Genomic DNA, 71,910 nt, shown 5'->3' with positions numbered 1-71,910 from the left:
CTTGCACTCTCATTGAGGTGGAGTACTGGAGTTGAAGCTAGAGCGATCGGTGGTCGATTTATCGTGTCTATACTAGACATGATAAATCGACCCCTGCTGGATCGATCACTTCCCGTCGACAAGTAGTGTAGTGTAGTGTAGACAAGCCCTGACATAAACCTTCCTTACACCTCTGGTGGAGGTGGAGTTATTATGCCGGTGTAGTAGGGCGCTTACATCAGTAGCATCAGGACTGTAGTGTAGTCACTGGCATAATTAACTTGACCTAACTATATAGTATCAGAGGGGTAGCTGTGTTAGTCTGGATCTGTAAAAAGCAACAAAGAGTCCCATGGCACCTTATAGACTAACAGATGTATTGGAGCATAAGCTTTCGTGGGTGAATACCCACTTTGTCAGACGCATGTAACTGTATAGTGTAGACCAGTCCTGTGTGTCTCACTTCCTTGAAACTCCCAGGCAGGTGGTGTGTGGTGTGAGCACAGGAAAGGACGAAGGGAAGTCCATTGTAACATTTCTCTCAAGGACATTTAGAGAGCAAACTATCTCCATTACTTTATATTTGCAAATAATTTGACCCCAGATTCTTGTGAAGTTTAACAGCGTGTCAGAGACATGCAGAGCATTCTCCAGTGTACGTTCCTAACGTGGGGTTCAGCCACAGAGTTCCCCACAGTTACCTGGCAGAGGAAGCTGGGCTGGGCCACAGAAGCAGTGGGCTTATTATGCTTCATCCCCGATAAGTACGGAGCCGTGTTCTGTTAGGAGTGTGAGCTAAGGAGAGCAGGGCTGGTGCCAGGATATTGTGCACACTAGGTGAAACTTCCACCTTGCACACCCCCCCGCACATTGGTTAATTGAGAGACAAATCCCAACGAGCCTTTATAGACCCCAGGGGCCAGCCTGCCCAGGGGCGAGACATGCCCAGGGGCTGCTACCCAGACCAGGTTCCCCCCTCCCTGCCCCCTGAACTTCCCTGAAGGGTGCACAGCCCCCCCTGCAAGCCCTCACCACCCCACCCCGGCGGCCCCCGCCCTGAGTCCTCACTGGCTATGCCTGGCTTGGGCCACAGCAGCAGCTCGGCAGGCAGTATCGGCCTTCCGGAGGCAATGGAGAGCCAGAGTGTCCCGCTTGTGGAGGCGGCGAGCCCCAGCCATGGAGGTGGCGGTGCGGCGCAGGGGGGCAGCAGCCCTGCTAAGGCAGTGGTGCCGCTAGTGGGGAGCAGCCGCGCCCCCCGCCCCTCCTGCCCAGGCTGTGGCCCAGCACCTGCCCCGGGGCTCCTGCAGCCTGCAGCGGATGCATGTGGGCATTGGCCCCAATGCGCCCCCCAGCACTGCCACCTTTGCAGGGCTGCTGCCCACCCTGTGCTGCACCAGCTCCTCCATGGCTGGGGCTCGCTGCCCCTGCAAGCCGATGCTCTGGCTCTCCGGTGCCTCCGGAAGGCAGCTCCTCCCTGCTGAGCCAGGGCACTGCTTTTTAGTGCCCCCAACCACTTGGCACCCTAGGCAACTGGTTAGTTCACCTAGTGGTTGCACCGTCCCTGAAGGAGAGGATGGGTGAATGAGTCTCAAATGATTTCCTGGGGAATCAAGAAAAATGGGAGGTCAGTGATCACGGCATTGCCAACTCTTGCAATTCCATTATGAGATTCACTAAATTTTATGTTGAATTTATATTCCCAGCTCCTGCAGGCAGGAGATCAGAGAAAAATCTCAGCTTTTTTTTTTTTTTTTTTGCTTTTGCTTTTCTTTTTTTGCTTTTGCTTTTTTTTTAAAAAAAAGTAAATGTCTTGCTGTTGTGTTTATGAAGAACAGCTTGAGATCATAACACAATCTGTTCATCAATTGTACCAGGAAATGTGCAAACTAAAGCACATATGGGGCATAAATATATAAATGATAAAGTAAAGTAACCACATAACAATGTTTAGCCCACTGGGTCATCTTCAGTCCATGCATTATGTTTTTCCGGAGCGATGGGAAAACATCCTCCCCATAAAAAGCCAAAAAGTTGGGGAATGTAATAGGATGAGAGCTTGAAATATAAGCCCTTATATCAAAGGGCTGGTATGAGGCCTGAGCTAAAGTAGGGGGCAAGCTTTGCTGATATAAAGCAAATAGGGTTGCCAACCCTCCCAGTTTGGCCAGGAGTCTGCTGGAATCAGGCTCGTTCTCCCAGAGGCTACTAAAGTCAATCCAGGATATTTTAGGCGGATAAAAGTCCAGCGGTGCAGCAGGGATAAGGCAGGCTCCCTACGTGCCCTGGCTCTGTGCCACTTCCGGAAGCAGTCGGCATGTCTGGCTTTGGGCTCCTAGGCAGAGGTGTGGCCAGAGGGTCTCCGTGCGCTGCCCCCACCCTGAGCGCCGAGTCCACAGCTCCCGTGGTCCAGGAATGGGGAACCATAGCCAATGAGAGCTGCGGGGGTGGAGCCTGCAGGCAGGAGCAGTGCACAAAGCCTCCTCACTGCCCCTCAACCTAGGAGTCACTGTCGGACCAGGGGCATACCCGCTTACCATCCAGACCCACCCAAATCACACCCGGACCCCACTCGCTGGTGGGCGAGCAGAGCAGGGCAAGCCCCCATGCCCAGATTCTACTCCCTGGTGGGTGGGTAGATCGGGGCAAGCCCCCACTCCCAGACTCTGCTCTCTAGCGAGCGGGCAGAGTGGGGCAAGCCCCCATGCCCAGACTCTACTCCCTGGCAGTTGGGGAGACCAGGGCAAGCCCCTTTGCCCCGACCCCATTTCCCTGGCAGAAGCACATGAGGACTGCAGGTGGAAGGGGTGGGGAGGTACCCCCACTTGTCCTGGCCCAGGCCCCACAAAACCATAATCCCTGTAGGGGAAGGTGGCCTCCCCATCATTGACTGCCCACCTGAAAGCCGGGCCCACCCAATTTTCATATCCTATCTATGCCACTGTGTTGGCCATGCTGCTGCTTTTGGGAGCTACCCAAGGTAAGTGCCGTCTGGCTGGAGCCTGCACCCCGAACCCACTTCCACACCCCAACACCCTGCCCTAGCCCCTTCCAGCACCTAAACTCCCTTCCAGAGACTGAACCCTGCACCCTATCCTGCACCCCAATCCCCTGCCACAGCCCTGAGCCCTAGGGTTGCCAGGCATCTAGTTTTCAACCAGAACACCTGGTCAAAAAGGGACTCCAGTCAGCACTGCTGCCCAGGCTGTTAAAAGTCCTGCCCTGGTTCCATGCAGCTCCTGGAAGTGGCCACCAGGTCCCTGAGGCCCTTAGGTGCACGGGCGGCCAGGGAGGCTCCACACTCTGCCCATGCCCAAGTGCTGGCTCCGCAGCTCCCATTGGCTGAGAACCACAACCAATGGAAGTTGCAGGGGCAGAGCCTGCAGGTGAGAGGGCAGTGCGTGGAGCCTCACTGGCCGTCCATGGGCCTAAGGGCCACAGGGACCTGTCAGCCGCTTCTTGGGAGCCGTGGTAAGTGTCTCCAGGACCCCACACCCCAAATCCTCTGCCGCACTCCAATCCCCTGCCCCAGCCTGGAATCCCCTTCAGCATCCAAACTCCTTCCTGGATCCTGCAAACCCCTCATCGATGGCCCCACCCCAGAGCCTGCACCCCCAGCCGGAGCCCTCACCCCCCCCGTGATGGGTTGGATCACAGAAACTCCCTCAAGACTGTCACTACATGTGATGGGATACAACTGAGAACAAACCACGCTGCTAGAAAAGGCTTCCCTCCACTCCCATCTTGCTGAGCTAGATGCACCAGTCTGCTCCAGCACAGACCAAGAGGCTGGGCACGCACCCTTCAGTTCACAGAAATTAAGATTCACTTAGCCTAGTGGTTTCTCAGTTAACAGGGACTTTCCCAGGACCCAATATTCAGTCTTTCTGGGAACCTAAACCCCAAATACATCCGTTTTACTCTGTATAAAGCTTATACAGGGTAAACTCATAAATTGTCTGTCCTCTATAACACTGATAGAGAGATATGCACAGCTGTTTGCTCCCCCAGGTATTAATTACTTACTCTGGGTTAATTAATAAGCAAAAGTGATTTTATTAAATATAAAAAGTAGGATTTAAGTGGTTCCAAGTAATAACAGACAGAACAAAGTAAGTTAACAAGATAAATAAAACAAAACACGCAAGTCTAAGCCTAATACATTAAGAAACTGATTACAGATGAAATCTCATCCCCAGAGATGTTCCAATAAGTTTCTTTCGCAGACTGGACTCCTTCCTAGTCTGGGTCCAGCGATCACTCACACCCCCATAGTTACTGTCCTTTGTTCCAGTTTCTTTCAGGCATCTCTTGGGGGTGGAGAGGACATCTCTTGAGCCAGCTGAAGGCAAAAAGGAGAGGCTTCCAGAGCCTTTTATATTCTCACACTTGTGGGTGGAAACCCCTTTGTTCTTTTGTGCAAAGTCACAACAACAAGATGGAGTTCATCCACATCCCTAAACTGGAGCCCGCACCCCCAGCTGAAGCCCTCACCGCCTGCACCCCAACCCGCTGCCCCAGTGCAGAGCCCACTCCTGCACCCCAAACCCCTCATCCTGGACCCACCCCAGAGCCCGCACCCCCAGACGGAGCCCTCACCTACCACAACTTCAGATGGAGCCCTCACTTCCCTGCACCCAAACTCCCTCCCGGAGCCTGCATCATGCACCCCCCCACACACCCCAACCCCTGCCCCAGCCCATTGCCACCTCCTGTACCCCAAACCCCTCATCCCTGGCCCCACCCCAGAGCCCGCACCCCCCATCCAGAGCCCTCACTCCTCTCCCACATGCCAAATCCCTGTCCCAGCCCAGTGAAAGTGAGTGAGGTTGGTTGATAGCGAGTGACAGAGGGAGGTGGGATGGAATGATCAGGGGCGGGGCCTTAGAGAAAGGGTGGTGACTTGGGAAAGGGAAAACGCAGGGGGTGGGGCAGGGTTGTTCAGTTTTGTGTGATTAGAAAGTTGGCAACGCTGCTGAGCCCCCTCCCACACCCAAATTCCCTCCCAGAGTCTGCATCCCTCACCTCCTCCCACACCCCAACCCCCTGCGCCAGGCTCAGCCTGGAACACCCTCCTGCACCCAAACTGCCTCCTGGAGCCTGCAACCCCTCCCACACCCCCTCCTGCACCCAAAACCCCTGCCCCAGGCTCAGCCTGGAGCCACCTCCCACAGTCCAAAACCCCTTGGCCCCGCACCCCAGCCCAGAGCCCACACACCAACCCCCACCCCAGCCCAGTGAAAGTGAGTGAGGGACAGGTGTGGGAGAGCAAGTAATGGAGGGAGGGGTGCTGGAGTGAGTGGGGGCGGGGCCTCAGAGAAGGGGCGGGGAAAGGGGCAGGGCAAGGGTGTTTGGGTTTGTGCGATTAGGCAGTTAGCAAGCCTAAAAGCAAAGTTAGTAAAAGTCAGGCTGTGAGCAAATGTCAGGCTCTGCCTGCTTGCAAGTTCACAGAATCTGGCAAGAATAAGGCTAATATTGCAGAAACACACATTCCTAAGGTGTCAAGTATCAGAGGGGTAGCCGTGTTAGTCTGGATCTGTAAAAAGCAACAGATAGTCCTGTGGCACCTTTAAGAATAACAGTCTTAAAGGTGCCACAGGACTCTCTGTTGCTTTTTACACATTCCTAAGAAGTTCTACGTACAGAGTACTCACACAAACACATTCCAAAAGAGCGGTACCACAACATCCCGATATCAAGATAACAGGAACACATTGACCCCTCCTAAAAGATAAAGTCAGGATGACAGTGTGATGAATACAGATGTTTTGATCGAACCAACATATACAAGGAGATGGGTGATAACTAGCCATGTCAGGGAGCAATAACTATGTCAGGGGGGCATTATGTAACTTTTTTGTATCAGGGTATAAAGAGGTATCTCTGAGAGTGTGTGTATTGGTCCAGCTGAGGGAGGAATGGAACATCCCACCATTCACTGAGCTGCATCAGTTGTCATGGGCATACATGTCTTAGCATGCTCGTAGAGTCTGCCAGGTGCTATTACTGTGCTTCGTCAACAATAAACCTGGCCTGGTACTTTTGTACCTTAACCGATCTTGTAGTCATTGGGTGATTCGCAAAGGTCTTCTGTGCCAGCTGTCTACGCAGAGCTGGGGCAGCACATAGGGAGAATACACACATGCAGCCAAACATCTAACCAAACAGCCTTAAAGACTCAAAAGCCAGAAGGAAATCAAATCAACCCAAAATGAATTTAAAACAATCTCATTATTTCTGAGCTAATCTCATGTTTTTCATAATCAGTGAAATCAGTGAATTTTTAGCTGCTGAAGGACTTTTTAAAACCCCACTAGGTGCCTGAATAGATGCTTCCCTGACAGGGTTGTGAGTCACCTCGCTATCACCTGCCCTCAGAATCAGCATGTGTGTTCCTGCTGGGAGTCAGCTCCCTGACTCCACCAGCCTCAGCAATGCAAGTACTCCCCTGTAGGCCTCTGCAGGCCCCACTTTCTCTGTACAGGATAACAGTAGGCACATGCCAACCCCTGTGCCCTCTGAGCGTCCTTCTGGAGTGCCCAGCCCCTGTTCCACTGGCCACTCACAGAACACTCAGATTCGCTGCTCCCAAAAGAATGGTACCCGGAAGCCTGCAAAATTCAACTCAGGATACCCATTCTACTTAATACGCAACACTTAGATACATGTCTAGCGAAAACAAGAATAAGTTTATTATCAAAGAACAGAGGTTCAAAAGTCAGAATAGTGGAAACAAATGGTTACATATAAAATAAAATAACATATTTCCTAGTGACTAAACTTAACTCATAAGGCATTTCCCAGATTCCTATGGGATAGCTTACACCAAGTCCTTTTTCCAGCATTTTCAACCAGGGTGGCTGAGATCCCCCTTTCATAAGATCAAAGCCAACTCACAGCTTGTCTTCACAGATTGAAGGATGCCAGAGCATCTCTCTGAGTCCCCGGATACAGCAGACCAGATATTTAATCTTCATCTGAAAACAGGGTGTCCCCCCAACCTGTTTACCACTTCCTGTTAATTTCCTGTGGAAGTCTCATAGATTTTCAAACATTCCAAGGCCAGAAGGAGCCATTCTGATCATCTAGTCTTCTCTGCTGAATAACACAGGCCATAGAACTTCTCCAAAGTAATTGCTAGAACAGACTTCAAAAAAAAAATCCAATCTTGATTTAAAAATTGTCAGTGATGGAGAATCCACCATGGTCCTTGGTAAATTGTTCCAATGGTCAATTATTTTCACTGTCAAAAATGTATGCCTTATTTCAAGTCTGAATTTGTCTTGCTTCAACTTCCAGCCATTGGACTGTGCTAGAATTTCTCTTCTATATTGAAGAGCACATTATTAAATATTTGTTCCCCATGTAAATATTAGACTGTATGGTCAAGTCACCCCTTAACCTTTCTTAACTAAATAGATTGAGCTCTTTCAGTCTACTACTATAAGGCAGGTTTTCTAATCCTTTAATCATTCTCACCAATCTTCTCTGAACTCTCTCCAATGTATCATCCTTCTGGAATCACAGACACCAGAACTGAATACCGAATTCCAGCAGTTCTAAATACAGAGGTAAATTAACCTATCTACTCCTACTGAAGATTCCCCTGTTCATGCAACCTAGATGGAGCTAGGTTAAGGTGGGTGCATAACTGGTGGAAAACCATTCCCAGACGGTAGTTATCAGTGGTTCACAGTCAAGTTGGAAGGGAATATCAAGTGGGGTCCCACAGGTTCTGGGTCAAGTTCTGTTCAATATCTTCATCAATGATTTAGATAATGGCATAGAGAGTACACTTATAAAGTTTGCAGTTGATACCAAGTTGGGAGGGGTTGCAAGTACTTTGGAGGACAGGATTAAAATTCAAACTGATCTTGTCAAACTGGAGAAATGGTCTGACATAAATAGGATGTAATTCAATAAGTACAAATGCAAAGTACTCCACTTAGGAAGGAACAATCAGTTGCACACATACAAAATGGGAAATGACTGCCTAGGAATGAGTACTGCGGAAAGGAATTGGGGTCATAGTGGATTACCACCTAAATATGAGCGAACAGTTTAACACTGTTGCAAAAATACCCAAAACAAACAAACATCATTCTGGGATGTATTAGCAAGAATGTTGTGAGCAAGACACAAGAAGTAATTCTTCTGTTCTACTCCTTGCTGATAAGGCCTCAACTAGAGTATTATGTCCAGTTCTGGGCGACACATTTCAGGAAAGATGTAGACAAATTGGAAAAGGTTCAGAGAAGCGCAACAAAAATGATTAAAGATATAGAAAACATGACCGATGAGGGAAGATTGAAAAAATTGTATTTGTTTAGTCTGGAGAAGAGGAGACCGAGGGGGACATGATAACAGTTTTCAAGTACATAGAAGGGAGGAGAGAGAAAAATTGTTCTCATTAACCTATGAGGGTAGGACAAGAAGCAATGGGCTTAAATTGCAGTGAGGGAGGTTTAGGTTGGCCTTTAGGAAAACATTCCTGTCAGGATAGTTAAACACTGGAATAATTGCCTAGGGAGGTTGTGGAATCTCCATCTGTGGAGATTTTTAAGAGCAGGTTAGACAAACACCTGTCAGGGATGGTTCAAATAATACTTACCTCTGCTCTGAGTGCAGGGGACAGGACTAGATGACCTCCTGAGGTCCCTTTCAGTCCTAGGATTCTATGATACTGTGCATCCAAGAATCACATTAGTCTTCTTCAGAGTCATTGCTTCACAGGATAGAGACCCCTACCCCCATCCTGTAAGTATGGCCTACATTCTTCGTTCCTAGACATATGTGTTTACATTTAGATATATTAAAATGCATATTGTTTGCATGTGCCAAGTTTAACCCAGTGACCCAGTTCGCTCTGAATCTGTCCTCTTTATTATTTACCATGCCTCCAATTCTTGAGTTATCTGCAAACTTTATCAGTCTCTGCAAGCTCTTCATTAGCATTTGACTCAGGATGCTAATCATAGAATCATAGAAGATTAGGGTTGGAAGAGACCTCAGGAGGTCATTTAGTTCAACCCCCTGCTCAAAGCAGGACCAATCCCCAACTAAAACATCCCAGCCAGGGCTTTGTGAAGCCGGGCCTTAAAAACCTCTAAGGATGGAGATTCCACCACCTTCCTAGGTAATCCATTCCAGTGTTTCACCACCCTCCTAGTGAAATACACCCTCTTCCAACCCTAATCTTCTATGATTCTATGACTTACGCTCCTTTGTGCCTATGTCACTTATGAAAAAGAGTTTAGGCTTCTAAGTCACTTTTGAAATACCCCTCCCACAGTCTTTTAGAGTCACTAGGAAAACAATAGAAGATAAAAATATGAGAAAAGGGGCAGCCAGCTATACTGTATAATGGGGCAGCAGAGGGTGAGGGATGGGAAGGGGCAGCTACTTAGGTGCTGGAACTAGGGGTGCTGGGGGAGCTGATGTGCCCCCTGGCTTGGAGAGGTTTCCATTATATACAGTGTTTACAGTTTCAATGGCTCTCAGCACCCTCACTATAAAAATTGTTCCAGTAACCCTGGGCACCTATACTGTCGAATGGGCATTAGGGAGCACAGAGGGTGAAGGGTGGGAAAGGGGTGATTATACTGTATGTAAGCAGAGTCGGGATGAGCTCTACCCTGATATCTGGTGTTGAATTATGGCGAGTGTGGAAAATAACTTCAGGGGCTGATCTTGTTTGCATAGGTACACCCATCCCACCTAGAATGAGCCCACAGCAGCCCAAAATGGGCACTTTGGCAGCTGTGGGATCCCCAGTTTCTCTGTTATTGGGGCAGGAGGAATAACGTGTTTTTACCCTGATTAATTGAATCAAGGAAAATGAAACTGTTTTATGACAGAGGGTCCCACCATCACCTAAGTAGCACTCGCTAGACAAGAGACATGGGTTCCAAAACCCCGTGAATTGAGAGAGGTTGGGGATAGGTATGTGTATCTGGTGGTATGGGCCATTTTTGAGGGCCTGGAACACCAATTGCACTGCCTCCTCTCTCCACTGTTGAAAAGCAGAGCTAATTTTGATTCCATTAGAAGTCTAGCTAGAGGCTGCTGAGCTGAATTCACTTTGGGCCAATGGTGCACCAGCACTGGGGCTCCCCTACTACAAGCTGAAATTGCTAAGAGCTGAAATCACTAAAAGAGCTAAAATTACTGAGCTGAGATCACTGAGTGCTGTGTTAAGTAGTGGGGGAGCCTGAAGATATATTGTTAAGTGGCTGGCAGAGCAGCGCAGTTTGTGGGATGGTTGGAGCAGCCCACAAAACAGGGAGTGGAGCAGAAGGGAGCTGAGCGGTTTGCTGGGACAGCTGGAGTGGTTCATGCGACGGTTGGTGGAGTAGAGCGGCTGGCAGAGCGGAGCAATTTGTGGGACGGTTGGAGCGGCTCACGTTACAGCAAGCAGAGGAGAGCAGAGCAGTTTGCGTGGACAGCTGCAGCGGCTCATGGGATGGCTGGAGGAGTGGAGCAGCTGGTAGAGTGAAGCCGTTCGTGATGAAGGCTGCAGCAGAACTCCACGGAAAGGCGGGGCAGTCAGCCTTGGACCACGTAAGGTGCCTCTTAACACCCCATGTGCCCCCCCCCATTTCCACCCAGGCTGGGGGGCTAAAACTCTGCAGATAAATTTTTGAACTCTGGGTGGCACTGACCAGGGACAGAGACTTTTGGGTGGTTGGACTTTGGGGTGATTGGACTTAAGACCTGAGGGGAAAAGGACACTGCCAAACTTACTTGGAGGTGGGTCTTTTGCTCATGGTTTGTGTTATGAAACCTGTTTGTGGTGTTTCCCCAACATAATGCTGCATTGTTTCCCTCCTTTATTAAAAGACTTTTGCTATACTCAGACTCCATTCCTGCGAGAGGGGAAGTATTGCCTCCTAGAGGTGCCCAGAGGGTGGTATGCAATTGTCCCAGGTCACTGGGTGGGGGCTCGAGCCGGTTGTGCATTGTGTTATGGAAACGGAACCCCTAGACACTGAACCCTTCTAGTTTGTTTTGCATTCAGAAATAAATGGATAGTTTTATTCTTTCGTAAAGGCTGGAACAAACATTTCCTTCAGGTGAAGAAGAGGCGGAATATTAAAAAAAACTTCATGCTGAAAAAGCACAGTTTTTGGAATCAAGTTGCAGAATATATAATACTGGAAGTTGGCATCCTTTCGTCTGCTAGAGATGATGGGAATTGAAGCCTATGATGTTGATGGCTTGCAATGTCTCATGACTAAATAGGCCTGTCATAACTATAAAGGGAAGGGTAACAGCTGTCCTGTGTACAGTACTATAAAATCCTTCCTGGCCAGAGACTCCAAAATCCTTTTCCCTGTAAAGGGTTAAGAATCTCAGGTAACCTGGCTGGCATCTGACCTAAAGGACCAATAAGGGGACAAGATACTTTCAAATCTTGGAGGGGGGAGGCTTTTGTTTGTGTTCTTTGTTTGGGAGTGTGTTCGTTCTCGGGACTGAGAGGGACCAGACATCAATCCATGTTCTCCACATCTTTCTAAACAAGTCTCTCCTATTTCAAACTTATAAGTAAATAGCCAGGCAAGGCGTGTTAGTTTTCCTTTGTTTTCTCAACTTGTAAATGTACCTTTTACTTGAGTGTTTATCTTTGTTTGCTGTACTTTGAACCTAAGACTAGAGGGGAGTCCTCTGAGCTCTTTAAGTTTGATTACCCTGTAAGGTTAATTTCCATACTGATTTTACAGAGATGATTTTTACTTTTGTCTTTAATTAAAAGCCTTCTTTTTAAGTACCTGATTGATTTTTCCTTGTTTTAAGATCCAAGGGGTTTGGATCTTGATTCACAAGGAGTTGGTGGGAGGAAGGAGGTGGGATGGTTAATTTCTCCTTGTTTTAGATCCCAGGGGTTTGGATCTGTATTCACCAGGGAATTGGTGAAGGTTTTTCAAGGCTTCCCAGGAAGGGAATCCATTGAAATGATGGCAGCGGAACCAGAGCTAAGCTGGTAGTTAAGCTTAGAAGTTTTCATGCAGGCCCCTACATTTGTACCCTAAAGTTCAAAGTGGGGATACAGCCTTGACAAGGCCAATCCGATATTTGCATGATCTTTGGCAGTTATTGCAAATGTATGTATCTTGGTTGGGAGCTGCTTGCTTCCTACGGGCTCTTTTCTCCTCAAGCTGTAGGAGCCAGCTCCTGTCATGGACTTTGAGACACAAATGAAAAGATTATATTGACAGTACCCAAGTGTGAAAATGAACTGGCTAGCATGAATGTATAACACTGTCCTCTGTAGAATAGAATCAATACTGTCCTATTGGCTATCATACACTCCGGTAGACCAATAAGGGGCATGTAGTTCTGGTACAAGATTATCTCACTTGTATAATTTCTGTGGCACTGAAGATCCATGTGAGCCTGAAACTTTTTAGGAATTTGGGAAGAAACCACTTGCACTTTTATAATCTCAGGTCTCTGGCCTCAACTCTTGATTGCTCTGGGCTTTTCCAAGAAGCCTACAGGAATTAGGTGCCAAATTCTCACAGCAATTTAGTGGGAGTTGGGTGCTTATTGTGTGCATTATACCCCTTTAAAATCCCTGCCTAAATATGTAAAGCATCTTGTTGCACCTGCATTTTGGCTGAGCAACAACCTGCATTTGCTTTTTTCAGAAATGACTGACCAAGAGGCCTTCAGCTAAGGCAGGGGTGGGCAAACTATGGCCTGTCGGGGCTTTGGATCCAGTCCGCGGGATTGCCCCCATGGCATAGCAGGGATAAGGCAGGCTCCCTGGCCTGGCCCTGCGCCGCTCCCGGAAGTGGCTGGCACCACGTCCCTGTGGCCCCTGGGAGAAGGGGGGGGCAGAGGGCTCCGCACACTGCCCTTGCCTGCAGGCACTGCTCCCTGCAGCTCCCATTGGCAGGGAAAGGGGAACCGCGGCCAATGGGAGCTTTGGGGTGGTATCCACAGGCGAGGGCAGCATGTAGAGCCCTCTGCCCCCCCAGGGGCTGCAGGGACGTGGTGCCGGCCGCTTCCGGGAGCGGTGCAGAGCCAGGGCAGGCAGGGAGCTGGCCTTAGACCTGCTGCGCACCGCTGCCACCCCGGAGCTGCTCAAGGTAAGCGACGCCAGGCCGGAGCCCACACCCCGCACCCCTCCCGCATGCCACACCCCCTTCTGCACCCCAACCCCCTGCCCTGAGCCCCCTTCTGCACCCCAGCCCCCTGCCCTGAGCCCCAACCCCCTGCCCTGAGCCCCCTGCTGCACCCTGTACCCCTCCTGCACCCCAACCCTCTGCCCGGAGCCCCCAACCCCTTGCCCTGAGCCCCTTTCTGCATACCACACCCCCTCCCATGCCCCACACTCCCTCCCGCATGCCAACCCCCTCCCCCAGCCCTACATTCATGCAATTTCCCCACCCAGATGTAGCTCTTGGGCCAAAAAGTTTGCCCACCCCTGAGCTAAGAGTAACATTTTCAAAAGCACTTAAGTGAATTTCAAAAGTGACTTAGGAGCATAGGTCCCACTGACATTCTGTGGGATTCAGGCTGCTAAGCCATAGGAACTAAGACACTTCTGAAAAAAATGGATTTAGGCTTCTAAATCACTTAGACATGTTTTAAATATTACTTAAACTGATTATCTAATGTTATTGGATGGGGACTAGATACATATGTGGTTCCTATTGAAGGCATCAGGAGATTTGGTTGGAGAAAAATATAGCATCAACTAACTCTGCTGAGATTTTCAAAGATGCCTAAGTGAATTGGATGGGAACTCTGTGTTTAAAACACTTAGGCAGTCCTGACAATCTCAGCCATAAACTTTATCTCTAGCATTAGTGAGTTATATCTTCACTGTTAACATGGCATTCACCCAACAAACAGAGAGATCTGTTTCAGGATTAGAAGGTTCTTCCCTTTCCAGGACTTTCCCTTTGAGATTAGATGTTTGACTTTACTAACATTATCTAAAAATAAACCAAATATTAACTTTTCCATGCCTCTTCATTCCCCTCAGCATACATGCCAGGGAGATTGTGCCTTCCCACAGAAAATACATTCTGCCCAAGAAGTGCTGTAGTTCCCTCTTGTGCCCACCAGAGGCGGCCGCTGTGGCACTAGAACAGCTGGCTGACCAGCTGTAACAGCTAGCAGCCAGCTGCATTCCTTACAGAAGCCTGCAGGTGGAACCAGGTTAAGGCACAATGGAGTACAAGGGGGCTGCTGAGCGGGTCACAGACTGGTGTTCAGAAGGGCTAGTGTGGGGGACAGACTGGGGCATGGGCGCAGGAGCTAGTGGGGTGACAGCATTGAGCTAGGGGCTGAATGGGAGGGAGGGCTGTAAGCCACATGGGTGCAGGTGGTAGGAGGCTCTGGGCCACATGGGTACAATGGCAGATGTGCCTGACTGAAAGGGAGAGGCTTGGGTCTACCAAGGCCTGCATGGGAGAGGCTCCCCAACTCTCTAAGGATCCCCCCAAAAAGAAACTGTTCCATACTTCTCCCACACACACACATCAACCCTCCAGATTCACTCCCAGACTCCTTCCCGCTCCCTCAGCTCCTCCATTACCGCTAACTACCACAAGCCTTTGCATTGCTTCTGAGGGGTGCGGGATATAGGTTTCTATAGTTTAAATGAATTACTCAGAGTTCTGTACTAAAATGCCTAATAAGGACTCTATTTGTCAAAAAAATATTCCTGATTTTTTTTTTTGTCTGTATTGTTACAGACATACTTGCTGACAGGTATGTTGAAATAAATCACCAAAATAATTGAAACTGGTGTGTTTATGTTGTGTTATTTTGACAATTAAAATATGCAGAATTTTGCAGATTTTTAAAATATTGTGTGCAGAATTTTTATTTTTTTGGTGTGAATCTCCCAGGAATAAAACCTCTGGCAGGTGCTCCACTTACACAGACATCCACAGGCAGGGACATACCCAACTGAGTTATATGAATGTTTCTCCCAGCACACTCATGAACTAACAATACAGAGGCTCCAGCCAGTTCCCTCCAGCTCTCCAGCCTTGCACCCCTGGACTAGTTGGGGTTGGTCCTGCGTTGAGCAGGGGGTTGGACTAGATGACATCCTGAGGTCTCTTCCAACCCTAATCTTCTATGATTCTATACCATCTTGTCCTGGTCAGAAGCCTGACCAGTGTAAGTTTATTACCCAGTCCATCCCTTCCTCAGTGTGGAGAGGACATGAACCAACCATGTAAACTGAGCTGAGATTTCCCAAGCACTTCAAGCAAAATACACTGTTTTAAGAAAAGTATAAAACAGATTCATTAGCTACAGAAAGATAGGTTTTAAGTTATTATAAGTGGTAGGCATAAAAGATAAAAGTAAGTTACCAAAGAAAATAAAAGATAAACATACAATCTAAATCTTAAACCTTATTACACTAGGCAGTATTTACATCAGCAATTTTCTCCTCCACTGGATGTTACAGTTCTTAATACACAGGCTTTCCCTTAATCCTGGACCAGTCTCCTCAGATGACCTTTGTCTTCTTGGCATTCCAGTTGCTTCCAGCATAGGTGGGGGATGAGAAAGGCAAAAGTATGTTGCCACAGTCTCCTATTTTATATCCTTAGGCCATGTGCCTAGAAGACACTTACCCAGACATGGTGGGCTTTGCTGAGTCACTAGGCTGGGCAATTCCCCTGGTGTGGTCTTGTGCAACTGAGAGTATGTCTACACTGGCAGAGTTACTTTGTCGGCAGTTACATCACCGCTCAAAGAGCACTGACGGGAAACAGGTGTTGTGTGTTCACACTGTCAGCTGCCTGCTCAATAGCGTGTTCACACTAGTGGCGCTTGCATCAGTATTCAGAGTGGTGCACTCTGGGCAGCTATCCCACAGAGCATCTCTTCCTTTTCTGCCGCTAAGAGTTGTGGGAAGGCGGAGGGGGTCGCAGGGCATCCTGGGTCCTGTCCCAATGCCACATGATGCAGTGCTTTGCATCACAGCAATCCCTGTGCTTCTGTCTGCACTAGGCACCATATTTCAACGGTTCATGCAGTGCATACTTTACCTCTTCAGTCTGCAGGAATGGATCCCACACTGTTGACCAATATGTTGCTTACTCTCACTAACATGCCATGAGTGGCAATGGAGTTATTCCTTAAACTACAAAGGCAAGAGGAGTGTGACATTGATCTCACCACACATATTAGCTATGATCACAGTGGAATGCTGCTTTTGGGCTTGGGAAACACGCACTTAGTGGTGGGATCACATCGTCATGCGCATCTGGGATGACAAGCAGTTACTGCAGAACTTTCTGATTAGGAAAGCCACATTCATGGTACTGTGTGATGAGCTCACCCCAGCCCTGCGGCTCAAGGACACAAGAATGAGAGCTGCCCTGCCATTGGAGAAGTGCATGGTGATTGCACTGTGGAAGCTGGCTACTCCAGACTGCTACCGATCTGTTGCTAACCAGTTCGGAGTGGCAAAGTCGACTGTTGGACAGAAGTGTGCAGGGCCATTACTTGCATCCTGCTGTGAAAGACCATGACTCTGGGCAACGAGCATGATGTTGTGGATGGCTTTGCACAAATGGGCTTACCTAACTGTGGAGGGGTGACAGATGGCACACATATTCCAATTCTGGCACCAGACCTCCTAGCCACCTAGTACATTAAACGGAAAGGGTATTTCTATATGGTTCTCCAGGTGCTTGTGGATCACCATGGGCGTTCCATGGCCATTAATGCAGGCTGGTCCAAAAAGGTGCATGATGCATGCATCTTTCGGAACACTGGACTGTTCAGGAAGCTGCAAGCAGGGACTTGCTTCCCAAACCAGAAGATCACCATAGGGGAAGTCGAAATGCCCATTGTGATGTCATGGCTTATGAAGGTGTCATAAACAGATAGTTAAGGGGTAATGCCTCTTTTACCTGTAAAGGGTTAAGAAGTTCACCTAGCCTAGCTGACACCTGACCAGAGGCACCAATGGGAGGACAAGATGGTTCAAAGGGAAGGAGGGAAGTTCCCTTTGTCTGGTTGAGTTTCACTTTTGACTGGAGTGGGAAAGCTCCAGAATTCAGCCCGTTATTAAGTAGTGAGTATTAGTGGAAGAAATAAATAGGTTTATGTTTATTTCTTTGTAACCTGTCTTGTGCAATTAGAGGAATAATCAAATTGGGTATTTGGGTATTTTTGACTAAGTTTTTGCCCAGGGGAACATCCTCTGTGTTTGGAATCTGTTGTCTGTGAGAATAGCTGGTATGCTAATCTCTCCCAGAGGGTTTTCTTTTCTTTTCTTTTCTTTTCTTTTCTTTTCTTTTCTTTTCTTTTCTTTTCTTTTCTTTTCTTTAATTAAAAGCCTTTTTCTTAATACCTGATTGATTTTTCCTTGTTTTTTTAGATCCAAGGAGGTTGGATCTGGATCCACCAGCAGTTGGTGGGAGGAAGGAAGGGGGATGGTTAATTTCTCCTTGTTTTAAGATCCAAGGGGTTTTGGATCAGTGTTCACTAGGGAATTAGTGAAGAGTCTCTCAAGGCTACCCAGGGAAGGGAATTAGTGCTTGGGAGTGGTGGCAGCCAGACCAGATCTAAGCTGTTAATTCAGCTTAGAGCTTCTCATGCAGGTCCCCCACATCTGTACCCTAAAGTTCAGAGTGGGGAAGGAACCTTGACAGAAGGCATACACGGGGAACCATGACAGCAGCAAGGAGCAGTTCAACAACAGGATGAGCAAGTGCAGTATGACTGTTGAGTGTGCTTCTGGCCCTTTAAAGTCCTGCTGGCGCTGCCTATACAGGAGGCTGGACCTGGCTGATGACAATATTCCTATGCTTATAGCTGCGTGCTCTACTCTCCATAATATTTGTGAAAGGGAGGTTGAAAGCTTCACTAAGGGCTGGACTGCTGAGTCTCAGGACCTGGAGGCTGAATTTGAACATCCAGAGACCAGGGCTTTTAGAGGGGTACAGTGCGGGGCTATAAAGATCAGGGATGCATTGAGACAGCAATTTGTTGCTATGCTCAGGAATGCAGTACTTGTAATGCTAGGAGGTGATTGTGATTGGTGTAGACGATGCACTGTGAAGGTTTAAGAAAATTGCCTGTTGCTTTGCAGGGCTATATTTGATTTCAATTAATGGAATAAAGATTGCTCTCAAACTAAAACCATTTTTTTAAATTTAAAAACAACAAGAGAAGAAGAGAGACAAAGGGTATGTCTATACTTACTTCCTGGTCCGGATGTAAGTGATCAATCTTCTGCGATCGATCCTGGAAGTGCTTGCCATCGATGCCGGTACTCCAGCTCAGCGAGAGGAGTATGTGGCATCGACATGGGAGCCTGCCTGCTGCGTCTGGACCCACGGTAAGTTCGGACTAAGGTACTTCCAATTCAGCTACATTATTAACGTAGCTGAATTTGCGTACCTTAGTCCGAAGTTGGGAGTTAGTGTGGACCAGGCCAAACAAAAAAACCACATCAGCATTATGGGGGATGTGGGAAGGGAGGGTCCCTGGAGGAGGTGGGGTCCCATGAAGGATACAGATTGGTGTATGTTCAGGTATCATATGCAACCTTGTCCTTTGGAGTATAGTGCAGCGGGTACTGTACTTCAGCAGGGCTAAAGTGTAGAGGAATGGGTGTTGAATGCAGTGGGTACTGGGAGTCCGCAGGGCTGGACTGTGATGGGGCAGGAGTGGAATGCAGCGGGTACGGACTGGAGCCAGGAGGTTAATAAGTGTGTGTTGGCAATGTCTGGGGGGCTCATTATCTCAGTGAACATGTCCTCCCACGTTCTCTTTCTCCTCCTTCTAATCACTGAAAGTCTGCTTTCAGGTGTTGATGACATGCCGAAGGACACATTTCCAGCTGTCAGGGGAAAAAAAACAAAGGAATCTGGGAGAATAATATGAGGGGGAAAGGAGTCCAGGAGAGCTGGCTGCATTTTAAAAAATCCTTATTGAGGTTGCAGGGAAAAAAAACTTCCTGATGTGTAGAAAGAACAGTAAATATGGCAGGCGACCAGCTTGGCTTAACAGTGAAATCCTTGCTGATCTTAAGCACAAAAAAGAAGCTTACAAGAAGTGGAAGATTGGACAAATGACCAGGGAGGAGTATAAAATATTGCTCAGGCATGCAGGAGTGAAATCAGGAAGGCCAAATCACACTTGGAGTTGCAGTTAGCAAGAGATGTTAAGAGTAACAAGAAGGGTTTCTTCAGGTATGTTAGCAACAAGAAGAAAGTCAAGGAAAGTGTGGACCCCTTACTGAATGAGGGAGGCAACCTAGTGACAGAGGATGTGAAAAAAGCTAATATACTCAATGATTTTTTTGCCTCTGTCTTCACGCACAAGGTCAGCTCCCAGACTGCTTCACTGGGCAGCATAGTATGGGGAGAAGGTGACCAGCCCTCTGTGGAGAAAGAAGTGGTTTGGGACTATTTAGAAAAACTGGACGAGGATAGGTCCATGGGGCTGGATGCGCTGCATCTGAGGGTGCTAAAGGAGTTGGCGGATGTGATTGCAGATCCATTGGCCATTATCTTTGAAAACTCATGGCGATTGGGGGAGGTCCGGGATGACTGTAAAAAGGCTAATGTAGTGCCCATCTTTAAAAAAGGGAAGAAGGAGGATCCGGGGAATTACAGGCCAGTCAGCCTCACCTCAGTCCCTGAAAAAATCATGGATCAGGTCCTCAAGGAATTAATTATGAAACACTTAGAGGAGAGGAAAGTGATCAGGAACAGTCAGCATGGATTCACCAAGGGCAAGTCATGCCTGACTAACATAATTGCCTTCTATGAGGAGATAACTGGGTCTGTGGATGCAGTGGATGTGTTATTCCTTGACTTTAGCAAAGTTTGTAATACAGTCTCCCACAGTATTCTTGCCAGCAAGTTAAAGAAGTATGGGCTGGATGAATGGACTATAAGGTGGATAGAAAGCTGGCTAGATCGTCGGGCTCAACGGGTAGTGATCAATGGCTCCATGTCTAGTTAGCAGCTGGTTTCAAGCGGAGTGCTCCAAGGGTTCGTCCTAGGGCCAGTTTTGCTCAATAACTTCATTCATGATCTGGAGGATGGTGTGGACTGCACTCTCAGCAAGTTTGCAGATGACACTAAACTTGGAGGAGTGGTAGATACGCTGGAGGGTAGAGATAGGATACAGAGGGACCTAGACAAATTAGAGGATTGGGTCAAAAGAAACCTGATGAGGTTCAACGAGGACAAGTGCAGAGTCCTGCACTGAGGACGGAAAAATCCCATTCACTGTTACAGACTAGGGACCGAATGGCTAGGAATCAGTTCTGTAGAAAAGGACCTAGGGGTTACAGTGGACGAGAAGCTGTATATGAGTCCACAGTGTGCCCTTGTTGCCAAAAAGGCTAACAACATTTTGGGCTCTATAAGTAGGGGCATTGCCAGCAGATCGAGGGACGTGATCATTCCCCTCTTTTCGACATTGGTGAGGACTCATCTGGAGTACTGTGTCCAGTTTTGGGCCCCACACTACAAGAAGGATGTGGAAAAATTGGAAAGAGTCCAGCGGAGGGGAACAAAAATGATTAGGGGCTGGAGCACATGACTTATGAGGAGAGGCTGCAGGAAATGGGATTGTTTAGACTGCAGAAGAGAAGAATGAGGGGGGATTTGATAGATGCTTTCAGCTGCCTGAAAGGGGGTTTCAAAGAGGATGGATCTAGACTGTTCTCAGTGGTAGCAGATGGCAGAACAAGGAGTAATGGTCTCCAGTTGTAGTGAGGGAGGTTTAGGTTGGATATTAGGAAAAAAAACTTTTTCACTAGGAGGGTGATGAAGCACTGGAATGGGTTACCTAGGGAGGTGGTGGAATCTTCTTCCTTAGAGGTTTTTAAGGTCAGGCTTGACAAAGCCCTGGCTGGGATAATTTTGTTGGGAATTGGTCCTGCTTCTAGCAGAGGGTTGGACTAGATGACCTCCTGAGGTCCCTTCCAACCCTGATATTCTATGATTCTATAATTCATTGTAAATGAATAAAATGTTTCCATAGCAAGGGCTTTTTCCTTAAAAAAAAAAAAAAAAAAAAAACTTTATTACACTAGGTGCAAACCATAACATAATCAGAATCTGTGACCTTTCACTGTGCTGTTTTGCTGCTCCAGCCATGGTGAGTATGCCCCCAGGGTCATGGGTAACCACACTTTTAATACTGAGCTATCCCTCAGTTTATGGCAGGCTCATGTCTGGAGCATAGGTAGTTAGTCAAACAATGGCCCTTCCCCATAGCACCACGGGAAGCTGTTTACAAACAGGGCGGTGTGTGTGTTGGGGGGGACTTTTTAACTCCCAAATTGCGGAATCTCTCATGTGGGGCCCCAGTCTACGCCGAACACAGTAGAGACACATTAGCAGCCGTGTGGTTTGGCGCTCCGGAATGTGTGTGTGTGTGGTAGAGCTACATGTCCTTTTTTTCCATGTAAGAGCACCTTTAATGAGAACTTCCCCCGTTTCCCCTAGGTGACCCTATGTTATATCAGTCTCCTGATGGTAACAGAGGTGGAAAGGAAGGAAATACTGCAAGCATCTGGGTATAGACCCAGTCCTTATGCTGCTATGCTGTGTACCGCAATGATGCCACCAGAATTAAATCAGGAGTTGTGTGGGAAAGTGTCCTACCATGGTGGAAAAAATAAGAATTTCCTGCCCAGAAACCTTCGGCAATGCATTGTAGAGTACCTCCATGAAAGTTTCCTAGAGATATCCATGGAGGATTCCCGGGCTATCCCAGTCCACGTAAACAGTCTTTTTCTAGGGCTACCCTGTGCATAGCCTCTTGTAAGCAGAGAACCACAACACCTCACTTTTTCTTCACAGTAAACATGCAATACCACCAAATGTGTGTGCCTGGTAAAGTTTAACTGTAATTTGTTGTAATTGTATACTCACCAGAGATGCCTTCCCCGGCATCACTGTCAGCCACTGTGATGTCCTGCGATCCACAGGTTTCCAGGGTTAAAAATATTTCTTGGCTCTTGGTGAGAATGGATCCATCGCTCGCCTGTCTCCCATTCTCCTCCTCCTCCTCTTCTTCATCCACCATATCATTCTCCTTGTTGTCCCTAGACTCACACTCCTGTGAAGTGTCTAAATTGCTTGTGGGGTGCAGGTAGGGACACACCGATATTTGCATGCAGCTCTTTGTAAAACCGGCATGTGTGGCATTCAGCACCAGAACAACTGTTCACCTCCCCTGCCTTCTGGTACGTTTGGTGAAGTTCTTTTATTTCCACATTGCACTGCTGTGTGTCCCTTGTGTAGCCCTTCTCCCCCATTCCATGAGCGATCTTTGCACAGATGTCAGACCGGAGCTCTGCCTGCACAGACTCTTCTCCCCACACAGCAATGAGATCCATCACCACCTGTGCAGACCAGTCTGGTGTGCATTTGGGGTGTGTAGTCTCCATGATGAGCTGTGCTCAAGCTGATATGTTCCCAATGCTGATTGAACAGGAAATGGGAAATCAAAAGTTCCTGGGGCTTTAGCAGGGGAGGGCTGTTTCCTGTGTATCTGGCTGCAGTGCAGCAGAGTAAGAAAGATCTCCAGAGTGGTCACAGATGATCATTGTGGGACACCACCTGGAGGCCAATTAAGTCAAATTACACAATGCTGTATCTGCACCACCTCGCAATTGGCCCACGAAAATTGAACTAAGCACTACACCTCTTGCAGAGGTGGATTACAGAAGTCGATATCAGAGGCGACTTAGGTCAACGTAAAGGACCCAGTAGTGTAGACACATATATTAACAGGTCGATTTAAGGTGGCTTCCTTCGACCTAACTCTTTAGTGTAGACCAGGCCTTGGAGAGGCCAGTTATGTCGACATAACGAACAGCAGCATTTACCCTGGCACTTTGTCAACAAAGCTTTTGTACAAAAAGCCCTATGTCTCTTACCACCATGTCCCTCCTCTACCCCCTCCCCCATGAGACCTCCTGCCCACTACTTGTCACATCCCTCCTCACCCACCTGTCCCTACAGGGAAGGGGCGTGGAGAGGAGGAACATGGAAAAAGTGAACAGAAGGGGCCTCCGGGTGGAAGGGGGTGGAGAAGAGGTGGAATGTGGAGAATGTGAGCAGCTGGGGGGCTTGTGGGGGAATGGGGAGGAGAGGAGGGACACGGAACGGTTGGTGGTGGGGGCCTCATGGGGCAGAGGAAGAGGAGAGGAGGGAAGCAGTGAGTGGTGGCGGGAGGTCAAGCGGGGAGGAGGCTGAGCAGAGGAGGGGGCAGAGCCTGGGGAGGACTGGGGGTGTGGTCTGGGGTGGAATGGTGGTGGAGTGTGGGAGGGGCCGCAGGCTAGCCTCCCCCAGGGGAAGCTTCACCCACTGCCCATGGGTCTGGGAGAAGGATAGTATTTTGCCCTATGGAACATGGTAGAGAATAGAAGCCAGATTGTATGTGTACGGTGAAAACAATATGAAAACTGAATCTTTCCCAACCCCTTTTTCATGCTAGGAAAACTACTGCCTTCATGGCCCTACTATGTATAACCCCTGTTCAAATACTTACTCTCCATCTAGCAGGGCCAGGGGGACTGGGTCTCCTTCATTCCAGGTGAGGATTCTAACAACTGAGCTAAAAGTTACAAGATGGGGGCCACCTGCTACAGTCAGATTTGAAAAGGGGGCTTGATCTGGTAGATGAGCTCTGAGCATGCCTACCAGATAGGGTCCCGCACATAGGCTCTGACTCCTTGGGTGCTCTGGGGCTCAAGCACCCACTGAAAAAAATCAGGGATGTTCAGCATCCGCTGGGCTGAATTAATCTTTTGTGAACCCCGGTGCCCAGACTGTGGCCCCACCCTCCACTCCGCCCCAAAGCTCCACCCCCACTCAGCCTCTTCACCCCAGAGGTCCCACCTGCACTCCACCCCAAGGCCCCACCCCCGTTCTGCCTCTTCCCTCCAATGCCGCTCTTACTGCTCGCACAGGGGAGGAAGTGGGCAGAGAGAAGCACACACTGGCAAAAAGAAAAGTCAGTGCCTGTGGTCCCACAGGCAAATTAGGCAGAGGAATACCTATATTGCCCTGCTTTGTGGATCACGCTGGGGCTTAGGCAGCCAGACACCTGGCATGCAGCACCAACACACGTGCACAGAGGCAGAAGGACAGGTGAGCAGGGAACTTTGGCAGTGAAAATTTAGGTGCCAGGTGAGTTTAGGTGCCTGGAGGGTTTGGCAGCACAATCGAGGTTTTTGTGAATCTTGAATTTTGGTGCCTGATTCTGGGAGTTGGGCACCCTGAAGGGTCAGCTAGGTTCCTAACTCCCTTTGTGACTCTGGCCCTGTTTTACCTAATAGAACAGTTTAAAGTGAAGAGGGAATAACTATCACAGTTTATTTTGCAGTTAAAAACACATACATATTCTCATTCTTCCAAAAAGCTTGGGTAATTATCCTTTGGGTAATTATGAGGCAAACAGACATACACACATGTTGGTTTAAAAGATTCATTGACTTTAAGGCTAGAAGGGTTCATTGTGACCATTGAGTTGGACCCTTTTCATAACACAGGGCAAAAAACTTTACCCACTGAGCCTCCCTCAAGCCCATAACTTCCTTATGAGCAGTTCTGTCAGAAAGACAGCCTGTTTTGAATGGATGGGGTATCTCTCATGACGAGTGAGAGAGAGAAAGACATAGACAGAGAGGAAGAGATTTCCTTGAGGTTAGACATTCTCCTCTCCCCATTTATTTCCTGTTGAGGTTAAAAGTTTGACTCTCTGAACAGTGTCTACACTTTTTTAAAAGCTTGTCTCTCTCACCAATGAAATATTGTCCAATAAAATATATCACCTCCCCCACATTATCTCTCTAAACATTCCCTTGACATTAATTGAAAATTCCCATCTGCAGAAATGGCCAGGAGATTTCACGATTCTGCATGAAGGATAAATAATGAGCCCACAGAGGCTGTCACTTTTATACAAGGCACAATGTATAGCACCAAGAAGGGCACCAGAATCAGGGCATCCTGACTGGCAACTGACAGTCCCTTTAGTGAAGGAAACGGAGTATATGAAGAGACGGTGTTAGAAGATTGACTGGAGAACCTGTATCCTCGTCCTGAAATGCAGAGGTAAGGGGTTACGTTACATGATTCCAGCTAGAAATAGACCCATCATAGAGGTAAATCTATGTTCGTTACACTTTTCACTTACATCAGAATTGCAGGTGGACAAGACCTGACAGCTGATCTTCCATCCTCCCTGCTCAGTGCTAGATTTTATCCTTCAGAGTGGGTTCTGCCTCATTGGCGTATTGAGAAATGTTGTAATAGATAGATAGATAGATAGATAGATAGATAGATAGATAGATAGATAGATAGAGTTGTGGAAACCATAACAAACAAGCAAAAAAAAACAACAACACACTATACATGTAATGATAATTTCAAATATCTTTCTAAGGTATGAAAATTTCATGCAGGTGAAAAAGATGACCAATTTATTACATTTTTTTTAAATGAACAACCCTTACTGTGATGCAATTTTTATCTATTAGTGATTTCACTGAATTTGTCTGTCTAAATACCTATTATTAGAAGTATGGTCTATGAAACAGAAAGGTCTGCATCTCAGCTATGTAGTGCATAGTTAGTTAATAGATAAGGGGCCAGTAGATGGTGTTCAAGAATATGCAGCATTGTCAAGACCAGGACAATGTTGTTATTGTACATTGCAAATGACTTCCACTTTGCAACTGTTTCCATGAAACATGTAACACTTACATAGCCTGGCTCATTACAGCATCTGAGTCCCTAGCCTGATTTGTCATACCATGAATCTGGTTTCCATGTAGAATGATTTTTTTTTTAAATCTGCAATTAGAGGAGATCAAAAGTCTCTTTCAGGAATTGAGATTTCTGCCAACTAACCTTTTGGGTTACATTCCCCACCCAACCATTTATCTAGTAACCACCAGGTGGAGAATTTAAAAAAAAAAAGAAGGCATGTATAACATGAATGTCTGACTTTGCTGTCACAGCCACAAGGCTAGCTGCCATTCATGTTCTGGTTTGTCTGAGTGCACACCCTCAAGTCACAGGTGTTGTGCAGTTACCTCTCTTAGCTTGAAATTTTGCAAATTTCTCACACTGTTACAAGGTTCTAGACTTCAGTACACCAGGTAGCCACCGTGTTTACTCCACTGGTCTGAAAGTGTTCCGCACCTTTGGGAGGCTGCGACCAGTGGCATATAATTACCAAACAGCATTCTTAAAACCAATGTACTGATCACTTAGCAGATGGAACAAAATGTTTAGAGAAAAAGGATTTTAAGCCAACAAACAGCCTGCATGCATGTCAGTCATAAAATAAATAAATTAATTGAGACATCCTATCTCCAAGAACCAGAAGGGACCTTGAAAGATCATTGAGTCCAGCCCGCTGCCTTCACTAGCAGGACCAAGTACTGATTTTGCCCCAGATCCCTAAGTGGTCCCTTCAAGGATTGAACTTACAACCCTCGGTTTAAGGAAGCCAATGCTCAAACCACTGAGCTATCCCTCCTCCTATCAAAAGCAGCATGGTTTCATGGAAGGTAGGTCTTGTCAAACAAACCTGTCACCTTTTTCAACAGGATTGCAGGTCTGATCGATAAAGGTAGCTGTGCTGATATTGTTTATTTGGATTTCTCCAAGACATTTGACCTAGTACCACATGACATTTTGATTAAAGAACTAGCATTATAGGGAACTAACAGGACACATATTAGATGGATTAAAAACAGATTCACTGACAGATCTCAGAAAGTAGTTGTTACTGGGGAGATATCAATGAACAGAGCTTTTTCCAATGGGGTCCCCCAAGGAATGGTTCTTGGTCCAATGGTATTCAGTATTTGTATCCACCCAATTGATGGTGATATAAAATCTTGGCTGGGAGGCTTGCAAAAGACACAAAGATCACTGGGGTAATAAGTGGACTGCTTTGCCTGGTTAAAAAGTCACAATCCAACAAAAGATGTTCTAATACATCCAAATGCCAGGTCATACATTTATGAAGCAAGAATGCAGGCTATACCTAGGGATGGGAGACAGTCTTTGAAAGCAGTGAATCAGAGAAGGACTCATTATTATTGTAGATAAATGACCTCAACATGAGCTCTCATGGTGATGCAGTGGCAAAAAGGGCTAACATGACCCTAGGATATATACAGGGCCAGCTCTAGTTTTTTTGCCGCTCCAAGCAAAAAAAAAAATTTGGCTGCCCCCCACCCCAGCCCTGGGCTCTTCCCCCTCCCCACCCCCTGACGCCTCAGCCCTGGGCTCTCTCTTCCCCCCCCACCCGCACCCCCTGCTGCCCCAGCCCTGAGCTCCCCCCCCCAAACATGACCTCCTTGTTCACCACAGCAATCCCCATTTACACTTGCAGTGGGGATCAAACCATTTTTCCTATTTTTATTTAACTTTAGTATAAATCTTGCCCCCGCAACCTCATCTTTAGTGCTCCAAATGCACATGGAAGGCATAGGGACTAACCCTCAAACCTTGTACCCAGAAAGGGATGGGGAGCTAGTAAAGAGGGTTCAGGCAGAGGAGCGGGTGTAGAGGTGCAGGGGAAGGGAGGAGGTGTGGGAGGAGAGGGCTGGGGGAGGGTACAAGGGGAGAGATGCGGGTGAAGGGAGAGTACAAGGGGAAGGGGTGCGGCGAAGGAGCGATGGGGGAGGTACAAGTGGAGGGGCTGCGAGCGGGATGGGGGTGCAAGGGTTGAGAGAGGCAGGTGCTTACAGCTGCTTCCCCAGACCCATGCAGGCAGAGCCGAGAGAACGGAGACTGACCCCCAGGTGCCTGAGCCGCGGGGGTCCCCCGGCAGGGCAGTATCCCCCGCTACCCTGCTTGGAGCCGGGCTCTGCCTCTCCCCGCCCAGGGCAGGCAGTGCGGGGCTGAGGCAGGGGAGGTGTGTGGCGGGCTGGGTCCAGGGCAGGAGGGGGCGGCGGCAGCTCCTTGGCAGCTCTGGCTGCCCAGCCACTCGCCCTCTCTGCACGCGAGCTGGGATCCACGCTCCCTGCCTAGCCCGGTGGCGCCCTGCACAGCCCCACTTGGGTGGGGAAACGCTGCACCGCCCTGGGGAGACTCAGAGCAGCAGCGGCAGCAGGACCCCTCCCCCCTCCCTGCATCCCAGGCCCCACTTCCCTCCCTCCCTGGCTCCTCACACCCAGGCTGGGCTGGGTCCAGGGCAGGAGGGGGCGGCGGCAGCTCCTTGGCAGCTCTGGCTGCCCAGCCACTCGCCCTCTCTGCACGCGAGCTGGGATCCACGCTCCCTGCCTAGCCCGGTGGCGCCCTGCACAGCCCCACTTGGGTGGGGAAACGCTGCACCGCCCTGGGGAGACTCAGAGCAGCAGCGGCAGCAGGACCCCTCCCCCCTCCCTGCATCCCAGGCCCCACTTCCCTCCCTCCCTGGCTCCTCACACCCAGGCTGGGCTGCAGTTCAGGCTGCCCGGCCCCTGGAGAGCCAGAGCATCATCCCCCGGAGCTGAGCCCCTCTCGCCGCCGCAGCCCGGGCTCAGCTCCGGGGGATGATGCTCCGGCTCTTCCGTGGCCGGGCAGCCAGAACTGCAGTCCAGCCTGTGCGACTCAGGCTGCCATGAACGCCATCTAGCAACTGCAGCCAGAACTGCAGCATCACTTCCAGCTCAGCCTGAAAGCCTCAGCTGACAGGGAACATCTTGGTTCAGGGCTGGCTCCCGGCTTTTTGCGCCCCAAGGGGAAAAAAAGGGGGGGCTGGAGTGCCGCCCCTTGGAAAGTTCTGCCCCAAGCACATGCTTGGAGCACTGGTGCCTAGAGCCAGCCCTGGATATATAAACAGGAGAATGTTAAGTAGAAGTAGGGAAGGGATCTTGCCTCTATACTAAGATTGGCTGGGACCATGGGTTTTTTCTGCCTTCCTCTGCATAGGCTGGGCTGAACATATCTCATCTAAACAATTCCCTGCAGTCACAGGGGCCTCAGGCATTGGTGGCACCTTGGTCCCCCCTGTTCTCTGCCTGTGGCACACAATGGTTTAGTCTCCTGAAGGCTGAAATACTTTGGATTCAATGAGAGGTAGCTGGGTGAAATGTGGTGGCCTGTGATATACAAGAGATCAGACTAAATGACCTGATGGTCCCTTCTGGCCTTAAACTCTATGAAATTGTCTCTCTCCCTTCAAGCCATACCTTGCCATGATGACAACCTAGTCTGGCCTAGCTTCTTCAGATACCCCCAGCAGGTTCCTGTGTCTCACTCTGGTTCCCCCAAGCAACTACTGCTTCTTTCTTGAGTGTCCCTTGAAATCTTGCCAGATGTGTGTCGTTCTTGTTGTTTCTGTGCTTGGCCTGTCCTGGGTTGTTTTTAAGGGTATGTTTACAATGCAAGTAGTACAGCAGCATCACTATAGTATAGACACTTGCTAAAGCTACTAAAAAGGATTTTCCATTGCTGTAATCAATTCACCCCCTCAAGAGGGAGTAGCTACTTGACACAGGAATTTTTCCGTTGACCTAGCTGCACCTACAGTGGGAGTTAGGCTGACTTAACTTCATTACATGGGGCATGAAATTAGGTTAACCTAAGTTTTAGGGATAGACCAGGACTAGACAAACCAGTTCTGTAACCTCAGCAGGAGATGGAGCTACAATCCTAGCCAATGGTTCCAGCTTTGTCCCTTAATTGCTCTTGCGTCAGTTGATAGGAGGATATCTGGAGTCATCTCTTCCTTCCTAACTGTATTCCAGACAAAGTCCTATTGAGTTGAACCAATTTATTCATACACTGTCCATTGCAGTGAGCATCCTAGCCTGGGTCAACAGACTCAGGCTAGCGGGACGTGAGCTACCACACTAAAAATATCTGTTTAGATAGTGATTTCCACTTGTGGCTCAGGTTCTGGAGCCCACCACACTCCCTAGGCTTCAGAACCCGTGTCAGAATGTCTACCCAGCTATTTTTAGTGCAGAAGCTTGAGTCCAGCAAGCCAAGTCTGTTGACTCAAGCTGGGTGGCTCACTGCCATGGGCTGTGTAGACATACCCACAGAAAACATCTCAATCACCAGGTCAACATACAGTATCCATCAATTCTTACAAGGCAGCTCCAACTCCATTACAAATGTACTAAATTTTACAGCTAGGCAAATAAAATGTTGGTGGAGCATTTTTCAATGGAAAAATCAAAAGGTTTTACAAGAAGGAGTCAATTTTGTCAACATTTTCTAAGGAAGAAAAGTCAAAGCATTTCATTTTTATTTTATCACAGGAGTGGCCAAACTTTCTGACCCTTTGAGTCATATATAATAATCTTCAGAAGTTCGAGAACCATGCCTGTCAGGGCTCTGGGCTTGTGCCCCGTGGGGTGCACCTGCCGGGGCTTAGGCCCCACTCCTTCTGAAGCCCTGAGCCCAGCAGGTGTGCCCTGAGCCTCAGTGCCTCCTGTGGGTAAACCCCCACAGGGCAGAAGCTCTCCCTTCCCTTTGTCTGGTAGGCGGAGAATGGGTCGGGGGGAAAATCTGTGAGCTGCACTTTACCTGTACAAGAGTCGCATGTGACTCACGAGCTGCGGTTTGACCATGACTGCTTTATCATTTCAATTCATTTTGTTTTGAGTTTTATGTTATATTAAAATAGTCATGTTAATATTCTATTGTATTTATATATTATATTTAATATTATTCATACAATATTATATTTAATATTTTAATATAATAGGAGAGTCTAAACAAAATAATACCACATTATCAAAAGGCAACAGTGTTACCTTATCTCAGTGAAATGTTTGGACATTATCAAAATAAAATGAATCAATATTATCAAAATATAACATTTTTATGTTTCCAAATCCAAAATTTTCAGAATCTTTGTTCCATGGGAAATTTAATATTTAATACCAATTTGGAAAAAAAATTGTTTTGAAATTTCAGAATTTCCCATAGAATGGGAATTCCAGTCTCTAACTGGCTCCATTAAACTTTAAATATATATATTGTCCATGTTCTCCTCCAGGTTTTGTTGGATTTTCTCTAGATACAACCCATGGCAAATGCAGATTTGGGAAATCAAACATCCATCACAGAATTCATCCTCCTGGGATTTGGGAACCTCCAGGAACTGCACTTTCTTCTCTTACTGCTGTTTCTAGTGATCTACATTGCGACCATGGGGGGGAACATCCTCATTGTTGTGTTAGTTGTGGCTGATCAGCACCTTCACACACCCATGTACTTCTTCCTGGGGAACTTGTCCTGCTTGGAGACCTGCTACACCTCCACTATCCTGCCCAGGGTGCTGGCCAGTCTCCTGACTGGAGACAGAACCATTTCTGTTAGTGGTTGCATCACACAATTTTATTTCTTTGGTTCTCTGGCAGCTACAGAAAGCTATCTCCTTGCCATAATGTCTTATGATCGGTATTTAGCAATTTGTAACCCCCTGCATTATGCAGCCCTTATGAACAGCAAATTTTGCCTTCAGCTAATGGCTAGTTCTTGGATAAGTGCTTTCTTGGCCAATTGCTTAGTGATATTTTTGGCATCACAATTAACTTTTTGCCACTCCAATGAAATTCCCCATTTCTTTTGTGACTTCTCCCCAATTGTAAAACTCTCCTGCAGTGACACCACCCTCATTGAACTTCTGACTTTCATCATGGCCTTTATATTCACAGTGACACCATTTCTGTTAACCCTGTCATCCTACGTTTGCATCATCACCACCATCCTGAAAATCCCATCCACCAAGGGGAGGCAAAAGGCATTTTCCACCTGCTCCTCTCACCTCATTGTGGTGACCATTTTCTATGGAACCATCATGATTGTCTACATGCTCCCAGACACCAATACACTGCGAGACCTGAACAAAGTGTTCTCTGTCTTCTACACAGTCCTGACTCCTCTGGTCAACCCCCTCATCTACAGTCTGAGAAACAAAGAAGTACACAAAGCCCTGAGGAGAAAGACTGCCAATAAACGGAGAGCTTTTTGTGAGAGCTAAGATGATCTGATCCCATTCCATTAGGTTCAACTGAAATAGGGGTAAATTGACATGCTTGAATGAGTGAGAGCAGCACATTCTGGGTAGCCTGACACTGGCAACTGGAATTCCACTAGGGAGAGTGATGGCACACTGAGGTTACTGACAGCTACAGAGGAAGAGTCCAGTGGCTGAGGTGCTACCCTGCATTTGGTTCTTTGCTTTCCTCAAAGCCCTTGTGATTGTGAATTTAGTCTCTCTGAGCCAGATTTTTTAAAGGATTTAGGTGCATAAAGATGCAGCAGGGTGCCTATGGCTAGAGTAGCATGCTACTGCTTAAAAATAAGAGGAGGCCATTAGAAGTTTAAGTTTAAAAGTTAAGAAACAGACAGTCTACATGTAATCAGCCATCTATAATAACAATAATAAATGGTACATTTCTTCTATAAATAAACTGGGCACCACAAGTATCAATGGTAATGATAATAATTACACTTAGGGACAAATTTTTAAAGGAATTTAGGCACCTAGTAGGGTTTTTAAAAGCACCTAACACCCATTGAAATAGATGAGGTTTAAAGTTGAAGCTAGATAATTTCAGCCTGAAAATAACATGCACATTTTTAACTGTGAGCTCATCAGATAGAATGTGATGGGAGCCAGATCAGAACGTTAGGTAGATTGGCCACACACACTCCACTCTAGGACTGATACTTGGTTTGTGGTAAAGATTAGGAGTGCCAGTTATTAAAATGTTTTTGTTGTTGTTGTGATGGGTGTGAGCGCTTGAAAACTTTCACTGAGACCTCCGGGCAGAGGAGTGACCTCTGATATGTTGTACTGAAATTGTACTTAATTATTCTTAGGCTAGGAAGCATTGATTTTTATCAGTAAAGGTCAGTAAATGCTGATTTCACTGCACACAAACAATCCAACAAAGATATTTCCATCCATAAAAATTGAAATTTAGATAGGCAAAGAAAGAAAAATGCTTCTTGAGAATTTATTACAGTTTGATGTAAAGCTATTTACTTTATATATTTTGACATGTGATATTGACCATTTGTGTTTTAATGGTTATAAAGCATTACAATTGTTGAATCTGACCATCAACTATGATTAAATAACTATTGTCTGACCCCCATAGTCTTAACCCTGAATACTTTCCCCCACCATGAAAATTTAAATAGCTAAAAATAAAAATAAACATGAATGTTACCTATTAAAATTATAAAAACAATTCAAATAAAATTCTATCAAGCCTACCTATTCTTTACATTTTTGTACAGATGGGCTTGTTGCATAAAATTAGAATTTAAAAATAAAATTAGCACATTCTAGTTCTGATTATTCCCAAGAGTCAACTGAGAATGGAGCCCCTTTGTCCCAGGATTGTACAAACATAGGGGGATAAAAATCTCTGCACCAAAAAGCTTGCAATCTAAGTAGACTATGGGTAATGAAGTGGCTAGATAACAGGGCTTGTATCTGTGCTCTGCTATAGACCCCCGTGCCATCTTGCATAAGTCACTGAAGGGCCAGATTTTTAAGGTATTTAGGCACCTAGTGGGATGTTCAAAAGCATCGAGGTGCCTAAAGCTCAACTGATGTTTTTGAAAAATCCATTTATGTTCCTAAATCGCTGTAAAAATCTGGCCGTAGGACTCTAAAAAATGTCAGTTCTACTCTTCCCCTCAAAGTGAGCAGCTGAGCTCAGAGTCCCTCATTTTCATTGTATCCAAAAATAAATTGGCTGGCGGGGCGGCAGGGTTTGCAAATGTCATGTTAGTTCCCTGTATAAACACTTCCCCATTGTTAAATAATTAACTACCCACTGGACCAGGGATTCCCAGGTGAATGCTGGAGGCATCAGGCTATTGAGTCTCTCTGGCCCAGTGACTATTCAAGTGCTCTCTCTTCATGCAGTGCAAAGAGATCTTACACTGGCCAGAGAAAGCCCTGGAGAATTATTCCAGGAATCTCCAGCCAGGGCAATGCCAATAGTGGTAGCCTTCTCCACCTGCCATCACCATCTTTCAATTAGTTGCCCAGCCTCATATACTCTGTAATATGAGACTACTCCTTCATGTCACCAACTAGTTCAGTGAGTGATATTCCTCTCTAGCAGCTTATCCATGGGGATATATCATAACTATAAAGGGAAGGGTAACAGCTCTCCTGTGTACAGTACTATAAAATCCCTCCTGGCCAGAGACTCCAAAATCCTTTTACCTGTAAAGGGTTAAGTAGCTTGGGTAACCTGGCTGACACCTGACCCAAAGGACCAATAAGGGGACAAGATACTTTCAAATCTTGCGGGGGGGAAGGCTTTTGTTTGTGCTCTTTGTTTGGGAGTTCGTTCGCTCTTGGGACTGAGAGGGACCAGACATCAATCCAGGTTCTCCACATCTTTCTAAACAAGTCTCTCATATTTCAAACTTGTAAGTAAACAGCCAGGCAAGGCGTGTTAGTTTTTACTTTGTTTTCTCAACTTGTAAATGTACCTTTTACTAGAGTGTTTATCTCTGTTTGCTGTACTTTGAACCTGAGGCTAGAGGGGAGTCCTCTGAGCTCTTTAAGTTTGATTACCCTGTAAAGTTATTTTCCATACTGATTTTACAGAGATGATTTTTACCTTTTTTCTTTAATTAAAAGCCTTCTTTTTAAGAACCTGATTGATTTCTCCTTGTTTTAAGATCCAAGGGGTTTGGATCTATATTCACCAGGGAATTGGTGAAGAGTCTCTCAAGGCTTCCCAGGAAAGGGAATCCACTTGGGAATGGTGGCAGTGGACCAGATCTAAGCTGGTAGTTAAGCTTAGCAGTTTTCATGCAGGCCCCCACATTTGTACCCTAAAGTTCAGAGTGGGGAAGCAGCCTTGACATGGTGGCATACCGGAGGGAATCATTTTAAACCCAAAAGCCAGTAAGATTTTTTTTTCCTTCTAGGTGCTTGGAAAGCAGAGCTGAAGGTAGATGCATATCGTATCTCTCCTTGCCTGAAGGCAGAGGTGTTAAGTTTTTTTAACAAGGGTCTTTGTTAAGAGAAGGGTTCAATTAATGAGCAAACAACTGGTAAAAGGAATTTACAAGCTGAATTGTTTTTTTTTTCTTTTTACACCTTCGGGAGTAGCTAGTTAGAAAGTCTCTGTTAACTCAGCAGCAGCCTGAGCTGAATGCATCCCAGTTTCAGTCAACTGCAGAGGGCTGTGACCCAGCAAAAGAAAACAGGAAAATGACTACAAAAGAAGAGAAAGCCAAAGAGGAGGCCCACAAGAGAGCTATGTAGCTGGAGAAAGCCAAAGAGGAGGCCCACAAAAGAGCTATGGATCTGAAAGAAAAAGAGATGGAGGAGAGAGAAAAAGAAAGGAAGCATGAACTGGAAGTAGCAAAGGCTAGGCCAGATACAACAGCCAATCGTAACAACCCCTCTCCAGGTACCATTTCCCATCCCAAAAAATTCCCCACCTACAAGGCAGGCGATGATACTGAGGCCTTCTTAGAAAATTTTGAAAGGGCCTGCCTTGGATACAGCATCACTACAGACCAGTACATGGTAGAGCTGAGGACCCTTAGCAGAGGTGGCGGCTGAAATGCCTAAGGAACACATGAACAGTTATGAACTTTTTAAAAACAAGGCCAGACTCAGAATGGGGCTAACACCCGAGCATGCCTGTCGGCAGTTCAGAGCCCTAAGGTGGAAACCAGACGTGTCATTTAACCGGCATGCCTACCACATAGACAAAAATTGTGATGCCTGGGTATCAGGAGCAAATGTTAAATCTCTGGAAGATCTGGTTTCCCTAGTAAAAATGGAGCAGTCTTTAGAGGGTGTTCCTGAGGAAATAGAAAGGTACATCCCAGATAGGAAGCCCAAAACTGTAACTGAGGCGGGGGAGATTGGAGCCAAATGGGTGGAGGTGGCAGAAAAGAAAAAAACTAGTAGCAGTTGGAGCGAATATCAGAAGGGGCAACCCAAAACCAAACCTTACCACTGGGGACAACCCAAGGCCCCACCCACATCCCAAGGGAAACCCCAGACGCCTTCTCACCCCACCACACCAGTCTCCACCAACCAACATCGCCCCGGTGATACCTTAGTAGGGCGATGTTTTAAATATAATGAACTGGGACATATAAAGGCTCACTGCCCCAAGAACCCCAACCGATTACAGTTCATTACTCCACAATCACACCAAAGATCCCCAGACCCAGATGCCTCTCTCGTACCCTCGGAGCGAAGGGAAATCTTGAGAGTGGGTGGAAAGAAGGTTATCGCATGGAGGGACACTGGGGCACAAGTGTCAACTATCCACCAATCCCTAGTAGACCCCAAACTCATCAACCCGAATGCTCAAGTGACAATTCAACCCTTCGTGTCACAGTCTGTAACCTTGCCTACAGCCAAGTTGCATGTCCAGTACAAGGGCTGGTTAGGAATGTGGACTTTTGCAGTCTATGACAATTATCCCATCCCCATGCTGCTGGGGGAAGACTTGGCCAACCATGTGAAGCTAACCAAGAGGGTGGGAATAGTCACCCACAGCCAGGCTAAGCAAGCTTTAACCCCCATCCCTGTTCCTGAGCCGTCCACCAGGGCCCCGTCTGTGTTACCAGAGACCTAGACAAAGGTGGTGGAACCGGATCCCCTGCCAACGACTGCAACAGCCATAGTGGATCCAATCCCAGGGACCCAGCCAAAGCCAGTCCCAGAACCAGAACTGGCAACACAACCAGCACCAGAACCATTGCCAGCTCTGAGTCCAGCGCTTGCAAACCCATCTACAACTCCAGTGCCAGAGGGCACCAGCGACCCTGAACTGGCGGAAGCAGCAGATAACCCTACCCAAGAGGCTCAGCCAGAGCCTGAAATACCACATAGTGGACCAGCGGACAGCGGTTCACAGTCAATGGAAACAGCCCCAGCACCTGCATCGCTTCCAGAGGCACCAAGCCCAGTCCACAGTCCAAGGAGGAACTGATGTCTCCAGCCTCAAGGGAACAGTTCCAGGCCGAGCAGGAAGCAGATGACAGCCTTCAGAAAGCTTGGGCGGTGGCACAGAACACCCCACCAACTCTCAGCTCTTCTAACCGATCCCGGTTTATTGTAGAACAAGGACTTTTATACAAGGAAACTCTTTCTGGTGGACACCAGGAAGATTGGCATCCTCAAAGACAGTTGGTAGTTCCCACTAATTATCGGGTAAAGCTCTTGAGCTTAGCCCATGATCATCCCAGTGGCCATTCTGGGGTGAACAGAACCAAAGACCGGTTGGGGAAGTCCTTCCACTGGGAGGGAATGGGCAAGGACGTTGCTAATTATGTCTGGTCTTGTGAGGTATGCCAACGAGTGGGAAAGCCCCAAGACCAGGTTAAAGCCCCTCTGCAGCTACTACGCATAATTGAGGCACCATTTCAGTGCATAGCTGTGGATATTCTGGGTCCATTCCCAATGAAGACACCCCGAGGAAAGCAGTACGTACTGACTTTCATGGATTTTGCTACCCGATGCCCGGAAGCAGTACCCTTAAGCAACACCAGGGCTAAAAGTGTGTGCCAGGCATTAGCAGACTTTTTTGCCAGGGTAGGTTGGCCCTCCGACATCCTTACAGATTCGGGAACTAATTTCCTGGCAGGGACCATGAAAAACCTGTGGGAAGCTCATGGGGAGAATCACTTGGTTGCCACTCCTTATCACCATCAAACCAATGGTCTGGTGAAGAGGTTTAATGGAACTTTGGGCCCATGATACCTAAATTAGTAAATGAACACTCCAATGATTGGGACCTAATGTTGCAGGAGTTGCTTTTTGCCTACAGGGCTGTACCACATCCCAGTTTAGGGTTTTCACCATTTGAACTTGTGTATGGCCGCGAGATTAAGGGGCCATTAAAGTTGGTGAAGCAGCAATGGGAGGGGATTACGCCTTCTCCAGGAACTAACATTCTAGACTTGGTAAGCAACCTACAAAGCACCCTCCGACACTCTTTAGCCCTTGCTAAAGAAAACCTAAAGGATGCTCAGGAAGAGCAAATGGCCTGGTATGATAAATATTCCAGAGAACGGTCCTTCAAAGTAGGAGACCAAGTCATGGTCTTAAAGGCGCTCCAGTCCCATAAAATGGAAGCGTCGTGGGAAGACCATTCACGGTCCAGGAATGCCTAGGAGCTGTTAACTATCTCATAGCATCCCCCACCTCCAACATAAAGCCTAAGGTATACCATGTTAATTCTCTTAAGCCCTTTTATTCCAGAGAATTAAACGTTTGCCAGTTTACAGCGCAGGAAAGAGATGACACGGAGTGGCCTGAACTTTTCTACTACAAAGGAAAAAAGAATGGTGGCGTGGAAGAGGTGAACCTCTTCACGACCCTTGGACGTCTGCAGCGACAGCAGATCAAAGAGCTGTGCACAAGCTTTGCACCAATTTTCACAGCCACTCCAGGGCGGACCGAACGGGCATACCACTCCATTGACACAAGTAATGCTCACCCAATTAGAACACCACCCTACCGGGAGTCACCTCATGTCCAAACTGCTATACAAAGGGAGATCCAGGACATGCTACAGATGGGTATAATCCGCCCCTCTAAGAGTGCATGGGCATCTCCAGTGGTTCTAGTTCCCAAACCAAATGCGGAAATACACTTTTGCGTGGACTACCGTAAGCTAAATGCTGTAACTCCTCCTGACAACTATCCAATGCCACGCACAGATGAGCTATTGGAGAAATTGGGACATGCCCAATTCATCTCTACTTTGGACGTAACCAAGGGGTACTGGCAAGTACCACTGGATGAACCCGCTAAGGAAAGGTCAGCCTTCGTCACCCAGGCAGGGGTGTATGAATTCAATGTACTCCCTTTTGGGTTGCAAAATGCATCCGCCACCTTCCAAAGACTTGTAGATGGTCTCCTAGCGGGATTGGGAGAATATGCAGTTGCCTACCTCGATGAAGTGGCCATTGTTTTCTGATTCATGGACAGAACATCTGGAGCATCTGGAAAAAAGCCTTCGAGTGCATCCGGCAGGCAGGACTAACTGTTAAGGCTAAAAAGTGTCAAATAGTCCAAAATAGAGTGACTTACCTGGGGCACCAGGTGGGTCAAGGAACTGTAAATCCCCTACAGGCCAAAGTGGATGCTATCCAAAAGTGGCTGGTTCCAAAGTCTAAGAAACAGGTCCAATCCTTCTTAGGCTTGGCTGGATATTATAGGCGATTTGTACCACACTACAGCCAAATCGCCGCCCCGCTGACAGACCTAACCAGAAAGAAACAGCCAAATGCAGTTCGGTGGACTGATGAGTGTCAAAAGGCCTTTAAGCAGCTTAAGGCAACACTCATGTCTGACCCTGTGCTAAGGGCCGCAGACTTTGACAAACCGTTCCTAGTAACCACAGATTCGTCCGAGCGAGGCGTGGGAGCAGTTTTAATGCAGGAAGGACCGGATCAAGAATTCCATCCTGTCGTCTTTCTCAGGAAGAAACTGTCTGAGAGGGAAAGCCACTGGTCAATCAGCGAAAAGGAATGCTACGCCATTGTGTACGCACTGGAAAAGCTACGCCCATATGTTTGGGGATGACGTTTCCAACTAAAAACAGACCATGCTGCACTAGAGTGGCTTCATACTGCCAAGGTGAATAACAAAAATCTTCTTCGGTGGAGTTTAGCTCTCCAAGATTTTGATTTTGAAATACAACACATTTCAGGAGCTTCTAACAAAGTGGCTGATGCACTCTCCCGGGAAAGTTTCCCAGAGTCAACTGGTTAAAAGTTGTTCTTGGAATGGAACATATTGTTAGTTTTTATATAATCAGTAGTATGTCTAAAGGTACATGTGTCTTTTTAACTCTGTTTTCTCCTAGAGCTCCAGGAAGAAATCACAGCCAGTGTGGAACTGGATGTCCAACACTATCTCTGATTGGGAGGCGTGTCATAACTATAAAGGGAAAGGTAGCAGCTCTACTGTGTACAGTACTATAAAATCCCTCCTTGCCAGAGATTCCAAAATCCTTTTACCTGTAAAGGGTTAAGAAGCTCAGGTAACCTGGCTGACACCTGACCCAAAGGACCAATAAGGGGACAAGGTACTTTGAAATCTTGGGGGGGGGGGAAGGCTTTTGTTTGTGTTCTTTGTTTGGGAGTGAGTTCGCTCTTGGGACTGAGAGGGACCAGACATCAATCCAGGTTCTCCACATCTTTCTAAACAAGTCTCTCATATATCAAACTTGTAAGTAAACAGCCAGGCAAGGCGTGTTAGTTTTTACTTTGTTTTCTCAACTTGTAAATGTACCTTTTACTAGAGTGTTTATCTCTGTTTGCTGTACTTTGAACCTGAGGCTAGAGGGGGGTCCTCTGAGCTCTTTAAGTTTGATTACCCTGTAAAGTTATTTTCCATACTGATTTTACAGAGATGATTTTTACCTTTTTTCTTTAATTAAAAGCCTTCTTTTTAAGAACCTGATTGATTTCTCCTTGTTTTAAGATCCCAGGGGTTTGGATCTTCATCCACCAGGACTTGGTGGGAGGAAGGAGGGGAATGGTTAATTTCTCCTTGTTTTAAGATCCAAGGGGTTTGGATCTGTATTCACCAGGGAATTGGTGAAGAGTTTCTCAAGGCTTCCCAGGGAAGGGAATCCACTTGGGAATGGTGGCAGCGGACCAGATCTAAGCTGGTAGTTAAGCTTAGCAGTTTTCATGCAGGCCCCCACATTTGTACCCTAAAGTTCAGAGTGGGGAAGCAGCCTTGACAGGATAACAGCCTACTGCTAAGGTAACTAATTCCATCATTGCTCCTTTCAACACAAGTAGTCAGGGTGTTTTTGCCAGAAGAGTGGTGCAGGTATTGACTGACCCCAGCTAATCTGGGACTAGCAGGGGAAAAAATGTTCACGAACCTCGGGGCATGCTTTGTAGGGCATCTCTAAGGGTTAAAAAAAGTGCTAAACCCTTCAGTTAGTTCAGCCAGACCTGGAGGGAGACAGCAATACTAGAAGGCAGACAAAGTTCTCTGCCCTGAGGGCTGAGGCTTATAGTCCTGCTTTTCTTATTTCTGCAAGAAGGTTACCCCAAGGAGAAGGATACCAGACTATTAAAAAACTGGGCCCTTGCTGCTTGTTCAGCTAATCTGATGATATAAACAGCAAATCAGCAGTGTAAGTTTGAAATGCATAGGACCTATGGCCTGTGCACCTTTTGGTACTTCAGAACTCTGAATGTCTGATATTATTGTTTTTGTTTGCATCGTAAATACTGTGTTACTGTAATGACAAGATTACATTTAGATTTATGAGGAGTTTTAGTTAACCCTCAGATTGTTTTGTTTTAAACTAAAATATTTGTTTTTTTCTGAGACTATTTACTGCATTATGAAGTCTTTATTGTCAAGCTGGGCCCTAAAAACCTCTAAGGATGGCGATTCCACCACCTCTCTAGGTAACCCATACCAGCGCTTCACCACCCTCCTAGTGAAATAGTTTTTCCTAATATCCAACCTAGACCTCCCCACTGCAACTTGAGACCATTGTTTCTTGTTCTGTCATCTGCCACCACTGAGAACAGCCGAGATCCATCCTCTTTGAAACCCCCTTTCAGGTAGTTGAAGGCTGCGATCAAATCCAGTGGTATAGCCAGGTTCTAACATCAGGGGGAGAGAACACATAAAAAAAAAGGTGAAACCCGACATATCAAATTACTAATTACATACTTTTAAATTTGTTATACATACTTATTTTGTACTTAAAATAAAAACACAAGAATTATATTATTTTACAAGTACATAAGCCCACTTGATAAGTTTTATTGTTCTTGGGTCTGGCTTCCATCCCCTCTCCAACTGTTGCAGCTGTCTGGAGGTGCTTGCCTTTCACGACTTCCTCATTCATTCAACAGGGCAATTGATTAAGGGGTGGGGGGAAATCTTAGTCTATTCTTAGCAATGAGACATTTTTCTTCTATCTTATTCTATCCTTAGGGGCTATAACATTATACCAAGGGCAATGCAAAGTTTCTACATGAGGCTTTGATACAAAGTTTTCATATACCAAGGCTCATCAGTACAAGGTTTCTATATTAGGCTTCGATACAAAGAGTCTGTCTATACTTACCTCCGGGTCCGGCGGTAAGCAATCGATCTTCTGGGATTGATCCTGGAAGTGCTCACTGTCGACGCCGGTACTCCTCCTCCACGAGAGGAGTACGCGGAGTCAACGGGGGAGCCTGCCTGTGGACCCGCGGTAAGTTCGAACTAAGATACTTCGACTTCAGCTACGTTATTCACGTAGCTGAAGTTGCGTATCTTAGTTCGAAGTGGGGGGTTAGTGTGGACCAGTTAAAAGTTTCATGAAAAGAGGTCACACGTGGGTAGACCCACTACAAGGTTATATGAAGAGGCACAATGTAAATTCTTATGAAAATTATCAGAGATTTATCTTGGGGAATTATGGGGGGGCTGGCTGGATGGCCCTGGTTCTGGCCATCCCTGCCACAGCCACAGCCATAACCAAGTCCTCTAGTGTAGTCCTTATTCAAAAAAAGGCTGAACTTCATAAAAGCATTGGGATAACAAAAACAGATAATACCAGCTACTTGTGTTTGGCTTTACAGGGGGAACAAATAGCAAAAACTATAATGAAACATTTGGCATCTGCTCAAAAAGTGCCTGTCAGTTTATGCTAAGGTGACCATATTTCCCTATGCTGAGTACAGGACACCTATTAAAAAGACTCATATTCATGCAAGTTCAATGGCAATCAATCACAACTATGCAGTACAAATGTTTAAATCAATGAATGCATGTGCACCAGGGTCCAGGGAACCTGACTGTAGGGGCTTCAGCAAACCTGGCCAGAGATGTGGCTCAGTTCCCCCTCCCCCCCACTCAACACTTCAGAGCTTAGCTTTGGGGCAGAGAAACTTCCCTGTGCCAGCACTGTGCGGGGCTTTGGCAATGCAGGACTCAGCTCCGCCTGGCCAGTGCCCCAGGCTGGAGGGTCTTGGGTTTTCCTGGGGTGCCGGCCCAGACAGAGGCAGTAGGGGAAGGAAGGAGCCTGCAAGCCAGGCTGTTGGTGAGATGCGCACGCGGCCAGGGGCTGCTTTTCCACACAGCACTGGGAGTGGGATGCACTCTGCCGGGGGGATATGTAGGAGCAGTGGGGTTGGAGAGGCGAAGGAGCAAAGCAGGGAGAGGACAGTGAGTGGGGAAACACGTAAAGGGCATAGATAACAATTGATCTGGGTGACCAGAGCACTTTAGGCCTGTCATAAACATACAGCTAAGGGTATCATAAAATCCCTCTTTACCCTGTAAGGGGTTAATTCCTCTTTTAGCTGTAAAGGGTTAAGAAGCTCAAGTAACCTAGCTGACACCTGACCAAAGGGACCAATAAGGGGACAAGATACTTTCAAATCTCAGACTGGGGGAAGGTTTTGTCTGTCTGTTCTGTGTGCTTGCTGGAGACAAACCATGAAGGCAAGTACTTACCATCCCGATTTTACAGAGCTGATTCTTAGAAATAAGCTTAGGGGTCTTCATGTGGGTCCCCACGTCTGTACCCTAGAGTTCAGAGTGGGGAGGGAACCCTGACAAGACTCTAACTAGAAATGGATCTGGGCAGCGAGAGCACATCAGGAGCTAGCTATAATTTATTCCGGGTGCCTAGAGCACTTCAGGAACATAGGAATATAAGAACCGACATACTGGGTCAGACCAAAGGTTCATCTAGCCCAATATCCTGTCTTCTGACAGTGGCCAATGCCAGGTGCCCCAAAGGGAATGAACAGAACAAGAGGTCATCAAGTAATCCAGAGCTAGATATTGATCCCAGTGGTCAGGGCAACTGAGGACATTGCTAGAGATTGATCGAGGTGGCCTGAGCAATTCAGGGCCTAACTAGAAACAGATCCAGGTGGCTAGAGTACTTCACAACCTAGCTAGAGATGGATTCAGGTGCTCTGAACACTTCAGGCTCTAAGTAGAGTTTGTTCTCTGTGGCTGGAGGACTTCAGGCCCTAGCTAGAGATAGATGGTGGGACCAGAGCACACCAGGGCCTAGCTAAAGATGGATCCAGGTGGCCAGAGCATAGGGTGACCAGATGAGAGGAAGAAAATATCGGGACACATGGGGGGGTGTCCCGCCGGTGGAGCAAAAAAAAAGGAATGCCACCACCGGCGGAGCAAAAAACAAACAAATCCAGAAGTGCGAAATATTAGGACAAACTGCATCCTGACCAAACATCGGTCAGGAAGCGGGACAAACGCCTCAATATCGTGACAGTCCTGATTTTATTGGGACATCTGGTCACCTTACCAGAGCACGTCAGGGCCTAGCTAGAGATTGGTTCCAATGGCCATAGTACTTCAGGGTTTAGCTAGAGATTGATACGAACTACTAGAGCACTTGAAGCTCGAACAAGAAATTGATTCAGGTTTCTGGAGCTCCTCAAGACCTAGCTAGAGATGGAGCTGGGTGGACAGAGTACTTCGGGCCGTAGGTATAGAATGATCTGTTTGACAGAGCACTTCACCTCAAGACCTAACTAGAGATTGATTCAGGGGGCCAGAGCACTTCAGGACCTAGCTAGTGATTGATATGGCTGGCACTCAATGTTCTAGGAGTCTCTGTGCACCCTGTGAGATTGTTATTCTAATGCTAAAGATGATCTGTCCCCAAAAAATCACACATACCAACCTCCCCAAAAGAAAACAAAATCTAAAAGTTTCAACCCCCTGTACCAAAGCAGAGTTTTTTCACCCTGACAAGGGAAAAGAACTGGAAACTTCATGACGTCTATGAGGAGCTTCCTTATTGTCATCCATTTTACATGGCAGGAGCTTAGGTACTACATTGAAGGGCAGCTTAATAAGTCCCTGAGGCAACCTTTAAAGATGTCCATATGTAATAGACTAAGAGTCTTGGAGTGTTTGGTCCAGATCAGTGCATTTTGACCGAGGAAGTCTGGGTCAAAGTGCCATATTCCTGGCCATGCCAAGGCTGGGTTACATTTGGGAATTACCTCCCTTCTCTGTTCCTCAGTTTTCTCGGCTGTGAAATGGGGATGATGTCACTTGCTATCCTTTGCGATGTGCTTTGACCTCCATGGCTGGAAAGTGGTATGTAGGAGGTCAATATGACCATTAAAGGGATTGTAACTAATTTCCCATTCACTTGGGCTCTTCACACACATAGAGCACATGGAAAAAAGGGAGATTTCCCTGGGGATTAGGATGCCAATTGCACTTGCTTTGCTGTCACACAGTTTTAACAAGTAACACAACATCAACTCCCCTCTGAAGGGAACCCAGAACATCACAGGCAGCAGTCCTAAGAGAGATCCCAGCAGCAAGGGCCAGGGGACAGCTGCTTTCCCTGATAAATCCTGTAGGAACCCAGAGCAGGAGGCACTAAGGATTTGTGTGATGCCAGCAGTCAGCCTAGGCAGCAAGAGGCGCCTGTCCCAGCAATCACAGGCAGGGGTCTTCCCAGGAACTCGGACAGGAAGGCTGACTGACACCAGCCCCAGTCCCTTGCCATGGAAAGCATGCTGCTGGATGCTGAGGATTGAAGGTGCGTGTCACTAGTCTCAGGGCAGATCCTCAGGTCCTTGTTCCTATGCAGCCCTTGCTCTGAGACAGCCTCTTGGACGGTGTCCTCACATGCTGGTAGTTGTGCCGAAGGAAGGACTTCAGAGTTGTTTTTTTTGTTGTTTGCAGCTAGAGCCACGGATGGATCAAAAAGGAGACCCAGCTCTCACCTCTACCCTTACACACCGTGTGTCTGTTGTCCACGCACCATTGTGCTCCCTGGCTGGCTGTCCCCCCCCCTCTCTCTGACAACTCATTGTTTGCTCAGGGACCTTGCCCCTCAGGTTCTCAGCTGCCTCTCCAGACTTTTCTGGGGGGCAGATTCCAATGCACCTTCCCAGCCCAGTGCTGAGATGCTGAGTGTCTCCTGCTGAGTGTCTCCTCCGTGGGTTTCAGTGGGAGCAGAGAGGCTACTAGCGTTTTTGGGTGGTACTGAGCTCCCCCGAGGAAAGGGTGTATTTTAGAAATTCACTGAATGGATACTAGTATCAGGGGGTAGCAGTGTTAGTCTGTATCCACAAAAACAACAAGGAGTCCGGTGGCACCTTAAAGACTAACAGATTTATTTGGGCATGAACTTTCGTGGGGAAAAAACCCACTTCTTCAGATGCATGGACTGAAAATTACAGATGCAGGCATTATATACTGACATGAAGAGAAGGGAGTTATCTCACAAGTGGAGAACCAGTGTTGACAGGGCCAATTCGATCAGGGTTGATGTAGTCTGGAATGGAGACTGGAATCCTTACAGATTAGAAAGCAGCGACCTGTGTCTGTGTCACAACCTTTGCAGAAGCACTGACTGCTCTACCTTAATTTTTGCAGACGATGGGTATTACAGCAGTTAGGGCACCAGCCTGCAACTTTGAAGACTTGGGGGTCTCCTCTCTGCTCAGCCGCAGCCTTTCCGGGAAACCTGGGGTAAGTCACTTTGGATTGTATTTTGAAAGGTATTTAGGCACCTAATGGGATTTTCAGAAGCACCGAGGCTCCTCATGTTATGTCACAGGGTAGTGTGAAGATCAACACATTAGAGATTGCGAGGAGCTCGGACACTGCAGTAACAGGGGTGGATAAGTACCTGGCACAGGAAGACTTTCCATTCTTCCCCCATATCTCCCACCCCAGGCCCTGGTACCACTGCAGTGAGAGCGCGGCTGGGAGTGCTGAATTATGGCTTTCCTGTGGAAGGTGGGATGGGGCACAGACTCTACCTGCAGTTCCACCCAGCGCCCTCCAAGCCATCTAGCAGCTTGGAATTGTTACTAATTGTTTGGTGTTTGCACAGCACCCAGCACAATAAGGACCTGATCCCCTGGCACTGCCACAACACAAACAATCAGTGATTGTCAGTAATTAATAGTTACAATTAATGATTAATAGCCGGTAATTTCTTCTAAGCCATTTTAATGGGTCTGGATCGGTCACTACTGCTCTATGAGCGAGAGGAAACTGTGTGTGGTTTGATTTGTGTCTTGGGCACATCTGGGGGCAGAGTCACTTTCCCATCTGTGCTGTTGGTCAGTGTCACTCCCTCATCGCAGGCACTGATATGATGCAACTTCCCTCCTGCCCTTCTCCAGGGCAGCTCGTGGTATCTGACCCTGGCCCCAATCACAGCATGGGTAGTGGCTACAGTGGGGGAGTAACTCAACATCAGCTCCCAGCACACTGCAATGGGGCGAGGGTTGATGCCATCCTAAGCTGTATAAACAGGGGTGAGGGGGAGAACAGGAACAGGGAGGGGGTTTCACCTCTGCAGAGAGCACAGGTGATACTGATACTGGAATACCGTGTGCAGTGCTGGGGAGTATGTTTTAAAACAGATGTTGAAAGATTGGAGAGGGTGCAGAAAAGAGCCACAAAACCAGTCTGAGGGCTGGAGAAAATATCTTACAGTGAAAGACTTAAAGAGCTTGATCTGTTCAGTTTATCAAGGAGAAGACTGAGAGGTGACTTAATTACTGCCTATCAGTACCTTCATGGGGAGAAAATGCTCATTAGAAAAGGGCATTTTAATCAAACAGAGAAAAGCTCAGTTAGAACCAATGGCTGGAAGCTAAAGTCAGACACAATTACATGAGAAATAAGGCACAGGTTTTTTTTTTTTTCCCCAGAGAGGTGATTATCCTTTGGCACAAACTACCAAGGGAAGTGGTGGATTCTCATCTCTTGATATGTTCAAATCAGGACTGGCTCCCTTTCTGGAAGGTACATCTTAGCCAAACATAAGTTATTGAGCTCAATGCCAGGTAACTGGGAAATTCTATGGTTATTGTTAGCCAGGAGCTCAGAATGGATGATCTAATGACTCATAGACTTTCAGGTCAGAAGGGCCCCTCATGATCATCTAGTCTGACCTCCTGCACATTGAAGGCCACAGAACCTCTGTAATAGACCCCAAAACTCTGGCTGAGCTATTGAAGTCCTCAAATCGTGCTTTAAATACTTCAAGTTACACAGAATCCACCATTTATGCTAGCGGTCTGTGTCCCATGCTGCCGAGTAAGGCAAAAAATTGGCAGGATCCCTGCCAATCTGACCCAAGGGAAAATTCGCAAATATGGTGACCAGTTAGACCCTGAGCATATGGCCAAGATCCACCAGCCAGACACCTGGGGAACAATTCTTTGCAGTAACTCAGAGTTCTTCCCATCTAGTGTCGCATTTCACCGGCCATTGGAGATAGTTGCTGCTAGCAGTCGTAGATCGGCCACATGCCACTGTAGACAGTCCTATCATACCATCCCCTCCATAAACTTATGAAACTCAGTGTTGAAGCCAGTTAAGTTTTTTGCTCCCTCTGTTCCCCTGGGAAGGCTGTGCCAGAATTCATTCAATGATGGTTAGAAACCTTCACCTAATTTTGAGACTAAACTTCATAGAATCATAGAATATCAGGATTGGAAGGAACCTCAGGAGGTCATCTAGTCCAACCTCCTGCTCAAATCAGGACCAATCCCCAACTAAATCATCCCAGCCAGGGCTTTGTCAAGCCTGACCTTAAAAACCTCTAAGGAAGGAGATTCCACCACCTCCCTAGGTAACCCATTCCAGTGCTTCACCACCCTCCTAGTGAAATAGTTTTTCCTAATATCCAACCTAAACCTCCCCGACTGCAACTTGAGACCATTACTCCTTGTTCTCTCATCTGGTATCACTGAGAACATCTAAATCCATCCTCTTTGGAACCCCCTTTCAAGTAGTTGAAAGCATCTATCAAATCCCCCCTCATTCTTCTCTTTTGCAGACTAAACAATCCCAGTTCCCTCAGCCTCTCCTCATAAGTCATGTGCTCCAGACCCCTAATCATTTTTGTTTCCCTCTGTTGGACTCTTTCCAATTTTTCCACATCCTTCTTGTAGTGTGGGGCCCAAAGCTGGACACAGTACTCCAGATGAGGCCTTGCCATGTCGAATAGAGGTGAATGATCATGTTCCTCGATCTGCTGGCAATGCCCCTATTTATACAGCCCAAAATGTTAGCCTTCTTGGCAACAAGGGCACACTCTTGACCCATATTCAGCATCTTGTCCACTGTCACCCCTAGGTCCTTTTCTGCAGAACTGCTGCCTAGCCACTCGGTCCCTAGTTGGATAGTTTATCTCCATTTGTTTTTGTGTCAACATTTGTACTTAAATAACTTCTCTCCCTGCCTGGTATTTATCCCTCTGTTATATTTATAGAGAGCAATCATATCTCCCCCCAGCCTTCTTTGGGCTAGGCTAAACAAGCAAAACTGTTTGAGTCTCCTTTTATAAAATAGGTTTTCCATTCATTTGATCATCCTAGTAGCCTTTCTCTACACCTGTTTCAGTTTGAATTCATCTTTCTTAAGCACGGGAGACCAGAACTGCACACAATACTCCAGATGAGGTCTCTACTGGAAATACTTCACCTGACGCATCCTAGGACTGTAGTAGCCTTTTTCACAGCCACATCACATTGGTGGCTCATAGTCATCCTGTGATCAACCAATACACCCAGGTCTTTCTCTCCCTCCGTCAGTTCCAACTAATACATCCCCAGCTTATAGCAAAAATTATTGTTGTTAGTCCCTAAATGCATGACCTTGCACTTTGCACTAATAAATTTCATCCCATTTCTATTACTCCAGTTTACAAGGTAATCTCACTCTTCTTGTGTGATATTCCAGTCCTCCTCCATATTGGCAATCCCTCCCAACTTTGTGCCATCCATAAATTGTATTAGCACATTCCTGCTTTTTGTGCCAAGATCAGTAACAAAAATGTTAAATAAAATTGGTCCCAAGACTGATCCCTGAGGAACTTCACTAGTAACCACCCTCCAGCCTAACAGTTCACCTTTCAGTACAACCCGTTGTCTCCCTTTTAACCAGTTCCTTATCAACCTTTCAATTCTCATATTAATCTCCTTCTTCTCCAATTTGACTAATAATTTCCCATGTGGAACTGTATCAAATGCTAAATCTACTGCATTTCCTTTGTCTAAAAAAATCAGTTAGCTTCTCAAAGAAAGAGATCATGTTGGTCTGGTATGATCTACCTTTTGTAAAACCATGTTGTATTTTATCCCAATTGTTGTTCACCTCTATGTCCTTAGCTACTTTCTGTTCAAAATTTGTTCCAAGACCTTGCATACAATTGAGATCAAACTAAGAAGCCAGTAGTTTCCTGGATCACTTCCCCCCCCCCTTTTTAAAAATAGGAACTATATTAGCAATTCTCCAGTCATAGGGTGCGACCCCCAAGTTTACAGATTCATTAAAAATCCTTGTTATTGGGCTTGCAATTTCATGTGCCCGTTCCTTTAATATTCTTGGGTGGAGGTTATCCGGGCCCCCAGTTTGGCTGAGTTTGGCTTCCACTTTGGATGTGGTAATTTTTATCTCCCTATCCTCATACCCATTAGCCACCCTGCCATGACCCCTAAGCTCTTCTTTGGATTTAAAGATTGAGGCAAAGTATTTGTTTACGTGTTGGGCCATGCCTAGATTATCTTTGATCTCCACCCCATCCTTAGTGCTTAGTGGTCCCACTTCTTCCTTTATTTTCTTCTTCTTTATATGGCTACAGAACTTTTTACTATTGGTTTTAATTTCCTTTGCAGAGTCCAACTCTGCTTGGCTTTTGGTAGTTCTCACTTTATACCTACATTTTCTGACCTACAAGAGGTAGCCTTCCTCGCTGATTCCTCCTATCTTCCATTCCTTGTTGGCTTTCTGCTTTCTCTTAATCACCTGTTTGAGATGCTTCCTCATCCAACTTGATCTTCAGCTCTCCCTACAATTTTTTTCCCCCTTGCTTAGGATGGGTTCTTCAACTTTGACATAAAGTAACTCCAAGCCTCCTCCACATTCAGATCCTCGAGTTCTTCAGTCTAGTCCCCTTCCCTAACTAATTCCATTACTTTTTGAAAGTTTCTCCTTTTGAAATCAAGGACGCTAGTTGCAGATCTATTTTTGTTTATCCTCCCATTTAGTATAAACTATGAATTAACTCATGATCATTCAAGCCAAGATTGTCCCCAACAACCAGTTCTTCTATACAGTCCTCATTACTCACTAATCCCAAATCTAAAATGGCATCACCTCTTGTTGGTTAGGCAACTATTTGATGAATAAATCTGTCATTTGTGACAGCCAAGAAAATCTGGGCCCTCCTATTATTAGTAGCACTTGTCCTCCGATCTATATCTGGGAAATTAAAGTTCTTCTCTGAGTACTTGTTCATGTCCATTCCAACCAGGTGTGTGCACGCCAGCTGGAAGATTTTCTCTTAGCAGCGTCCCTAGGGTCAGCCTGGGCACCCCCTGGAGTCACATCTTCATGGTGCCCAATATAGTCCCATGCCGACCCCCTACCCCTGTAGTTCCTTCTTACCGCCAGTGACGGCTAGCTGGAACTTCGCTCGCTCTTGTGGCAAGTGCTTTGGCAGTGACTTCTGTAGTTTCTTGTACATACAATATAAATAGTTCTTTAGTTAGATACAGTTGTAATAGTTTAGTTTTGTTTGGGGGGTTTCCCTCACAACGTTTATCCACCTCTGGGGTATGTAGGGTCTCCAGGGTTTAAGCTTTGTGAGGACTCTGGCAAATTGATGCCCAAGAGTGACCCTCACTCTTCCTGTCTGCGGTGCCTCAGAGAGAGTCACCAGAAAGAAAGGTGCAGGATCTGTAAGGGTTTCCGACCCAGAACCCTTAAAGACCAGGAGCAGAGATTTAAAATCCTGCTAATGGAGGCAGTGCTATGACCACACTCTGATTCCAGATTTGCCGAACCTGCGCCGAGTACCTGTTCGTCGGTGCACAATGCTCTGGCGCTGGCGGTGTGTGAACTGGTGCCGATTAAGGACCCTAAGGACCCTCGGCACCATCATGGCTCGGGCCATAAGAAGCCATCCTCGGTGCGGCATCATTCTCAATCCCCAGTGCCGTTAAAGAAGAAGAGGCCGGAGAGGGGTCAGTGCCCCCCGCTGAAGCCTAAAGGGTTGGTGGCGTCCACGAGTGCCTCAGGACAGACTGCCTTGTCCCTACAGCCCTCCAGGGTCTCATCGATTCCTGCCCCGGCTGGGGTCCAGTTGAGTCCAAACCCCCCACGGTCCCCAGACCACCAAGGCAACCACCTCCAGCTCCCATCGACACCGGAGGCATTTGAGGCGGCCAAGGACCTGATGCCAACCTCTCACAGAGGAGGGACAAGTCACCAGTGACTGCGTGGTCCCACTTCCAATCCAGGGGCAAACAAGCGCTGATGGTATGCCGATCTCCATCCCCGCGCACCTCTGCCTGTCATGGCCAGTACACATAGGGGAGCCACACAGATCCCCGGCCTCTCGGCACTGCTCGCCAGCAGTCCAGGGCACAGCTCCTCTGTGGTCCTCCTACTCAGAGACCTCGGAGTCAGAGGTGGACTCCTATCACTCCAGCAGGTCCAGGAGCAGGAGGTCCAGATCGCGCTGGAGTCATCAGCCATCGTGGCCACAGCAGAGGCAGCCATCATCCCAATGGCCCTTTTGGACACCTTGGGCGTACCACCAGAGCCAGGGTCAGGTCCAAGGTCTCGGTTGGCATCTCTGTCTTCGGCATCCTTTGTTCCACTGCCTACCGAAGTGCCAGCCCGACTGTTATAAACAACTGCTCCAGCACCGACCTTTCCATCAACGGCACCGCCGACGGCTGCAGCTCTGACTCCACCGGCATTGACGAGGTCAGCACTGCCGGATCTAGCGGCTCCCACATAGACCGTGGCACGGAGGCTCCCACCTTCAGTGGTCTCAGCACCGCATCCCATCGAATACCACGTGCCGAGAGACCCAAGGGGTACTGAAGGCAGTGAGCAAGGTCCACTGCCAGTTCTCTTCTCATCATCCTCACCAGGTAAAATGGTTGCGGGGGCGTTGGTGGTTCCACCTCTGGAGGATAACCAGGTTCTCCAGCAGCTCCTGCACCGGGCTGCCCAAAGTCTGGTCATATAGGCAGAGGAGGTGGTGGAGTCAGACCCAGTTGTGGACATCCTCACACCCTTGGGCCCATCGTGGGTAGCCCAGCCACTGATAAAGACAGTAATAGATACAACTAAATCTGTGGCAGACCCCTGCTTCTCTGGCCCCTATGGCCAAGAGAGCTGAAACCATCCAATGGGTATTTTGTACCATCCAATGGGTATGAACACTTATATACCCACCCACCCCCCAACCTGTTGGTGGTTGATGAAGCCAATCAGAAGGAATGTCAGGGCTTCCAAGGTTCCATCCCAAAAAATAGGGAGGCAAAGAGATTCAACCTGTTTGGCAGGAAGGTCTATTCGATGGGGGGGGGCTAAAGCTCCGCATCACAAACCAGCAGGCAATCGTGAGCAGACATGCACACAACACCTGCGCTGCGATGGCCATGTTTGTAGAGCTCCTGCTGCAAGACTTTCACACTCAGTTCTCCAGACTAGTGGAAGAGGGGAAGCTGGTCTCCCAGGCCTTCCTACAGGTGGCTTTGGATGTGGCAGACGCAGCCTCACGCACACTGGCCACGGGGGTGGTAATGAGGTGGGGCTCCTGGTTGCAGGTCTCTGGACTACCCCATGAGGTCCAACAAATGATGCAGGACCTCTCCTTCGAGGACATAACCCTGTTTTCTGAGAAAACGGACAAGAGACTTCATAGTCTGAAGGACTCTAGGGCCACTCTAAGATCTCTGGGGTTTCACACGCCAGCTACTCAGCATAGGCATTTCAGACCTCAGCATGCCCTGAGGTTCTATCAGGCTCAGAACCACCAGGATGCTCCTCGTAGGAGGAATGGGAGTGGTAGGAGGAGGCAGCAGCCCTCCTTGGGGCAGAACTCCAGTCAGCCCAGGCCTTTGGCCGTTCCCAGACCCCCCTTTTGAAGGTGCAGTCGAGGATAGCTCACCAGTTCAGACTATGGATCCATCCCCTCTTACCTTCTCATCCCATTTATCCCCTTTCTACCGTGCTTGGTCCCGTATCACCTCAGACTGTTGGGTGCTCTGCATGGTAGAGAGGGGATATTCCATCCAATTCTGTGCCCTCCCGCCCCTACACCCCCCTTCAGGGACCCCTCTCATGAGCAACTTCTAATTCAGGAAGTCCAATCCCTCTTCTCGGTAGGGGCAGTGGAAGATGTTCCTCAGGGGCAAAGAGGCAAGGGGTTCTACTCCCGGTATTTCCTCATACCGAAAGCCAAGGGTGGTCTCAGACCCATCCTGGACCTGTGGCAGCTCAACAAGTTGGTAAAGAAACTCAAGTTCCTCAGGGTCTCACTGACCTCCATTATCCCCTCATTGTATACAGGAGACAAGTATGCCGCCCTCGACTTGAAGGACACACATTTCCACATAGCAATAATTCCTCCTCTCAGATGTTATCTCAGATTTGTGGTGAACAGCAGCCACTATCCATTTACCGTACTCCCTTTTAGCCTGTCAGCAGCACCTTGTGTTTTCACCAAATGCATGGGAAAACCTGAATCCGGCGCTTGCGTAGTAACACTTACTACGTTACTACGCAAGCGCCGGATTCAGGTTTTCCCATACCTCAACAATTAGGTCTCCTTCTCAACGAGGCCAAATCCACTCTGTCCCCAGTGCAGAGGATAGAGTTTATAGGCACAGTACTGGACTCGACCCAGGCCAGGTCATATCTACCAAAAACCAGGTTTCAGTCTCTAGGAGACATCATATGGGGCCTCAGACAGTTCCTGATGACTACAGCAAGGAATTGCCTGAAACTGCTGGGGCACATGGCTGCATGCACCTAAATAGTACAGCATGCCAGACTCAGACTTCACCCACTTCAGTCATGGCTGGCGTCAGTTTATCAACCGGCCCGGGATGCTCTGGACAGCATCGTAACCCTTCCCCACCTTGTACAGGTCTCCCTCCTGTGGTGGCTTGACCCACAGATGGTTTGTGCAGGAGTACTTTTCACGAGCCCCCAGCCATCCCTTTCATTAGTTACAGATGCCTCAGATCTGTGCTGGGGGGTCATTTGGGAGACCTCAGGGCTCAGGGTCTCTGATCTCAGGTGGATCTCGCTCAGCATATCAATGTCAGAGAGCTGAGAGAGGTGTGTCTGGTGTGCCAGGTTTTCAGAGCCCACATATCAGGCAGATGCGTATCAGTCCTCATGGACAACACCACAGCGATGTTTTATATCAACAAACAGGGTGGTGCACACTCCTCTCTCCTGTGCCGGGAAGCCATCATACTGTGGGACTTCTGTGTAGAGCACTCGATACATCTGCAGGCTTCATACCTCCCCGGCATACAGAATGAGCTGGCGGACAGTCTCAGCTGAAGTTTTCATGGCCACGAGTGGTCCCTCCAGCCAGACATGGTGAACTCAATTTTCCATCTCTGGGGTTTTCCCCAGATAGACCTGTTTGCCACACATGGCAACAGGAAGTGGCAACTATTTTGCTCCTTCATGAATCACAGCCCGGGTTCCATCACAGATGCCTTTCTTCTCCTGTGGGGGGATGATCTGCTCTACGTATTCCCACCAATACCGCTGGTCCACAAGGTGCTCCTAAAGGTCCACAGGGACTGGGACTAGGACTTACTGATAGCTCTAGCATGGCCACACCAGCAGTGGCTCACATCGCTCCTGGAAATGTCCGTGGCAACCGTGCTCACCTTACCACTGGTCCTGGACCTGATCACGTAGGATCACAGCCACCTCCAGCACCCAAACGTAGAGTCGCTCCACCTCACAGCTTCTATGCTCCATGGTTAAATGCCATGGAACTGTCCTGTTCTGATCAAGTCAGACAAGTTCTCCTTGGCAGTAGGAAGCCCTCTACAAGGTCAACGTACCTTGCCAAGTGGAGGAGGTTCTCTCTCTAGTCAGAGCAACACCATCAGTTGCCGACGCTCACCCTGGTCCCTTTCAGCTGGACTACCTCCTCCATCTTAAACAACAGCCTCTGTCCTTGTCATCAATAAGGGTCCACTTGGCCGCCATTTCCGCCTTCCATGTGGGTGCAGATGGCTTCTCGGTCTTTGTGAACCCTATGGTTAACCATTTCCTCAAAGACCTTGACAGGCTCATCAGCCTGTCCCATCTTGGGACCTTAAGCCCTCGCCAGACTTATGGGTCCTCCATTTGAGCCATTGGTGACATACTCCCTGCTTTCTCTCTTTTACAAGGTGGCATTCCTAGTGGCGATAACCTCAGCTAGGAGAGTGTCGGAGCTCAGGACACTTACATCTGAGCCCCATTACACAGTATTTCATAAGGACAAGGTTCAGCTCAGACTACACCCGGCTTTTCTCCCTAAAGTTGTCTCCCAGTTTCACATGAGCCAGGACATCTTCCTCCCAGAGTTTTATTCCTGCAACAGGGAGCATAGGCTTCACTCATTGGATGTCCGCAGAGCGCTGGCCTTCTATATAGAGAGAACTAATCCATTATGAAAGTCCATACAGCTATTTGTAGCGGTGGCGGACAGGATGAAGGGTCTCCCCATCTTATCCCAACACATCTCGTTGTGGATCACATCATGCATTCTGGAGTGTTACGGCCTGGTGAAGGTGCCGACTCCACCGATCACCGCTCACTCCACCAGGGCTCAGGCCTCCTCAACTGCATTCCTGGTGCAGGTTCCCATCCAGGAGATCTGCAGAACAGCAACATAGTCCTCGATACACACATTTACGATGCACTATGCAATCACACAACAGGTCAGAGATGATGTGGCCTTTGGACGAGCTGTGCTCTAATCAGTGGATGACTCCGACCCCACCTCCTGAACTTTGGCTTGTGTCACCTGGTTGGAATGGACATGAACAAGCACTCAAAGAAGAAAATCAGTTACACACCTTCTCGTAACTGTTGTTCTTTGAGATGTGTTGTTCATGTCCATTCCAATACCCACCCTTCAACCTCTCTGTCGGAGTAGCCAGCAAGAAGGAACTGAGGGGGGTGAGGGATCGGTGAGACACTATACTGGGCGTCATGAAGGCGTGACTCCAGGTGGTGCCCAGGCTGACCCTACAGATGCTGCTAAGGGAAAATCTTCCGGCTGGCATGCATGTGGCACGCACACACCTGGTTGGAATGGGCACCACATCGCGAAGAACAACAGTTACGAGAAGGTGAGTAACCATTTTTCCCCATAACCACAGAATTCCTAGTAGTATTTTTTCATTAAAAGCATTAAAGAGGGCTCTGTCCATATTCAAATCATATCCTTGAGGTCTGCAGCACACCCCAAGCACTATCCCAGGGATACCTCTAGTAGCTGTCTTCCCCAAAGTGATTTTGATCCAAACAAATTCTATTTTATCAACTCCATCACTTCTAATTCCTTTACAGTCTACCTCATCATTCATATGCAATGCTACTTCACAACCTTAGCCTTTATTTCTGTCTTTCCTGAACAGCACATGCCCTTCAATACCTCTACTCCAATCATGACTTCTATTCCACCATGTTTCTGTTATCCCTATAATATCTGGCTTCACTTCATGAACCAGTAGTTCTAGTTCCTCCATTTTGTTACCCAGGCTCCTTTCACTGGTGTACAGACATTGTAGTTATTGCTGCTTGGCTTTGCCCGATAGGGTACAGTCATTCTACTAAAAAAAGAAGAACAGGAGTACTTGTGGCACCTTAGAGACTAACAAATTTATTAGAGCATAAGCTCTCTATATATATCTCCTCAATATATGTTCCATTCTATATGCATCCGAAGAAGTGGGCTGTAGTCCACGAAAGCTTTTGCTCTAATAAATTTGTTAGTCTCTAAGGTGTCACAAGTACTCCTGTTCTTCTTTTTGCGGATACAGACTAACACGGCTGCTACTCTGAAACCAGTCATTCTACTACCAGTATCACCTGTCTGACTGATATCAGCACAATCCTTCCTCTTAAAGTCCATTCTCCTACCCACTGCTGTTCCTTTCTCCATTTATGTATCCTTTCTCACTTGATTTTCCTCCATCTCAAGGTTAAAATCAGGTGTGGAGATTACATGAGCATCTCCCAACCATCTCCTCTAAGTTCCTGGCTTAAAGCTCTTTTAATCAGTTGTGCCAAACTCCAGCCCATAATGGTCGCTTTTGATCTTAAATCTAAGAATAGATTAATGAAAAAAGTTGGGGTATGAGGCAGAAGAGTGGCAAATTAAATGGGTGACAGAGCGTTGGTTGGGTGGGGAATTTTATTCCAAAAGTTTCAAAGTGAAGAAGTTTCTCTGGTATAAGAGAATATAAAACCAGCTCTCAGTTTGCAGTCGGAACCCTTATGGAATCAAATTATGGAAATCTGCCTAATTTCATGGTACAGGCAAATCTTTCGATGCTCATTACTTTTTCACAGTTACACAATACAGCTCATGGAGAAAGGAGAAGGAAAAAACCAAACAGCCATCATGGAATTCATCCTCCTAGGGTTTGGGGATCTCCCTGAACTGCCGACCCTTCTCTTCCTGGTCTTCCTAGTGATCTACATTGTGACTATGGCTGGCAACCTCCTCATCATTGCTCTAGTTGTGATTGATCAACACCTTCACACTCCCATGTACTTCTTCCTGGGGAACTTGTCCTTTTTGGAGACCTGTTACACCTCCACCATCCTGCCTAGGATGCTGGCCAGTTTCCTGACTGGGGACAGAACCATTTATGTGGGGGGCTGCATGACACAGTTTTTTTTCTTTTGTTTTCTAGCAACTACAGAGTGTTATCTCCTGGCAGCAATGTCTTATGATCGGTATTTAGCCATATGCAAACCACTGCACTATGGAACCCGTATGAACAGCAGGCTGTGCCTCCAGCTAGCAGCTGGGTGTTGGATAAGTGGATTTCTACCGTGTACAATAATGATGTTTTTTATGTCACAATTAATTTTCTGTGGCCCCAATGAAATGGACCACTTTTTTTGTGATTTCACTCCAATGCTAAAGCTCTCCTGCAGCGACACCAGCCTCATCACATTGGTTCTTTATATATTTTCCTTCCTAGATGCAGTTTCCCCATTTCTATTAACCTTGACATCCTATGTTTGTATCATCAGCACCATCCTGAAAATCCCTTCCACCACCGGGAGGCAAAAGGCCTTTTCCACTTGCTCCTCCCACCTCATCATTGTAGCACTTTTCTATGGGACCATCATGATTGTCTACATGCTACCAAAATCCAACACACTGAGAGCCCTGAACAAAGTGTTCTCAGTCATCTACACTGTTTTGACTCCTCTGGCTAATCCGCTCATCTACAGCCTGAGAAACAGAGAGGTCAAGGAGGCCCTGAGAAATGCTGTCAGGAAATGTATGACCCTCATAAAGAATTCAGATTAGTTGAATGAAACAAGGATCAATCAATCTGGTTTCAGTTGTGAAAGAAGGAGGGTCTAAGTGGGCCCTGATACAGAAATACAGCATACAAGAGATAAGTGTGTGTGCACAAGATTTTTACTTTTCATCAAAACAACTGAAACCTGACAAAATGAAAAAAGTTTTGATTTTTGGCAACTGACATCTGAAGATCTGCAGATGGAAAGTGTCAAAAAAAAGAGTCATGCACTGTTGTTGTGGCTGTGTTGGTCCCAGGATATTACAAAAACAAGGGGGGTAAGGTAACATATTTTATTCTTTCTGCTGGTGAGAGACACAAGCTTATACAGAATAATTCTTCTTCAGATCTGGGAAATTTACTCAGCGTGTCACAGCTAAATACAAGTTGGAACAGCTTGTTTAGCATAAGTAGTTAGCACATATTTCAAGGGACTGATATGAAGTGATCACTTTGCCTTTTATCATTTTTCAGAGTCAGTTCATTTGAGAGCATAGTGATTGTCTGGTTTTGTCCACATAGCTGTTGTCTGGGCATTTGATTCACTGCATGAGGTACACCATACATTGTGATAGGCACATGTAGGACCCATGGGTCTTGAAAGGTGTGTTGAGGGGAGTGTTGCTCATTGTGACAGTGGAGATATGTCTGCAGGTTTTGCATCTGCTGTTCTGGCAGGGTCTGATGCTGCTTTGAGTTGGTGTGTCCTGATCTGTGGGAAATTTGCTTCTGATGATGATCTTAGAAAGGCTGGGGGGTCATTTGAAAACCAGAAGTGAGGGTTCAGGAAAGATTTCTTTCAGGATGTAATCCTGTAATAGTCCCTTGCTCTCCTGTCGGGAGGGAGGCCACTCAGTCAGGTCCCGTCTGGCCAGGAACAGAGTCCACAGGACAGTCAAGGGCCCACAATAGGGCTGGCTGACCAATAGTCACAGTCAGGCTTTTGCCTGGGTTTGGGCAGCTCAAGCTGCCAGCCCGTAAACAGAGTCTATAATTGAGCTGGGGCCTGGGCTTGAGGAGGCTCAGGCAGACAGCAACAAACAGTCTCAGGGCTGGCTTTAGCCTGGGCGGAGCTCAGGCAGCCAGCAAACAAACAGTCTACAGGTGACTGGTAAGGCAGGCTCGTTCTGCAGAGCAGGAGCTTCTCAGGGAAGTGTAGGGAGTTGGCCACCCGGGATCCAGCCACAGCTGGCTGCACTGGGGCTGCTCCGGGCTACTTCCTGCCTCCCGGGGGGTTGATACCTGTGGCCTCCAGGCCTCTTCTGGCTCCTTGGGGTACACTGCGGCAGGCATTCCAGGCCAGTCCTCATTGGTGTCTAGGGCTCAGGATCAGCCAGGCATAGGTTCCCTTCTAGGACGCTGTGAAACAGGCGGAGCCTCCTTCTCCTCCACAGGTTCTGCCCCAACTGTGCTGCAGGGCCTGCCTTTTATACTTCCAGCCATGCCTCAGTACTTCCGGTGAGGGGGCGGGGCAATCTAGGCTCCTTCCTCCAAGGGGAGTGTAATGGTCCTGCACTCTCCCATGGGGACGCAGGCCCCTCGCCTCACTACAGGGACTGGTCAGACCGCTCTGGCTGCCCTGCTGGCTGGAGCTCTCCCTCCCTGGGCTGCTGCTGCTGAATGAGGAGGCATGACATACACTGCCTCCTGGTGCCCGCCTCATCCCATGTTGAAACATATGTGCGGGCGTTGGGAAGGGTGGTGGGGCCCATGGCCATTGTGGCGGCCTCCAAAATGTATGGAAAAGTCATATTCTTCCTGGCATCGGAAGTCTCCGCTCAGGAGGTGGTGGAAAAGGACCTGGTGGGGGGGGGCATGTTAGTTCCCCCTAGAACGCATGGAAGACCTGGGCGTACAGGTGATGTTGACCTCCATCCCGCCCTTCCTTCCCAACGGTGCCCTGCTACCTGCCCTCTCCACCCTGGGGAAGCCCATTTCAGTCATCAGCCCTCTCCCGCTGGGCTGTAAGGACCCCACCCTCTGTCACTTCCTGTCCTTCCACTGGCAGGTTCAGATCCAACTACTTCTGGTGGCGCATGACGAGGTGGCTTTTGAGGGGTCCTTCCTGGTGCCCTACCAGGGGGCCCACTACCGGGTCCACTATACGACGGGGAAGTCCCGGTGCTTCCTCTGCCATCGCCCCTCCTCCTCCTGCCATAGCTCTCGCTTGTGCTGCGGGGCCAGCCCCCCCATCATCCCCAGATGAGTGGGTAGGCCTCGCCTCCATCAGTTGCAGTTCAGCGGGGCCCGTGGAGGAGAGGGCAGTGAGACACTTGCCGGCCAAGGGAGAGGGCCCACCCCAGGGGGAGGTTTCCCTTCCCCCCTCTGTCCTGCCCTTCCCACCCCGAAAGATGCTGCAGGAGGCTGATGTCGCTAAATCTTCTGTCGCACCCCCACATGGAGCCCAGCAGGAGGCACTGACTATGGAAGCCATGGAAGTGGATGGAGGTGATCCTGCCCTTCTTATCGAGTCCGTCCCTGAGGAGGCCTCTGTAGGAGTTCCCCCGGCCCCTGTGCCACCTGCCGCTGCCGATGCCGGGACAATCGAAGCTGTGCAATAGAATTGAAAGAACATACACTTAAGAGCTGTCATAACTATAAAGGGAAGGGTAACAGCCCTCCTGGGTACAGTACTATAAAATACCTCCTGGCCAGAGACTCCAAAATCCTTTTACCTGGAAAGGGTTAAGAAGGTCAGGTAACCTGGCTGACACCTGACCCAAAGGACCAATAAGGGGACAAGATACTTTCAAATCTTGGGGGGGGGGAAGGCTTTTGTTTATGCTCTTGGTTTTGGGGGTTGTTCGCTCTTGGGACTGAGAGGGACCAGACATCAATCCACGTTCTCCAAATCTTTCTGAACAAGTCTCTCATATTTCAAACTTGTAAGTAAACAGCCAGGCAAGGCGTGTTAGTTTTATCTTTGTTTTCTCAACTTGTAAATGTTCCTTTTTGCTAGAGTGTTTATCTCTGTTTGCTGTAACTTTGAACCTAAGGCTAGAGGGGATTCCTCTGGACTCTTTAAGTTTGATTACCCTGTAAAGTTATTTTCCATCTGGATTTTACAGAGATGATTTTTACCTTTTTCTTTAATTAAAAGCCTTCTTTTTAAGAACCTGATTGATTATCCTTGTTTTTAGATCCAAGGGGTTTGGATCTTGATCCACCAGGAGTTGTTGGGAGGAAGGAGGGGGGGATGGTTAATTTCTCCTTGTTTTAAGATCCAAGGGGTTTAGATCTGTATTCACCAGGGAATTGGTGAAGAGTCTCTCAAGGCTACCCAGGGAAGGGAATTAGCATATTGGGAGTGGTGGCAGCCAACCAGATCTATCCTGGTAGTTAAGCTTAGAAGTTTTCATGCAGGCCCCCTCGTCTGTACCCTAAAGTTCACAGTGGGGAAGCAGCCTTGACACCCTGCTTGGAAGGTCGTATAGAAACACAGCCAGGAAGTGTGTGCTCACCTGTGACTATGGGACGGCTCGAGCATCAAGCGATGAGCTCTTATTTCTCAGGGTTTGGTGGCCAGGTCTTGGTTCCCACAACTGAAGTTCTTGGGTCTCATCATTCAGTAGAAACCGGATTTTCTCAGTAAGGAGACCTGCAATTACCTGAATGGATGAGCAGCTGCAGTGATCTGTCTTAGAACATGCTCTGCCCCTCTGCTGACACTGTCCAGTGTTCTCCTCATACTAATATAACCGTATATCTGCTACCATCCACTAAGCATTTCAGAAAATAGCTGCCCATGTCTCCTTCTTAGAATATGCTGCCCTCTAGAGGACATCTTGCAACACCACTGACCTTTCCATATTACTGTATATTGTTGTAAAATCAGGTAAATAGGTCAATATTCCTAACCCTTTCTCATTTCTTCCAAGCTGCTGCCACCTAATATCTAGTCAATAAAACACACACACACACACACACACACAGAAAAGCCGCACATTTTATTTGAGCTGGAAATTTGCCTGCTTTTGCATGAATAAAATCTGTATGATATTTGTCAGAAATGTGGTGATTTTCTCATTATTAGAGATATTCAGGAACCAGAATTTTCATTTCATGGGAAATTCCATTAGTTCAAATTTTTGTTTTCATTTCTAGTCTGACTTTTCAAAAAATATATTTATTTTGAGATTATTTTATTTCATTTTTGTTACTTTTAATGGTAATTTCTATTCTACTTTTTATTTGTATATTATATTTTATTTTGTATTATTTTACAAAATGATACACAGTAATTATTTCCCCCTAAACAAAATTTTGAAGAAAATTTCTATGGAACATTTTGATCTGGAGAATTTGGCATTTTCGGATGGAAAAAACAAACAAACATCCCAGTAGAAAATTAGTAATCAGCTCTATCTTTTCTTCTTTTTCTTTGGTTAAAAATATTGATTCTCTCTCTCTTTTTGTTTGTAGATGTCCTGTCTGCCAACACGTCCTGTCTGTCTGGAATTCATTATTCATCCTTCTTAAGTGTTAAGTAAGGATCTGATCCCGCATACCGTTATGCAACGTTAATTTTACACCTGGGAATAATTGTGTTGAGTCTTAGCCTTCTTTCAGTGAGGTCAGTGATAAAATTCCCACTAACTTAAAGAATTGGACCCTTTGATTTCAATGGGATTTGGACAGCTAACACTGTGACACTCTGTGCCCCAAAGCAATTCCCTTGTACTCCCACATTCACCACTGTCATATAATTATGATTTTTTTTTACAAAATATGCCATGTAAAGTATCATTCGAAAAGTCTTAATCTGTTGAACATTAATACCCTGTTGGATCCTAGGTGCTGTCACTGTATGTGAAGTTATGAAGTTTTGCTATGTGTGTGTTACTGAAAGATATTGTGAAGTTGGAAACACCCACAACTAGCCTTTCAGGTACAACAATAAAGAAACCAGACAGTGCTAATAGCCCAGAAAGAAAGACAGTGGACCATAGAAGAGCTTATCCTCACCTGTGGATGCTTCAGTCAGCCTATGAACAATGGCTGCCATGACTCATCAAAGAATGGAAGGGCTTGTGACCAGATCAGATGATACTGAACTCCATTTTGGTACCAGTATTTTTCCACAAACTGGGCTAAGAACTTGGCTTGGAACAAAAGGGTTCCTGACATATGGAAGAAACTATATAACGGGGAAGGGACATCACTACACGGCCCACTCCTCAAACAAGAAAACACCTGGAAGCACCTGAGGAACAAAGACTGAACTGGGGGAAGTGCTGGTCCCAGGATAAAGGTATATGGAAGCTTAATGGACTGTTTTGTACTATCTAACAGGATGAGACACTGCTTGATTCAAATCCTATCTAATGTATAAGACTTAGACTGTGATCTTGTTTATTTCTTAGGTAACCATCTTTGATCTGTTTGCTATTACTTATAATCACTTGAAATCTATCTTTCTGTAGTTAATGGACCTATTTTATATTTTTTACCTAAAACAGTGTGGTTTGTTTGAAGTGTTTGGGAAAAATCTCAGCTCAGTTAAAAAAGGTTTTGTGCATATTCCACTCCACATCGAGGGAGTGGAGGACTAGGTAATAACTCATATATACTGGTCAGGTTTTTGATCAGGGCAGGACAGTACTGTTCTGGGGTCCTAAGCTGGGGAGCTCTGGGTATTTTGGCTGAAGCCTCTCTATTGTTGGTTCATGCAGTGGCTGGCAGAGCATTCATGAACAGAGCTGCGTGTGGTTCCTGCCTGTGGATGTTGGTGTAAGTGCAAGCTTGGAGGGCTTTGAAGCTTGACACAACATCACAGTGCAAAAGGGAACCTAGATTTTACCCCAGTTCCCAGTTGTTCCCCGGGGGGACCCATCACGAACACCTTTGGACTTCTCCAACACTTAGAGCCAATGTCTCAGACCCTAAAACTAAGTAGAATGTCCAACAGTATCTGAGGCCTTGTCTACACTATGCATAAAAGTCAATCTAAACTATGCAGTTTGAGTTATGTGAATAGCGTAATTCAAGTCGATGTAGCTTTGATTTACTTACTTACGTACTTACACTACACTATGTCGACAGGAGATGCTTTTCTGTCGACTCCCTTTACTATTGTCTATCCGGTGGAGTACAGGAGTCGATGGGAGAGTGATCGGCGTTTGATTTAGTGGGTCTTCATGAGACCTGCTAAATCGACGGCCAATGCATCGATCACCACAGTGTAGCTCCTCCGGTAAGTGTAGGCAAGCCCTTAGTTACTAAGGCTTAGCAGCCAAATCTCACTGAAAGTCAATGGGTCTTGGGTTCCTAAATCCCTTTTGAAATTCACTCAAGTGTTTTTCAAAATGTTACCTTAGTTCAAGGCTTCCTGGTCAGGCATTGATGAAAAGAGCAAATCACGATTGTTGCTCAGATAAAATGCCAGTGCAACAAGGTGCTTTACACATTTTGGTTGGGATTTTCAAAGGGAGAGGGGTAATATATACAGTAAACACCCTGCTCCCACTGAATTGCTAGTCATCTGAGATTATAATGTGCAAATGGTTTCTTCACATATCCCTAAAAAGTTTCAGGTATCTTCAGTGCCATGGCTATTATAGAAATTAGAGAATTTTGTACCAAAACTATAGGCCTCTTGTTGGTTTACGGGAGTGTATGATAAAGATCAGAACATTATTGATTACTCTCCTCTACAGGATTGGCTGTCTATTCCCACCAGAGAGCTCATGGTCCTACTTGGGTACAGTGAATAGGATCATTTCATCTGTGTGTATTATGGCATATTCTGCAATTTGATTAAAAAATTGGGCTTTCACAGCATGAAGTTTTTGACATACTGCCCCTCTTCCCCCAAAGGAAAGATTTATTCCAGACTTTTTGGAAGAATATAAATATCCACTTATTTCTGAATGCAAAACAAACTAGAAGATTGTTATTTGCAGTTGTCTTCTAACATAATATGCTCCCTAACCATGCAATAAGGTCTCAGACCAGTTTACCTGTGTGAATAATTTTGTGTTTCCAAAGCTTTGTTTTCATAATGCCTAATGCTGAATATCTGTGGCTCACATAAGTGCATAAAAGAAAAACAGGTGTTTTTTTTTGTTTTCTTTTAAATTAATTTCTGGGGAAAATATCGCAAATAGGGATGAAATCTCATTGCCTAACTCTTTGAAAGATACAGATCTAATCTAAAAATTGGCTATAATACACAGATAGACCTTAATCTTCTCACACTGTGACTTAATTTTTTTTAATTCCAAGTTTGACTCTTAATAACTTACACCATAATTTTTACTGAACTCTTGAGTTTTATATTTATTGCTGTCCATTTGTCATTCCCCATGAACACCTGCCATCTAATAAGCATTAGAAAGGATACATAGAACATTGGCCATATTAACCTTGGCTTCCCCATAGTGTTCATTATACAGCATAGCCACCCCTTTCCCAGCCTTCACCCTCTGCTATCCTGAGTATCCATTATCGAATAAGGCTGCTCCTTTCCTCTCCCTTACCTTCTGCTGCCCCCAAAGCAGATTTCATCCCTGGATGTCAAGCACATTGGTTACCCAGGGTACATTCTTGCTTGTGCAGCTGGCACAGAAGCCAGTACCGTGTTTCCTCTCTTCTATTTTTTAGCAAGCTAGCTAGAGTAGAACTACAGCAACGATTTCTACTGGAAATTCACATCCCCAGCTGCAGTGTAGATGCATCTCAAGTGCCTAGCTGTGCATTATTCACTCAGGTCTCTATCCATCACTCATCACTTTTGACTTGGCAAATCAGCATAGATTATCAGATTTCCATTTTAATGCAAACACCAGTTTGCTTGGATTATTGATGTCCTTTGCAAAGCCATAAATGCACTGATGAATTTTCACAGGGACTCACTTAAGTTAGATCTCCACGCAGATTTTGCACCAGTATAACTATACTGGTTTGTGGTGTGACTTTCTTATGGAAATCATTCTAGATGTACAATCTCTAGTGCGCACACAGTTTACCAATATTGAGGTCCCTTATACTGGTATAACTTATTCCCCTTCCCGTAGGGGAATCAACTATGCTGATATCAGCAGCTTTACATCAGTATAATTGTATCCAGTCAGAGGGTACATCTACACTACAGCGGGGAGTCGATTTAAGATACGCAAATTCAGCTATGTGAATAGCGTAGCTGAATTCGACGTATCGCAGCCGACTTACCCCGTTGTGAGGACGGCGGCAAAATCGACTTCTGCGGCTTTTTGTCGGCGGCGCTTACTACCACCTCCGCTGGTGGAGTTAGAGCGCCGATTCAGGGACCGATTGTCGCGTCCCATCGGGACGCGATAAATCGATCCCCGAGAGGTCGATTTCTACCCGCCGATTCAGGCGGGTAGTATAGACCAGACCAGAGTAGATGGGTGGCCACCTCATGGCACTCCCTGGAGGTTTTAAAGCAGGTCAGAACATAGCCCCTTACCTCAGTTTCCCTTCTTTGTTCCCCAAATAAACAGTTTTTTTTTCCAGCCCAATAACAACAGTCCCCATACAGGTTTCATATATTAACTTTCAAAACTAAACACAGACATCTTCCCTCCAGGTGCCTACACCCCAAACTCCCCCATCTGGTCTGAGTCCTTCCCACCTTAGCAGGCTACTCCCAGCTCTTCACAGCTGGAACAATTCCCCAGGTCTCAGGGTTTTCCCTCATTCACTATCTAAAGTTTCCCTTCAGCCTCCTGAAGTTGTCTCTTCCCCTAGCTCCCTTCCATCCTTTATTAGAAATTGCCTGATTACCCTGAGGTGGGCTCCTTCTCTAACCAGGGCTGACTTAGCCCCCTGCTCTCCAGTCCCTGTCACAGGCAAGGACAGGCCAGTATAGTTAAAGTGGTGTAACTTCTATAGTTTAGTTCTTTTTTGCTGTTACAAAAGCATTCTGACATTTTTGTAACAGATACACAGTTTTTAGGGTCTCCTAGAAAATGGTAAAACATGAGAGGGAACTGATGGAAAACAGTTGAAGGAATTCCCTAGGGGTTGAAGGAATTCTCACAATATTGGTTTAGTTAGGTTGGACATTAGGAAAAGCTTCATAACTGTTAGGGTGGTTAAGCACTGGAATAAATTGCCTAGGGTGGTTGTGGAATCTCCATCAATGAGGATTTTTAAGAGCAGGTTAGACAAACATCTGTCAGGTGTGGTCTAGATAATACTTAGTCCTGCCATGAGTGCAGGGGACCGGACTAGATCACCTCTCAAGTCCCTTCCAGTCCTAGGATTCTAGGATTCTTTGATTACGGTCTCTCTTGCCATTAGTGATCCTTAGAGAGACAAGGTGTCTGAGGTCATATCTTTTATTGGATGGATTTACTAATCCTGCTCAGTAAGAGTTAATTTTACACCAAGGGAATAATTCTGTTCAGTCTGAGTCGTCTCCCAAGAAAGTCAAAGATAAAATTGCCTCTGACTTCAATGGGATTTGGACAGCTAATGTCTCGAGCCTTCTTTGAAACTTATAGCTCTGCCTGGCATGAATCAATTTCAATTGATAGATGTGGGTAAATGTTGATATCAGCTGACATGCTGAAATCAACAACAAAAAATATCCATCAGTACAAGTGGGTGTTAGTGCAGCCTCCCCCGTGCCGTGTGACACCCATTCCTGCAGGCACAAGGTACAGGGAAGGCAGTGGTCCTTGCGGACCAGAGCCAAGACCCCACCCCAGCCTGGGCTGCTAGGCAGAGGATGAGTCCCTGGCCGTGGGAGAGGCCACCCTGATTCTGTGTCATGGCTGGGGCTCCTCTTCATAGCCCTGGCCATGGATCTCTGCTCCACTGTGCCAGAGCAGCCGCTTTCCCTGCATCTTGCATCTGGTCTTAAATTATCATAAAACATTTCCAGGAGCACCCTTCGCTGCCCTCCCCACCATGCTATAAAAACCCAAGGGGGGTTGACAATATTTACCAGAGCTCTGCTCTGGACAGCTCCTGCTGAATGTAAGGTCTGTCTTGCACCTCAGTATCTTGGACCCCGCGGCAGTGCAGGGAGACAGTTGTATATCCAATGTCACTTCTGGGAGTCCCCCGGAACACTTGCTGTCAGAGCTGCCCTGTCCCTGATATTAACCCTATTCCCCACTCCTGCTGAATTTCCTACAACCGTAATAATTAAAATAGTTAAAAATCAGGGAAACATTTAATAAAAATCAATAATAGTAGGCAAAATTGCATTAAAAAGAAACAACCAAAACCCAAATTCTGCAAAGACTGCTCATAGCCAATGTCTTCTCCCCTAGCACGGGGCACAGCAGCAAACATCAGCTCTGCTGTACCCACCTCATCTTGCTAGCCCTCTCCATGCCACTGTGAGGTCACTGCCAGCAACAAAAGTAAAATCTTGTGTGCAGCATGGAGGAAAGCTGAAAATGAAATTAAGGGTGCTCCAGTGTTCAAACAGCTCACCCTAGACTTGGTTCAATGCCCTGCTTCATTGCAAACTCCTTGTGTGACTTTCAGGCCAGATTATCAATGCTCTGTAGGTACCTAAACACAGTCATAGTCATAGAACACGTGGATTGGGGCCTGAGTAGGTGCAGTACCTAACTCCCATTGATTTCAAATCCCACTAAGGGTGTGTGTGTGTGTCTTGAGGTACCTCTATAAATCTGAGTCTCAGATCCTTATCTGTAAAAAAACTGGGAAAATAGCTCCTCACGGGGTGGTGGCAAGATAGATACATTCAAGACAGTGAGATGCCCAGATACCATGGTGATGGGGGCCAGATAAGGGGCAGTGAGTTGACAGGTCTTTCCTTTTTTGAAATTCAGTCCTTTTGCATCGGGTAGGGAATTTGAGAGAGATCATTGCCAAATTCCCAGTGGATTCCCATAGGATTAGTTAGCTAACAAATTTACATTACTACAAAATCCTCACGCTTCAAGGAGCAGAGAGGAAAAGACTGATTTACCTCTAAGGCATGTCTATCAGCTGCTGGAGTCTCTGATGTCCCCTCCTCATTCAGCATTTCAGGGCCAGGATCCAGGTTATTCAGTCCATTTTCTCTCCCCACCGCATTCATGTACTTCCATGTTTCCCGTCAATAGAATGTCATGTCCCAGAACAGCTATCGCCTCTAGTGAACCTAGAAACCATAACTCATCTTTCTTCATTTCTTACCTACTCCTAGGTGTTCGCTGTTCTACGTTAGAGCCACTGGGAACAAAATTGTACAACAGGCTGATTGCAACATTAGGGCTACAACAGCGTATACAACAGCAGCTGCTGCTCTCAGAGGTTCAGCAGGGGTTTCCCATGAGTCCAGTGCATGTCTGTTGCTGTGGGTCTGTTTTCAGTGGAAATGCACAGACTGACCATACCTTGACAGAATCCCAGTGGCTCTACAGGCAGAAATTCTCAGTGAGAATTCTCTAAGGGAGTGAAGCATCCAAACCCCATTTCAAAGGGCTTTGGGTGCCTAACTCCCTTAGATCCCTTGGAAAATCATCCCCACAGTGCTGAAGTACCAGCATTCTCACCGATGCCCAGCTCCCCTGCCCTTGATCTAGCGCTGACCTGGTTCCAGTCACTGAGCCAGCACTGCAATTTTGGCATCACAGAAATTCTGCCCATTGGTAGGTGGCAGCTACTTCCTCTCCCTATAAGTTCTCTCATGCTCAGAGGAGAGGGCCCTGCATGCAGCAGAGCTGTCTAAGGCACCTGGGACAGATGTGACCCCATGCCCTGAGAACTAGCCCTCTTGGGACATGACCTTGTTGCAGTCAGTTTTGGGGTCACTCATTGTAAAAGATCCCCTCCCTTTGAAAAGGTCTGTGCTGTTGGTAGCAACAGAGCAGCTGAAGCACTGCAAGGCCAAAGGCCGAGTCACTCCTTGGTGACCATTTGACAGACCCTCAGTCCTTCATGTTCTCTAATAAACCCCCGGCTGGGTATTGAGAGTCCCAGTGCCGTTGGCTTTTGAATCCATCTCTGTTTGCCCAACGTCCCCACCTCCAGGTGCCCAGGGAGCATGATGCTGATGCTTTGCTGGAACTGGTCCCAGCTGGGCTTAGATCAGAGAAGAGCTATGAAGCTGTTCCTGGTTAAGTTCCCAGAGATCACTGCTGGGTCCTGGCTGTTTGTGTCATAAGAACATAAGAATGGCCATACTTGGTCAGACCAAAGATTGATCTAGAACAGTATCCTGTCTTCCGAAAGTGGCCAATTCCAGGTGCTCAAGAAGGAATGAACAGAACAGGTAATCATCAAGTGAAATGGGGTGACCACACTTGCATTCAGTATTGAAGATGTGGGTGTACCATAGATTAATATAGAGACAATATAATATTCTCTGTCTTATTATCTATCCCTTTCTCAATGATTCCCAACATTCTGTTTGCTTTTTTTGACTGCCGCTGAATATTGAGTCGATGTTTTCAGAAAACTATCCACAATGACTCCAAGATCTCTTTTTTGAGTGGTAACAGCTAGTTTAGACGTGATCATTTTATATGTATAGTTGGGATTATGTTTTCCAATGTGCATTAATTTGCATTTACCAATATTGAATTTCATCTGCCATTTTGTTGCCCAGTCATCCAGGCTTGTGAGATCCTTTTGTAGCTCTTCACAGTGTGCCTGGGACTTAACTATCTTGCATAGTTTTGTATCATCCGCAAATTTT

General features: G+C 47.0%; 1 protein-coding gene and 1 pseudogene across 1 annotated transcript; both read left to right on the top strand.

The window, feature by feature from the left end:
* The first annotated feature begins 30,978 nt into the window (after positions 1-30,978).
* On the top strand, positions 30,979-52,806 carry LOC128846020 (olfactory receptor 11A1-like). The gene is made up of 4 exons (XM_054045108.1): positions 30,979-31,905; positions 36,861-36,892; positions 51,748-51,966; positions 52,518-52,806. Exons 1-4 carry the CDS (start codon positions 30,982-30,984, stop codon positions 52,804-52,806), a joined length of 1,464 nt encoding a protein of 487 aa, XP_053901083.1. The 5' UTR covers positions 30,979-30,981.
* Positions 52,807-58,269: 5,463 nt separating this feature from the next.
* On the top strand, positions 58,270-59,287 carry LOC128846946 (olfactory receptor 2AP1-like; annotated as a pseudogene).
* The last annotated feature ends 12,623 nt before the right edge of the window (positions 59,288-71,910 follow it).

This window comes from Malaclemys terrapin, chromosome 12, assembly GCF_027887155.1.
Source record: "Malaclemys terrapin pileata isolate rMalTer1 chromosome 12, rMalTer1.hap1, whole genome shotgun sequence".
Lineage (NCBI taxonomy): Eukaryota > Metazoa > Chordata > Testudines > Emydidae > Malaclemys > Malaclemys terrapin.
This window is presented reverse-complemented; position numbering and strand designations above follow the sequence as displayed.

Excerpts from the sequence above, each read along its gene's own strand:
- LOC128846020 (XM_054045108.1), top strand. The coding sequence starts at position 30,982 with ATGGCAAATGCAGATTTGGGAAATCAAACATCCATCACAGAATTCATC. Across the intron at positions 31,906-36,860 it reads AAGCCCTGAGGAGAAAGACT|AGGCACCAAGCCCAGTCCAC; the intron begins GCCAATAAACGG and ends CATCGCTTCCAG. Across the intron at positions 51,967-52,517 it reads CCCCCGCTGAAGCCTAAAGG|AGCCAGGGTCAGGTCCAAGG; the intron begins GTTGGTGGCGTC and ends GCGTACCACCAG.